Here is a 72,089-nt window from a genome sequence, read left to right on the forward strand (position 1 = left end):
TTGTTGTTGTTGTTGTTGTTGTTGAAGTCGTCTCTTGGCATTTGCCACTGAAGCGAAATTAGAATCTTTGGAGGTAGGGGCAATAGCTTATAATATTGACCCCAAATTATTGCAGACGGGCCTTACTAATGTAGGTGTGACGAATGAATGAGGATTTGCGGTGTAATTGGTCATTGGTAGGGCCATTGATCTACTCTAGTAGCTTCATGGTAGGGCTTAGTTTACTGTGGTTTGCGAAGACCCGTGGTACAGTCGCCCTACAAAGGTTGTAGGAGTGACGAAGCTATGTTGTGGATGTACATGCGGTGTGCTTAGACATTGTGGCGAGGCGTTTGTGACGGAGCGTTGACAGACACGCGACGTAAGAGGGAGGTCGAGGTGAACTGCCGCGGAAATTGTTACGCAACACGCGACGGGCAGGTGCACGTGTCTTTCACCTTCGCGTTTCAAAATGGATGGCCGGTGACGAGACTTGGAAGAAAGTCAATGGGAATATGTTTTGGCCAATATCTATGCCGTGTTTCCATGTATTTGGGCGTTTCTTAGATTATAAGTGTCTGCATCGAAGTCTAACTGCTACCCGATCAAACATGAAGGAGAAAGACACACATAGAGTGTTTAACTTGACTTTGATAAGGGGACACAGTAAAAATAAACAGAGAGGAAAGAGTTTCATTAACATCGCACAGAAAGTAAAAAGGTTGCGAAATTCTTATACTTCCAGGTGCTTTATTTAAACTGCCGTAAAGGAACATGATGCACAACAATTTGTTGGCGTAATTACCGCACAAATCTCTCCTTGCTTTGTACATGATTATATCACATATTTACGGTAAATCATTCGGTATTTACAAATTTTCCGCCCATTGCAAATTCAATACTGCTAAATCGTTATAACTCCAGAACAATTTTGATGCAGATATGACATGATTTTCACTTGATGAAGTAAAGTTAGGAAATTACATCATTGTAAATTTATGCTCTTAGAAATAGGAGTGGTTTGAAGTTATGACGTCATCGATTCATGTAATTTGCATAATTTAGCTGTCACGGGTATCTCAGTTATTGGAATATTGTACAATTTCAAGATTCCTTAATAACCTTAGGCCTACCTTTCTTCAGACTTTCCCTACATTTGCGCTGTCCTGTGTGTTTGGTTATCTTTAAATTGTTGCAGTCAGCTTGTAGGCCTACTTGGAGGAAATTTTCATTTCAATATCGATGCAAACGAAGATCCCCAACCAGAGTTGATCTCCATAGTTATCTTGAGGTCACTGCACCGAGTACAATGCACAAATTGCAATAATTACTGTTGCAATTGTATCTTCTACCACGCTGGCTCGGCTACTAACTATTCAAGTTGCAAGAGTTTAAGCCCATACTGCGATTGATTTGTAACTTGCCGTTTTCCCATTATTGCAAACTTCTTGGTATAACTGATAACAAGAAAGGTTCAGGATACACTGTTGTTGATTCTTAATACTCTTTGAGACTATTTTCTGTTATGAGAATGGAAAGCGAAATTATTATCCCCCTCTCTGTGAATCAGCCCTCCCCATCCAAATGAAACCAGAATTCTGTCAACCAGATACATTTGATATCCCCCTTAACTTCTCGGCATTTAAAATTTTTCCGAGACAGAAAACATCATGACAAGACAAAATAGAACCCTCCCAAGCAGCGATTCTCGTCTTATCACGTTGGGCAGCGTCCCAACTCCGCACAGAATCGTGTCGCTTGGTGCGGAGCGCGTATGGAACGCCGTGTGAGCAAAAACAAGAACGACTCACAGTTTCTGATGGAGTCAATTAGACCTTTCTTGGTTGCTGAGTGCTGACTGCGTCTTATAGTCGGTGCAGTGAACTTATTTTGAGGGTTAACCATACCAGACTCACCACTTTTCAGAAAGTGTCCTCAGTGCATATTTTTTTCTGGGGAAACGGAGACATCGATAACCCATTAGCCAAGTTTTAATTTGTCAGTTGTTGTTTAACGACTCGCGAGTCATACAAGAAGGGGCGCAATTCGAACGGATATAAATCGTCATGTTACAAGGTGGTGATGGATGTTCACGTCTGCTAGACTCCCGCACCAGTCTGCCAGAAACGGGAAACCGTATCAGCTGCGTCACCGCAGTGGTTCCGCAGCACGGCACGAGACATTTCGATATGCATGATCACTCATCAAAAAGGCTGGATGGAGGAACTACCAGACCGCAGACTGTTGCGTACTTTTTATAGAGTTCTGAGAGACATATTCGGGCTACATGGCATTACGTAATGAGCAAGAATTAAGTGCAGCGACCTTCTAGAAATTGCATAATGTTTTGATACATAGACACTAATAACAAACAGTGGGATTCTACAAGTAATTGTAGTAGCAGTAACAGAGATAGTAATTGTCTGTTATTGTTTCTTGCTGTACTTGTTACATTCATTTTCATATGCAAAAAAAATCAGCAATTTAAGCATAATCAATATCAAACGCAAAGGAAACTATGACACTATTACACCATCGTCTTAAACGCACACATATGTTACATACTACCCTCTGCACCCTATATTGTGAGGTGTGATTGCTCCGGATTAGACTGAAGATAATACGTAGTCATGTAAATGTTAAGGAAACTAATTTTTGAATGGCAATACACGTTTTTATCATCATATTATTATGCATGTGTATGCATATCTATAAATTATATGCATAACATGACGGTAGATTTACCCGCTTCTTTTCTTAGTCTTTTATCGACTTAAAGCGAATATTGTTTATATAAAGTTTCTTTTGTACGTTTTGATTCAATAAGCGAGTGTAAGAATCGTAAGCAAATACAATGCATCCACCAACACAGACACCACTACCACCATATCACTATTACTATGCTATTACTATGACTATGACTATGACTAAGACTATGACTTTTACTATTGCTATTACTACATGTACTACTGTTACTATTACTACTACTATACTACTACTACTGCTACCACTACCACTACAATTACTATTACTATTACTATTTACATCTTCCACCACTACTACTACTACTCCTGCTACTACTACTACTACTACTACTACTACTATTGCCACTATGACTACTAGCACTCTATCGCTACTGTTGTTGGTGGTATTTGGAGCGTTTATTAAAGATTCATTTAAATTCGGTCGCACAGTTTTCTGCTAGCACATTTTCTTTTTCTTTTTCTTCTTTAGCTCTATCACGACAGGATATTGAAGGCTGTGACGTATCATCATGACTCTTGAGTGACACGAAATAAGCCCATAAACAACGTCTCACTCTTCTTGCGACAAGAAAAAATAGTCTCAAGTTTCCTAATTCGATTTGTATTGGAGTGAAATTTGCTCATGTTTCACAAAACACATTTTCTTCATTGTATCCCTTGGAGTTGTTGTGCACGATGAAATACGTCAATCATAAGTTCTGCTTCCTCGGAGGGAAGAATAACATGTGTGGTCTTCTTTTCACCACGCAACATTTTCCAAACTTTCTCTTCGTCGTCGACGACAACCCTCACCGGATTTGCCGTGAACTCTTAACGAAGGCCCCGTGGTCGGCCCGGGGAGCGGGGTGTGGGAGATCGGAGGTTCGAACAGCATGTGGCCTCGCAGAATCTGCCGGGTGGGTTTTGCTCGTGTGGGAAGTTTTCCCGGCACCTGTTCCGCGGCCGCCGTCGGGAAGTGTGCAGGTGTGTTTTGTTGTGATCCTCGGGCAAACATGTTGTCCCGCATGTCCGCTCTGGAAGTGGATCAAAACAGCGACATCTTCGTAAACAAATGGGGTTCTGGATTCTTCTTCAAATTATTTAATCGCCTGGCTATTTGTTATATCCTCTTTATAAGAAATAAAGCAACAGGAACAAAATCGCAAGATAGGAAGAGTCAGACAGACAGTTTTCCAAATAAGATAATCATCATCATCACTGTCGCCCTGAAAATCGAACATGACAGTTGCAACTGAGTTTGACATCACTTTTTGCCATTATCGAATTTATTCAGAATTTTGAAGCGTCACGCCCAACCGAGAAAGTGGAAAATATCGTTTACAAGGTTGGGATATTGAAAGCTCAGGTGGTCTGTTCAGAACGAGGTCTCCCCACAAATACAATATCTTTTCAGATAGACTTTGCGCTTGATAGAGCGCAAAGTCGTAAGATAATAAGATGTAGTCTTAAGCATGTTAAGTAAGATATATCAAGTATTATAACAATGAGACTCACGTGACCAAGAAAACTAATTCTATGGGAGGCCATTGTAGAACCAACAATAGATGAGTGTTACTTTTAAAAAAAAGAAAAAAAAGTTGGTTTTGCTTCTATTGCTAACAGTCACTTGGAAATGGCCGTTCTCTTTAACAAGAATGTTCCTTTAAGTTAATACCATGGAGCTATGGAGCTCCACAGCAATGCGATCATTTTGATGAATATGGGGTCAACTTAACGTCTCAACATAAACACGAAACTCCCTTTCTTCAATGTGTTCTTTGGATAGTTAACTTATCAAAACTTGACGTTGATCATATAACCAGCTGTTATGGTTGTTCAACCACAAGATTTTCTTGTTCTTAAAGGATTAAGCATTATTACAGAGTGCTCAAAAGAACACGGGGAAAATTACGTCGGTAATAAACGCGGGAATGCCTTCCTTGCGTGCGAAAGATCACACAAGTAGAGACAATTTTTCATTTTCCAGAACAGGCCACATTTCAAATATTTCCTGGACATAAACAGTCTCAAATTCCCGCCACCAACGGCTATATCGACTAGTCTCAGTGCGGGCCGTCTGATTTTAATATATAGAAATAGTAAACGTATAATATATACAAAAAACTACGAAAAAAGCACTTCCGTGGCTGCGCAAGCAAAATTGACTCTACAAAAATGAATGATGAATCGACATTTTAAATGTTTTCATTCCTCCAACCGTTTTGCAAATGTTAAATTTAACACTAAAAAAAAATGTTGTATTTACCATTTCTGAAATGGTTGTTCAACATTTTGAGTGATAAATTTAACATTTTAAGTATAAGATTTAATATTCAACAAACGGTTGAAAGGGTAACCACATTAAGTACAAACCATGGTATTCCTCGTTCTGTATTTCTACAAGCGAGCAAGATTTGGCCTCTACGCCATGATTAAGCTGCGTTGCTACTGAGCGTTTATTCCTTCGAGAGCCTATACTTTTTTTTCCTTTTGAAGAAAAAGTCGAATAGTAAGCGACCACTTTCTTCCCCTCTAATTTTTCCCTCCAGACTTTGTCTCCGAACAGCACATATGGTACAGATTTCGTATCGTCAACTCGGACAATTATGACCGATTAATTCTCGATATTTGACACAAAATCGTCCCGTATTGGCCATTTCAAGTCCGGGGTATCACTGCTCCGGACATTACGCGGTGTTTATGGCGGGGGAGAGAACAAATTCAATGTCGTGCGAACCAAGAATATGATTGAGTCGTATAAAGGACGGATATATTTCAGACTATGGAGGAAAATATATCGACTTTTAAGAAACATCAAGAACTCTTTTTTTTTCTTGATTTCTTCCTCACTTGCGTTGTTATTCTTTAATCAAAGAACGTTTTGCCAAAAACATAAAGCTGTCTCGGCTGGCGACGAAGTCTTTTTCACAATCTGTGGAACTTAGAAAATGTATGGGACTTGATTTGATATGGCCAACAGGCAAGACTACTTTATATGGGAAAAATATGAAACTTGTTGCTGGCATTTTAAAGAGAATGCCATGTCATCAAGCTCCTTAAAAGCAAACAAAATAAACAAAGATTTATGGTTTCAAAGATGATGTTTGTTTTACGATCTTGAGTTGTAGTCGAATAATAAAACCACTACCTCTCCCGGTATATCTTACTTCAATGTTTCAGTGTGAGCAAAATAATATACAAACGTAAGTAACAAACATAGATAGCAAAATCCTATACGAGGAACTATATAATTATAGTTGATCGAATCATCTTGGAGGGAATTGATACTGTATAAACGTGCTTTTTGTAGAATAGAATATCTGCAAATATTTGCACTAGCTCTGCTCCTATACTAAGTAATACAACTACTACCAGTGCTGCAGCTTCTTCTACTGCTCTTCAATATTCTCCCCAAATCTAAATAAATTCATGTCAAAAGTTTTCTTTTTATTCATTCTGAATAACGAGTTTAAGGTGATGACATTATAAATTGTTTTACCCATTGTGTAATGCACTGAATATACACGTTGTACTTTTACAGATCAACATTATCACAGCACAGCGCATAAATCACAGCACTGATGTGCACCTTTAGCATGTTCAGCGCTACTATTCGCCATTCGAAGAGCTGTATCTTAAAGATTTAAAAAAGGGTTTCGTTTTATGCCGTAATCTTATCTGGGGTAATCTTCCTAGTCAAGCTCTGCTAATGAAGATGGTGCCTTGCATTTTCAATTTCATATGATATAAAATATAAGCATATATATGTATATAGTCTTTAAACCCAATTTGAACGGTCCCTTATCGTATGATTTACATTCAATTTGACACTGCTGTATATTTTTCTACCCATATGTTTTCTTTATGCAATTGTGTTCCCCAATGTGTATCAATGTTTTTGCACATTTTGCATGATTTATGACATTTTTGTTATTGTATTGGAAACGGAATGCAGCAATAAACTGAACTGAATTTCTTTTACTTCAGTTATCTACTACTACCACTATACGTGTACTATAACCACTTTTACAACAGAAATTGGTTCAGAAGCTGTTGTAGCTTCTTATTTCAGATTTGTACTCTCGTTTTCACACAAAACGGTCGGTTTAGGGTGAACTTTGACCTTCATTTCACGCGTTCAGGGTACCGTGTCAATGGGACCCTTCTCGCACCTTTCACAAATTCATCACCCCGGATCATTTCCCTTTGGCCCGTCTCCCCACTGGTCCGTCCACGAAAATCTCGTCCAGCCCCAATCAAACTTTGATTTGTTTTGATCGCCCTTCAAGCCTCTGAAAAATGGGAACCCATTTCCCCGTGAACGTTCGTCAAACGAGCCATTAAATCGCTATCGAATTGGGGCTCGGAATCACCGAACGAACCGCGACAGCGATGCGTTGAAAGCGCGAGCCCGTCGGCACAGATGCGACCGCCGCGCAGACAGTTAGCCGAGCGAGGTCGACGTCTCGGTCGCGCGAATTTCCGTCAACGCTCCGATCGTCTGCTTGGTGGGCATTCCGTGTGGCCATCCCCAACCCTTTTTGTGCACATTCGCACAACTGGTGTTACTTATCAGTAGTCTCTTATTGCTTCAATATTGGGGGGGGGGGGGGGATGTACATCTGTAGTTTTAACTATCGTCTACAAGATGCTGACCAATAAAAGATATTTCTCATCGTCTCAATGCAACCTGAGAGTGCTTTAAGAACGAATTCATCTTTGAAGCTTGTGACTGACCCCCTGCATTCAAATGGGTCATTGTATTCAAAATTGACGATCATTATCATGTAGTATTCATCATACATGAGAAAACGCTGAAAGTAAATATATAAAGCAATGTCATGTTGAATGTACACTAAAAGATGGAACACTTTAGAGTAAAGTTTACCAGAAAAAAATTGAAATGCAGGGGCCATCTTCGTAAGCATAGCGTTACTATAAAACAAGCATGAATCCAAAAAAAAAAAAAAAAAAAAAAATATATATATATATATATATATATCTGCCCATGCATTCTTATCAAAAACACTACAACGAAGTTTTAGAGCAAGTTATGTTCAGTTTCCTTGTCCTTCCACGAACCTCTGAGGTGCTCGAAAGAAATAGAACGTAGATACATGAAACATTTTTGCAGCGATTTTGTGAATGAGTGGAAATTTTCTAAAGGAATTCTTAGAGATTAAGATCAACGTCTTAGATTATGGTATGCTATGTGCGTCTTTAATGCCCTTCTAACTTCCTAATGAAAAAAAATTGACTTTTTCACGCAAACATTAAAATAAAAAAGAATAAAAGAAGTGAGAAGGGATTTTTTCTGTAAATTTTGATAGCAATTTGAAGCGGATTCTGAAAGGGTGATGGAACTTAACAGCCAGGGAAACCAGTGGCATGTCATCATTTTAAGTTGACCTTATCAACTTAACTTCTTTGCAAAATACCCCAGCATCTTTCGAGGCACCTCCCTCTGTCAACTATGCGCCGTGTGGACATTCTGTTAAATTGGCTTATCCCTTTTATCCCATTTAAAAAGCTTTAAATATTTATAAAACAGGCGAGTTTCTCAACAGTCAGTGTTTTCCCCACATTATACATTCTTATGCAACAAGGCAGTTACATTGGAGCATACGCGCGCGCGCACGCCTGGTCACATGTCACTCATCACCCAATCACATCGCGCTTCGGGGGTTGGCCACACTTTCTTCCGGAAGGCCGCGACTCTGTTTTTAGCAGACGACAGAACACGGCCACACCAGGAAAGACAATGGCGAAGAGGGAAATAATGGCGGGAGAATTTGATTCCCCTAAGAAGATCTTCAGACGAAACATGAACAAGAATCGCTGCCAAACAGACGAACAGAGAGAGATAGAGAGATAGAGAGGGGGGGGGGGAGAGAGAAGAGGGAGGATAACAGAAATGGGAAAAGGGAGATAGGGAGATAGAGAGAGAGAGGAGAGAAAAAGGATTGAGAGATAAGAAAGGGAGTGCAACAGGAGACAGAAACAAAATACAGAGAGAGGAGATGAAGAAAAAATAATATATATTGAGAACGAATGGAGTAAATCAAATAAATAAAGAGGAAGCAGTTATTGCCAGTAAACAATTGATTATTTTCTTTAGCATCAATCGTGAGGAAGAGAAGAGGAAAATTTACTAGTATACGTAATGCGTCTTTACAATAATCAAACCATTTCCGAGTAATTTAATTGATAGGGTAGTATATTTCGGCAGATTATCACATTTCCTTTCGGCTTTGAATTTGGTCTGTGCATTCTTTTCTCCTTTCTTTAATTTTAATAGCTTCATCATTAATCATCTGAGCCGAGAGTATGGTCAAAGCATCCTGGTGTTGGTTTTCCAAGACATTGTACTATACCCATACATAAAGAAAAAAGACCAGTAGAGCATATCAGCATAGTAAACAGAAAATGTCTTTTAAAATCTTGTCATGCTCAGTCCTGTGTAAACATTTCAATAATCAGACACATCAATAAATTAGTTATGCGATACAATATGACAGAAAATGTATCTACCGTCGTCGTCGAAATAACTGATAAAGCTAACTCTATATAATGATGAGGAATTAATCATATTCAGTAAACATGTATAGCGCGAAATGGAAGGACGAAAAGAGGACTATAATTATCGTCGTACGACATTGTTTGTTACATTTTCACAATCACCGGACTTAGCTTTAAAAAAAGGGGAAATATATACCCTAATAGTGCTTAACATAAAATAAACTTTCATTCAAAACTTAAGTGTTGTTTTAGATATAGCATATAGACTGATGATTTCATCATTCCTTTACAATACATGCCATTTTTTGTTGTAACATGTAAGTTGTCGACAGAATTGCAGGAGCATCAAAATCGTTGCCTCAAGATCGATTGCGACATTGTGATTTTTTAAAAAGATGCTGATGATACTCACTTTTTATGATATTGTCTCTGAAGCCACAACACATTTAATGTGATTAGATGATCATATACCGCGACAGCATCATCTGACATTTATTCTTGAAAGTTCCTTTCAAACCGTGTTACATTTCTTTCGGTGATTCCCGCCAACAGACCAATTCCCGTACAGCAACATTCTGTACCTATAAACGAGGAATGTCTTAACTGAACCTGACGCGTGATTCAACTCAACGACCAATGGATATCAAACTTCTTGATTTATCCTGTTTCCAAGTCCTTCTGACTTCCGGAAGTGTCTTGTCCGTGTCTCTTGCGAAAAAAAAAAAGAAGAGAGAGAGAAAAAAAAATAGAGAAAGAAGTCAAATTTTTACAATGAATTATTCTTTGTAGCAGAATGCTACCACGTGATCTTGGCACAGACTGCTCCCTCCATTATCAATAAACAATTTAAATGGAAAGAAAGTAAAAAGAAACATCGTGACATTTATAAAAACTGCGTTATTCACTGGACCCAATCATTCAGAATAAATGAAAATATTAATCCCTCTCTCCGTCTCTTTGCCTAAAAGTGGAATATAGAATGATATACCTCTTAAAGCTAGAATTACTAATGTGTTTATTATATTTATCAATTTAGTATGTTTGATATGTATCAAATATGATGATAACATTTATTTTGTCTGATTTCCTGATCATTCATTTCGTGAGATGCTGCGCTTCAATTCAAGGCGTAACCTATTTTGCGTTGAATTGCGCTATATAAGAATATTATATTACTATTATTATTATCATTATTATTATTATTATTACATGATGTAATGGAAAAAAAAAACATTATGTGGTAAAACGTAAGAAAGAAAGTTATGACAGTATCAATATGAATCACCAGAATTCTCGCTATCGCCAATGACGTAAAAAGTACCCGGATGTGGCTTTTTTGTCAAGATCTAGTGCACTTGGTAGCAAGGGCACTTCCGGCGCGGGTCATAATTTGCACAACGCTAGCGTGCGCGTACGTGTACCTTACCTACAGCGCAGCGCCGACCACGGGTATACTAGTACAGTAGGCCGCTGTACCGCCCGCGTTTTTTATTTAAGACGGCACAGATTGGGGCATGGCGCGTGTTAAACCTATGGGAAAAACGTTGGGTTAGGGTTTTTGGTTAGGGTTAGGGTTAGGGTTGGGGTTAGGGTTAGGGTTTGATGGTTAGGGTTAGGATTAGGATTAGGGTTAGGTTTAGGGATAGGGTCCCCAATAGATTTTTAGGGTCCCCAATCTGCGCCGTCTAAAAAAAAAAAACACGCGTACCGCCCGAACCAGCGAGTGGCCAGGCCTGTCATACTCGTACACTGTAGTCCCCGCCATGCCGGCTGCCGGCCTTGCATTAGCATGCACCACTGCACGCAGCGCATATACGTAAGCTAACACATACCGGTACGGCGTACATCACAGATCAGTCATCTCTGCATACGCTGAAAATATGCTGGAAAATATTCAACCACCTGGATATCGTCATGGAATGCCCATCTTTTTTTTAATTTGTTCTCCGTCGAAATGTCGCGAACACAATCGGGAACAAACAGTGATCTCGAACTTATCCTGTCTCCGAAGCAATTTCTTCCAAGTATACGTACAATGTACGTAGGCACTAGGCTTACTACCTAGTGCTACTATAATACTCATACCACACTACTAGTAAGTCGCGCGTGCACGTACTGCGCTGTGGAGTCACCCGCAAACTTTACCCACGCGGCCACGTCACGTCTCGCATGCCAGTAAGGGTCCTATTTCTGCAGATTTTTTTCATTTATTGTCGTGCGAACAACACATGGCAGCTTCGCAGCAACAACCAATAGTCGTACTAACAGCAATTTCTTAAGAATGGAGAAATTTCAAATCATATTAAAGCTGTAATTCAAGTCGAGAAAACCGGAAGTACACGTAGAATACAGTCGGTTGTCTGTGTAAATAGCATTAGTCACGTATCACGCGCGTACGAACGGAAGTGACTTTGCTACCGGACTATCCCATAATGCACCGTAAATGACGCTTAAATCAACATCCGGGTACTTTTTACGTCATTGGCGATAGCGAGAATTACCTGACTTACCTATGATGACGTCCAGTAAAGTCAAAGACTTGTAGAGGACCATTCAACAGATCTAATCCTGAGCCTAGATCAAAAGGATGTGTCCAGGCTGCCAGGGGTGCTCAATTTAAGCAATCTGGAATAAATCTATAGTGCTTCTGTTTCCAGTTATTATTGAGTTCAGATTTAAAGGCATCAACTCATGATACCTCAACAGTATCAGCAGAAATTCACAGATCTCTGGCTGAAAGAGTTTAACCTCTTATTAGCAGATTAGGAAGACATCCTCACGTTCATCCGAAAATGGTCAAGAAAAGTCTAGAAATATTAAATTTTGAAAATGTCCTATCTTCCTTACTATCTTATCCGATTTTTGACATTTTTGGAAGATTCTGTAGGGATTTTTTCTCTTTCTTTTCGAGTTCATTCATGTTTGAGGTGGATTTCCTGTTTAGATGTAAAACATAGTGTCTGCAGAACTGTCGATTTTCGCTCTAAATTGTGGTGCTCATGTGCTTTAAAATGTGTTAGATAACCTTTTAATAACACGATTTCAGTTAGGTAAAGACGAAAATGCGACCTATTAGCCAAAATGGTTGGCCTGAGGTCTTTCAGTCTCATAGCATACCCGATGGTGATTGCTTGTATTTCTTTATAATCGAGAAATCGGACCACAGCAGCAGTAGCCACCGATATTCCCCTCTAGAGTGACCATGCAGCTTGTTGGAAAGTACGATTCTAGGGCACGATCGATCATCACCTATCTTTCTACCAACCCACTGCTAAATGCATGGGAAGGATATTTTAAGGAGAAAAGTCTCATTGCTATACGATTGGTTTTTTTTTTTTACGCTTTCGATCTCCAGATACCCTCAAACAACTCATATTCCTGGCAAATCGCGTCAGTCAGACAAGTTTCTTGGTAAACATTTTCGATATATTGCAAGCAAATTGTAAATGGTGGGAAATGAATTTTGAACCCTTCTGAGAACTAATGTTTTAGCTTTAGCCCAGACCCTTGTTGATCTCATAATACCCTTGAACAACTCATGATCCTGGCAAATCGCGTCAGTCAGACAAGTTTCTTGGTAGACATTTTCGATATATTGCAAGCAAATTCTAAATGGTGGGAAATGAATTTTGAACCATTCAGAGAACTAATGATTAAGCTTTAACCCAGACCCCTATTTCCACTCGCTGGCTATAGCTGGTTCTACATTCCACTTCCGTGTGTTTGTGTCTGGCTGAATGCGGCTGTTACCGATGAACCTGCCACAAGTTGTTCCTCCGCCGCAGTCTAATTGCGACTGAAACTGACGAACAACATCGGAATCGCGATAATTGACGATTTTGGGAGGGCGGGAGCGCGATCCTGATCAAGAAGTAAGCTTCACTTCAACTTGTCGAACATCATCCGGGCACGCCACTTGAGTCAAACTTTGAAAGGCTGTGTTATAGATCTCGGCTATTTTCTCCCTAAAATGCATTACAAGAACCAGACATTTCGTAATTAATCTAATCTTCAAGAATAAGTTTGAGAAGATGCAGCAATCTTCCAGCTATCAAGGAGTCATTTCATTTCCCTCGTTCATGTCGTAACAAGCGGACAGGCCTGTACTCATCGCCAAAATGCCAAGGTGGCAAAGAGACAACTATGGTGTTGTCACCAAGAATCAATCAATTCGAGGGTCCTTTCTTCGAGAGAAAGTTTCAAGCGTTGCCAAATTTTGGGAGATTTGTCAATGCGCGTCTGACAATTGCTGTTGTTAGTGAATTCCACAAAATAAAAATGTTCTAGCATAATGAAAGAGCACTTGACTAACCGCTTTCAGAAAGCAGGGGGAATAATTGCTACCCTTTACGTATGTCAGTATCAAGTTGATGGAATGTGTAATTTTTATGAAAAACGAATTTTTGTGGAATTCCCTTTACATTTTCTTTGTAAATCATTGTTGTCCACACATTACACCATAGCCTCTAGTAGTCTCCTTATCCAGCGGTTCCAACACCAAAACTTTAAAAATTCATGACTTTTGCATCGATTGTCCGATTTTCCTCAAACTTTCACTGATGTATTCTACTATATGTTGCTGCTCTTTGGGTTTTGGTTTCCTTTTTAAGTGTGCGTAAAATACTGCTCATGGCCATGAACGTAGACGAATATTATATAGTTATAGTATTATATTCTAATATATTGAAAGACTCAAAGGGGAATTATACCCATGCACTTGTGAATTATTCTTAAATAAATATTAGTAGCATGGATCAGTTACGGTTGAAGGAAAATCGGACAAACTGTCCAAAAGTTATGAATCTTTGAACTTCCGGATCGCCGTCGCTGGAACATCGCTGGATGAGAAGACTGCTTGAGTTTGTGCCGTCACAACGATAGAAAGAAAATTTAAAGAGTTTGACAAAATCTCATTTTTAATGAAGAGTATGCATTCATTTGCTACTGACATATCTTAAGGGAAATATCGTTCCCCCTGCTTTCTGAAAGCGTTAAGTCAAGTGCTCTTTTAACCAAATGCTGGCACTGAAAATACGTTGAATTGTCTTTATAGTTACTTTATGCAATGAAAATATGTGGAACTCTCTTTATAATTACTTTATGAAATGTATCATCATGCAGTGACGCCACGAACTGCTGTAGTTTTCTCATCCAGCAATGGCGAGCACCGAACTTTAAAATGTATAACTTTTGATCGGATTGTCCTGTTTTCCTCAAATTCTCTGATGTGTTCTAATAACATTGGTAAATTCACTCATTCCACTAATGTATTTCGGCATCATTCAACTTTTAATAGTATAAATTATTTCTCACTATACTAAAACAACAACAAATCTGTTACTTTTTTTAAAGGTTTCTCTTCTTCTGAATTTCTGAATGAGTATGCCAAAGAATGTTATGTTTGTATATTCAAGTTATAATTACAATTGCAATCTGTTTATTGTTTAGGAACAAGCGTTCGGCAAATGCAATTTTGAGAGCAATGATCAAGCCACAATCCTGTATGGGCATTCCAGACGATTTTCATAATTTCACACATGTAGCACATAAATCGACAGCTCCATGTATAGATTTGTGTAATTTATTATGGTCCTTGAGCAGAGAAACATTACTCTAACAAATCTTAAACAAATTACACTGAACAGTGTTGATGACAAAGGAGCCTCACATATTTCAGAAATGTAGCAGTGTAATTCCATTACAATTATACCACTTGCTTAACAAATTCACCTGTGTAGAATGTATAAATATGCATGCCATCTTCTTTTTTTTTCTGCTTCCTTGAGCCCCAGCTCATGCATTCTTATGGTGAGGCTGCCATGTCATCATCCTTGTTCATTGCAATTTGTTGGAAATTTTGACAACGTTCTTATTCCTCAATCCAGTCACTATAAATTCTGAAACTCTGTACTCGGTATAACTAATTTATAGTTGTTCAAATGTAAAAGTCTGAAAATCATCCGAAGGTCTCATTTAAGAACGAAGAAACAATGCGAGTGGTCTGAATTTGCAGCTGTGTGACTTCCAGGAAATTGTCGAAAATTCCATTCTATACGGGAATTTCATTATTGTTTCGTTGTGACTCCTTCTGCTGTGTTTTCGGCATTCTCTTGACAGCGTGCATAAAATCTAACTAAGTTAAATCAAGCAATGGAAACAAAAATCATGTCAGAAAAGACATTTGGAATGTTACTTTGCTCAATGCTCACCCACTATGTTATCGCTTGTTTATCCATTCAAACTGGTATGCCTGGTTTTTGAGAGGCTTGCCATGTTTTTGCCAAAGGCACTAAAATGTATTTGAACACTTCCGATCCAGTTCGATCCAGTAGGCCATCCGGCTTCCCTTGCACAAGCGATCTCACATTTCCGCTTCCACAGTGAAGATAAAGAAAAACATAAATATATATTTAAATTCCGAACAACTGTCGCCGCTATATAGATGAAACACTTCCGATCCAGCTGACGATATTTTGGCGGGAAGAAAAAGGCAGGAACGAATTTTGTCAATGTTTGTAGTCTGCCCGAACTATCATCCCCGAGTAATATGTCAACGCTTCATAGTGCTCCGGTGTTATGTACTGCAAGATACACAAGATAGTTTGTAATGAAATAATGATATTAATTCTTCATTTAGAAACATCAATTCGGCTAATCCCTCCGAGTTTACGTGGATTTTTTTTTTAAAGTGGAATCATTTATAAAATAAAAGCACATGGAGAAAGTGATAGAACTTTAAACAAAATCAAACCTGAAAAAAAAAGTTTCACAAATCAGTGATATCACTTGCATCCCATTGCTCAAATTGGCAAAGGTGATGATGTAATCACCCCAAAAGGTCTCCCAGTGAGCTGTATTCAAATCTTTCCCCAAATTCTCTCTCTTTTTTTTGACATGGAATCAATAAAAGGATGAGTATCTCCTTTGCATCAAATTACATCAGTCTTGCAGTGATCTAGAGAAGAAAACTCTTACAGGGACCAAGAAGTTGCAGTTGGTAAATACTTGGTCAAAAATATTGACAATAGCTTTATGTATCAACCAATGACAGAGTTGTTACCCGATGACGTCACTGCGTCCTCAAATTAAGGTGGTTGATTCTGTGAAAACATGCTAAACCGTGCAATTCCATAACTGTCCTTATTCTATGTCTGATTTTTATCATTCTTTTCGTCAGATATTTTTTACTCCATCCATGACAGTAAATTTGAACGTGTTGTCAAATTGCGCTTTAATTGGGTCGCGCGGCTCCTGGATTTCGCGCCAGCCGACCAATCGCGGTCTTACTACGAGCGACGAACAGACTCTTCGCGCCACTTGCAATTAGAAATCACAAGTGTCCAGGGACATTTTCTCTTAACTCCTGTCCTTACTTGCACTTTTGGCGGGCGAATTCCTGCGTAGTGCTCTTGTAATAACCTGGCAATTAGACGCTACACAGACGATTAAGTAAAGACACTTGTTCTCTATTTCATATGGCTGGCTGCAGGTTTAGGCAACTGAGCCACATGCACAATAATTCTCTGCCCCACGGTTTGTTTGTTTATTTGTTTGTTTGTTTATTTGTTTGTTTGTTTGTTTGTTTTTTATTGTATTCACAAACGGTAACATTTATGTCTGGATGGACATGCCAACATAGAGAAGTTGCACTTGCAAAAAAAAATGAAACAAAAGAAAAACAAATCCAAGCTGTAGAGGTTTTTTGGGGTGGGAGTGGGGGCTCTTTTACGTGCAGTTTTGTTGTGTGTTGTCACTGCGGTTATTGTCACGTACTCATATGTTTCTATTGGGGTTTCGTGTCTTGCAGTCTATATTTACAGATGTGTCATTGTTTGCATGTTGACTGGTGTAAGGCAACTTGCCAGGTTCATCATCCATTGTGTTATTGCAATTGGGAGGTTTGGTAATGATCTAACGTATTTAGTTTGTCATGCTAGCTAACAGCTGGGCGCCTCTCTCGTTGATCAATGAATAATATTCCAACGTTTATATAATTTTATGATTTTATTTGAAAACAGCCTAATATACCTCCGGCTTTAATGATACATAGACATCCCATTGACCATGTTCAGTTTCATGGTTTGTTTTTGTTTTTGTTTTTTTTTTCGTCTGTTGTCTCCGAATATTGTTGTTGTCGTTGTTGTAGTTGTTGATGATGTTGTTGTTGTTTCGAGGGAGGGGGAATGAATTCATTGATGAGATGAAGAGATAAGAGGGAAAATATCGACAATCTACAGCATATTAGAAGAATGACTGAAAGTACAATGCTGTGAGAAGGCAAATATCGTGCAGCTGTTAAAAACAGGGGTGGAAAGTAAACAAGGAAAGCTTGAAAAACCCAAGCGTTCCATTAAAGATGCTCAGCAATATCTATGCTACTTCATCTGAAACTAATGAATTAGGAATCATTGGAGCTTCGTATCAAAATAACGATATCCATATACAACCATAACTGCTTCAACCATATCACAGGTCCCCCCCCCCCCCCCCCCCCGCCCAGCTCAAGCAGGCATGCGCAATTCCCATGATGCACTCCGAGGGCTCACCATAGCGTCCTGTCAAAGTACGAGGAGGTGGGAATGAACACGATGAATTATGTTTTCTTGGGGGAGCCTGGCGCATCTAGACTACGCTACTTGTGTTTGTCGCCCCCACAGTATCCGCCGTATTCCCTTTGGGGGATGTGTCATCTTCGTCGTCATTCATGAAGCTGGCTGGCACGGCCTGCCCGCCTCTCCTCGGTCAATTCAGACGAGAGGAGAACCGCCAATGGTGGCGCTCTCTCCCTCCCCCTCTCCGTCTCAAACACGGCACACTTTCTCAACTTCTCTCAATTTTGGTAAGCGTGTATGGGACTAAGAGGAATTCAACTTCATGAAGAGCTTCCCATTTCAACTCATAAAACACGTAGTTCTAGATAGGTTAATTGTACATGCATGGACATACTAATTTTGCTTTTGAGCAAAGTTGAGTCTTGTCTCAGGACTGGGTTAAAGCCGAGATATGGAGAGAGTGGATATATTTTATCATTTCAAGGTCACAGGGTCTAAAATAGAATTTAAACAGCTTAGGTCACTGGTCATCGTGTTTCATTATGCGCTCTATCATGATAATATGCGCATATTTTCTGTTGGGAAATGAGATGTGTCGAAAATTAGTGAAAAAAATGAATGTGTAAATGCTTGACTGATTAAAACGAACCCTGCTTTACGATCAAGTCGATTTCTATAGATGAGCAAAATCACAATCAAAATCAAACAAGTTGGGTTCTTATTCAACAGTGTTGTGGAATCATTATTAATTCAAGCTTACGCGAAACGTTTGGTATCGATCACAATTGACGCACTTTGCCAATCAGGTACAGTAATCACAGATTTCACCCAAAATTCGGTGTTGAAATCACTCCAGAGCTATATTTATTTTACAATCAGGACTTTTCCGAAAATGAGCTATTACTTATCAAAGAATTTAATATCACCCTTCAATGTTAGGTGACAAAAAGTAATGTCAGAGTTGGGAGACAAGTAAATCTTCGCCTAATCTGGATAATTGTTGATGTGATCGTTATTACTGTAGTGGGTCTTCGGCGCGTTGTATCATAAATGAGGGAGCTTTACATGAAGTACCATAATCTTCTTAATACATTTTACCAGTTCTAATGAAACTGTCACTAAATTTGTCTATCTTTCCTTCTATCTTGCATTCTACTCGAAACAATGATCAACAAAAGTGTTTGCGTAAGTGACAGTATTCGCTTCTCTTCGTGTAGTTCAGGCCTGGGGTCACACAAAAACAGTCTTCAAAGCTGCTCCATGTAGCGCGTCATAGCGCCCTCTTGCAAAATCTTTTAGACTACCTTTGAATGACGTAGGAAACACCGTTCAACTGTTTCCATTTTGTCGGGCTCACACCTGTAAATAAAATGGAATGTCCCAGACCCCTTCACAAATTCGTATCAAAGATACCAAAATAAATAAAGGAAAAAAAATTAAAAATCAATAATGCAATTTGGCATAAAACTGAATAGCTGCAGATATTGAGTATGAATTCCTCTACAAACTGCATTTTGGTTGGAAGATGAAAGCTTTTCTCATGGAATTTGAAGGGACTATATATTCACTGGGTGCATGTACCGAAAATAGGTGATTTTTTTTAGAGAAAAGAAGTCGTGGTCTGGCTTTGCGGACCCTTGGACAGAGTTTGAGCTAAAGAACCCGCCTTGGAAATTTGATGGATGAAAGAGTATATCTCACTTATCCCGGTTAGTGAAAGTGAAACACCTCATTTCTCCCAGCTATTTTACAGAATTTTTTAAATTTTGAATTTTAACACACGTCTCTATGGGGAATTATTTACCCGTGTGAGCCCTATATATAGATCAAATTCAGGACAGGATTTGAGATATCATTTGCGACATGAAGAAAACAGATCTTACAATCAAGCTGATACTCCCTGCTACATTTTTCGTTCGATGCATGTACTGCCTGCTCGTGCAATATTTAACAAAAAACACAAAAACAAAACAAAAACAAACAAACAAACAAACAACACTGAAAGGAAACTCGACCATGGTTGATTTGGTGTTTCGTCTCAAAGGCAGTTTGAGGTTGCATTTCCCAAACTGTTGTATGATACTTGTTGTCAACTTAAAAAGAAGTCTGCACAACTAGAAGGGCTTTCAAAAGGTGATACGCCTTTAACAGCAGCAGCAGCAGCAGCAAAAGACACCTGTTATACGGGTTCTTGCAAAATGTTACCGGGTCAGTGTAGAAAGCTACGAGTAATCATTATCCCCCGAACAAGTGCAAGTTCGATGAAATTTTCGTGACAGCATGTAGCACATTCGCCCTGGCCGCTAGAGCGTGTTCCTCCCCCAAACGTGTGTCGGGTTTAAATTTGGATCGCTCTTTGCGTCCCCCCTGCGAAGCTGAGATAAATCAAGCCGCGTAGGTCATGTCATCTTACATGGAATCGACTGTACTGCCCTTTTCCTCCTTCCTTTAACCATTGCACAGAGAGGTTCACGTTTTTGCGCCATTCCGGAACGAACGGACAATCTCATGGGTGCGCATTTTCTTTTTCTACCTAACTTGAAAATAGACCGTGATGAAGAAATTTGGCCAATATGAAATGGCACGTAAGTGGAGGGTGAACGGAAGGAGAATTTTCCCGTCTAACCTTGGTCGAGACAAGCCATGTTGTCATCGATATTCAATCCGAAATCTCACAGGGTGAGAGTCTCGAGGAATATGAAGTTTTCTTCTTCTTCTTCTTCTTCTTCTTCTTCTTCTTCTTCTTCTTCTTCTTCTTCTTCTTACTCCTCCTCCTCCTCCTTCTCCTCCTCTACTTCTTCTTTTGGTACTCTGCTGTAAGCAGACAAGCTTATTTACCTTTCCTCGCACTCGAGAGTTACCTTATTTCCCCGGTGAACCACAACAGGCGATGTGTGTGCATTGATTTCGTGGCTGATCCCACGAAAGTTTGCAACTGCCCAAATTTGATTAGAAATTATGATTAGAAATTATAACTGCGAATTAGACTGATGCAGTTGAAACACTGATAAATACTACAGATCCCACATAAGAGACTATACTTCTTGGAGTGTGTGTGTGTGTGTGTGTGTGTGTAGTGTGTGTGTGTGCGCGTACATGGTAGTGTGAGTGTGCATGATGTGTGAGGGAATTTCTACTAAAATGGGTAATGGGAGACGGATGTCGTGAACAAGTTGCATTTCCGGCGATGCGGGCAGAAGAGTCTTCCGCGTAAAATCAAATCACACTTTTGAGCTATATAGAGCAAGCAAAATAGAGCCGCTAATTGCAAACAAATTTGACCTTTGAGGAGAGGTCCCGTACCACTTTTTTTTTTAAACATGTTTAATGTGGGCCTGAGGTTAACGCACTGAAGCAGTGAGTCAGAAAGGCTCTTTTTCTTTTATTTGCACAAGTTTCTCCACTTAACCCACTTCCCTAATTTCTACATGTCCTTTCTTGTCGTTGGTCCATCATTCTGTCTGTATTGCATTGTTTGTTCGTTGGAATTTCCATGCAGGGCCAACGTTTAAAACTTATGACGCACGTAACAAACGTTTCCATGTCCAGTTTAGCGTAGCATTTTGGTAAATCATGGAAATGAATCACGGAAAAGAAAGATAGAGAAGACTGTGTGAGTTGAAAGTTGACTTTCAGACACCCCAATGCTAAAATCTACAAGGGTTTGATATCTTGTTCTTTTACGTGTGTCTGGTTCTGAAATTCAGCATTATATGACCATTTCGCTTGAAATGTGGTTAACTACTTCTATGCCGGGAACTTTAGACGATGTGTACAACGCTATGGATTTTTTTTTTCACCAATCGGCGCTCAAAGCACACAAAGCTTTAAACAATGTTTCTGTGGTCTTTACTATCTTCCTTTTGCAGTTACAGCGACTTATATCATTATTGCTGTTATCATGATCATTGAGAGCACTCTTTACTGCGTTTGGCCCCGTCACTGTACGTGCAATAGTATACGAATAATTTATGAGTTGTGAGTGCATAGGGCACGAATATCGCACGAGGCGCGAGATGAGCCACTGGTCTATTCAACAAGGCGCGTAGCGCCGCGTTGAATAGACCAGTGGCGAATCTCGCGCCGAGTGCGGTATTACGTGCCCCAATGCACGAACAAAATCATAAATTATTCGTTTTATACAACACCTTGTCCACAATCACAATACAAAATTAGTGACCGCCAACTCAGGAAGGCCCAAAAATAAATGTAACAATTAGGCAGAGAATTGTAAACCACCTTGCGTGTACTGCTTTCAAACACTCGTCATGATTCGACCACACAGTCACAGGAATCACGAACTCCGCAGGGTCTATACCCATTCTACGCTAACGTTAGATCGAGTTAGGCCTGACTGTTAGGTCGATCTGAGATGTCGGTAGATCTAGTAGTAGGTCTAGACTTTGTCTATTTCCGAAAATGATTTTGTATAAAAACACAGAAAAATAATCAAATTACGGTTTCTCAACTTGAAATGAAATCTTGATGTTGGGATCACTGTGGTCCACGTAGCAGATCAGAGTCAAAAGTAAAAACACAGCAGTACCGCTAGGTGTAAAGGCCGCGATACATGCAACTAGCTAGGTAAAGTAACTGCGCGTACACGTACGTTAACGTTGCAGTACTCCGCCGGCGCCGCGCCTGGTCTGTGAGACTTACCGGCAGCGCAGCGCAGCCGGCCAGCACGTACACTGTACAATGTAGTTTGCTGGCGCTTTGCTACGGGTGTGAGCCACAGAACTCTGTGAGCGGCCATGCATTAGTAGCCCCCCGCGAAGCCGTGCTATAGTACCTTCGAGCCGTGCTATAGGCCCATGCCAGGGGCCTATTGTATGGCTGTCACTCTCAATGAGTTTGATAGGTATTTTCTATTGAATGTCATGTGACATGTTCTTGGCCAATCACAATTCGACATCATTCTGAGGTGCTGTATAATGATGAATTATTGCTACACTGCCCCCTTGCGGTCGAGAAGGGAGAATCAACTCTGCTTTCGTCTGTTGCCAGTTAACACGGCGTTATAACCATTGTAATTGTCATAATGAGAACAATAATAAAAAGAAATAAGACACATAATATTAACACAGATTACAATGTAAGCCATAATCATATTATCATTGATGTATGGTGATGAACAATAAATCATATCAGATGCATTGTTTTGTCATTATTATCATTAATAATCATTAACGAATGATCTTCCTGATGTTTTTCTTCACATGTTCAAAAGAAACTACTCAGTTCACAATTATCCCACCCGCCAACGGGACGCTTATCACCTTCCACGTACTCGCACAATTTTCGCGATGAAAACAATATGCGGGACCGAAATACTGGAACGACCTCCCCCCTGAACTCAAAGGTTGTTTATCACTATCATCCTTCAAATGCAAATTAAGACAGTATTTATTGAATAATTACGCTACATCAGCTCATTGAAATTCTGTTTTGTGCTGTTCAGGACTATCCCGTTATACTGTACTCCAGGGTTGTTGTCATGTTAAACCAGACTTTAAGAGCCCAGCTGTTTGCGCCCTTAAATTCTATCACTGTGTTTATGTATATTTTTCCTTCTTTAAAGATAGCTGGGACGAGGAAACAGCTGGTATTTCACATTCTCACTGCACTGCAACTGGTTGTTGAATGTCTTTTTTAATGGATTTGCAGGTGCATGTGTTCCCTTCTTAATATACGCAATGTACACATTTCTAATACTGTCTGAACGGTATCATTGTTACTATAACTATATTAAGTCATATTGTATTGCCAGAACGACAATGGTTCATCCGCCTATATACAGCATGTGGCTTTTCCGACCCCTAACCTGCACTAGAGAAGAATTTGCTATATAACTGTATATTTGTACTTTTTTATTTTGTTTTTCTCTTATGTTCCGGTCATTGTTGTACCCGTGCTCCCCTTCTCAATCTTAAACTCGTTTTTAGCCGGGACCTACGCTCAACAAGCTCGCTTTTAAGTAGGTTCCTTCATATTTCTTTAGCATTTATTCACGGATTCCAAAGTTAACAGATCGACCACTATTATGTTTTACATATTTGTAATATTCTATGTATGTCATGTATTTCATTTAATTTTGTTATATTTGATGTAATTTTTCATCGAGAAATATGAAAATAAATTGAAATTGAAATTGAAATTGAATATATTTTCAATTCAATTCAAATCTAATTTAATTTCCAATATCACATTTTTTCGATGCAAATTTAAAGAAAACAAAAGAACAATGTATTACAACAATATACCGGGTGTCCCAAAAAAAGCGGAACGGTGAATTTTCAGTACCTTGCGGTCTAAAAGGTATATATCTTTTGACATCATTAGAAAGAGCATCTTCCGCAGAAGACTATGATACCAAACTCATTTAATTTGGTTCAGTACTTTTTATTCTACGCCAATATCTGAAAATGCAGTCATTGTCAAATTTCGTCGGATTTTTGCGACTTATGAGATAATAATTTGAGTGCGACGCGCGATCCATACGGTGAATATTGTGTAAGCTCGGTGATCCATGTCAACAAAAGATACAGCTTTCACATTGGGCACGGACCAGGAAAAAAACAGTGTGTGTGTGTGTGTGTGTATGTGCGCTCCCAATATGAAAGCGTTATCTTTTGTTGACATGGATCAACGAGCTTACACAATTCACAGTATGGAAAGCGTGTCGCACCCAAATTATTATCTCATAAGTCGCAAAAAATTGAAAATGACTGCATTTACAGAAATTGGCGTAGAATAAAAAGTGCTTAACCAAATTCAATGATTTTGGTATCATGGTCTTCTACGGAAGATGCTCTTTCTAGTGATGTCAAAAAATATATCACTTTTAGAACGCAAGGTACCGAAAATCCACCGTTCCGCTTTTTTTTGGGACACCCGGTATAAGCATACATATTTAAAACTATTGGAAAAGAGAGGCCCACGTATCACTGTTATCAACATACAATGTAATTATAAAGTAACGGGAGCAGCTTTAATAGCAATGGAAGTACTAATCTATCATGCATTTTAAGGTAGTGGATAGGGCTGAAAGATCCTAGATTCGATCCCTGTAAGGAGCGTACACCCTAGGACACGTCCTTTTTGCTCACAACGTCTCTCTTGAAATAGTCCATGATGACCAGTGGGTACGTGGTGGAGGTGGAAGAGATAACAGGGTGCCTGATAAACAAGACCATAACACTTTTCTTATCTTTATTTTCATTCTTAATTTGTTATCTATCTGTTAATCTATTGTTATAATCCTCATTATTTCTACCACAATTGTTTCATTGTTATCGTTTTTATTGTTATCTTTGTTAATATTACAATATATTATTATTATTATTGTTGTTGTTGTTGTTGTTGTTGTTGTTGTTATTATTATTATTGTTATCATCATCATCATCATCACCACCATCATCATCACCGTCATTATCGTCATGAAAATGGTAGTCAGTCAGTATATTTCACACATTGTTATCATAACCATCTTTATCAGGAAAACTTTTCTCCCAAGAAGAGAGAAAACGACAACTTTTCCTGCTAAGTGTACCAGGAGCCAACGAATGGGGGCGCTTTTGTCAAAGTACGCTCAGGTCGGATGGTGCGCGACGACATCGGGAGCGCTTCCCCGGAATGACGAAAATTCAGTCTCGCCGGCAAAATTCACTTTATTTGGCAGGGGGTTAAGAAGCAATGATAAGAGGAATGTCCGAACATGCAACTGAGGGAAAGTCAATCGAGCCAGCACCATATAGTGATAAACCAGTGAAGGTGATGGTGTTGGCTCGGCAGAAAATAAACCCTCATAATAACTGTCCAAATTTCGTCAACTCATGACGAAGCCACACGCGCAGGTGGTATACTGCCATCTTGTGGTTGGTTAGGGCGAATGTGCTTTGCCTGATACAAATCACTCTGTCACCTTCCACGAACTTAAAGGTAAGGTAATGCTTTAGAACATCAATGTATATTTGAGGTGTGTTGGAAGCACTGTGGGGTGGATGACAGAGCTTTTGACTCTTTAAAACAAGATTCTGAGCCCGAGTCTTACCAGAGGACTAAGTTCTTTGAAAAATATGTCGTACCCATGTCGTCCCTCTTGACCCAGGGGGTGATCTTTTTCGATTTAGATTTAAATCAAAGCTTTCTTCTAATATCACAAACTCTTTCAAATACAGCAATTACAACAAGTCAATGCAATACAAAATATATGAATTCACATTTGTAATCGAAAGAGAAAAGTGAGCAAATGCATAAACTATATTGGACTCTTTGTTAAAAAAATCATTGTGTTACTCGAAAAGAGAGGTCCACGAAACAGACAAGCTCGTCGATAGATGGGCCACTCAATTAATTGAAAGTCTAAAGGAAAACACACGCAGATATCAGTCCCGATAATAGACAAAAGAAATGTGAGCCCGATTCGGTGAATCTAAGAGAGAAAAAAAAACCCAAGTAAGAATAAGTAATGTAGAATTTTGAGGCAAAAAACCCCACTAAAACGCAACAAACAAACACTGAGAAACAGACAGTAGTATTTATCGTATTTCCCTTTTTTATCTATTTATATATCTTATTTATTTATCGTATCTATCTATTTCGTATCATAAGGAAAAACAGTGTTGCACATTAAAGCCAATCATTTATGTTTCCATATATTTCCACAGTTCAAATATTACTCGAAAACTTTGTGCAATTGGCTTTCTGTTATGTTGTTGTATGACATAGGAATGTAGAAATCATATCAAATCAAATCAAATCAATAAGAAATAACATAAAAAGAGGGGGCAAAGAGAGTGAGCGAAAGGGAGAAAAAGAGCTGGACATGGTAATCAAAGGAGAGATAGATGGATAGATAGATGAACAGATAGATAGATAGATGGACAGACAGACAGATAGGTAGATAGAGAGATAGATAGACAGATAGATAGATGGATAGATAGACAGATAGATAGATAGATAAATAAATAAATATTAAGATAGATGGATGGATGGATGGATAGATAGATAGACAGACAGACAGACAGACAAATAGACAAAATGTAAGAGAGAGAGAGAGAAGAAAGGAAGATTGGGAAGGAACAAAAATGAAAAAAGAGAGAGGCAGGGGCATGAAAAGTGGTGCCTACTTTCGTATGAGAGAAGAGCTTACCGTTCGTGCTAGATATTTTGACCCTAGCTTTGAAATGTCAAGTTCATCTCGTACGTGGGTTATTTGCCTGCCCTTCCCGTCCCTATGTTCCGCGCAAATCCGACTGGAAATTGAAAACTAAGCCATCCAAAGTCTTTAAAAAGGACGGGAATCTGCGGCAGAAAGAAATTGTAATGTCACTCTAATGCGCCACGCATGAAACTATGTTTTAAGGACGGGCACGCTGGGGGAAAAAGGCTAAGGACTGTTCCGTGAGCACGGGAAAGGTGGGTGTATGCCAAATGGGGGCTGCGGGCTCTGCCAGTGACGTTTCCGGGGTTTTGATTGTCTGCCATGGATGGAACGCAAGTTATTTCACCAACAAACTCGGTCACGTTCTACCTGCGTGCACTTAAAAAATAGTTCTCAGATGAAATGATTGAATCGATCGATATCAAGTACACACACACGCACTTACATAAATAAAAAATAAACAAATAAAGAGAAAACGTAACTGAATTGGAATATGTACCACATTACAATTAGTTGAACTATTAGGTTCATAAGGCTTATCTGAACGTTTTTTCCAACGCATATTGTTGACAGAAGCATTCATTTTATGTGTTAATTTGGTGACAAGATGGACGAACTCTGCAGTACAGAGGAAAATCAAACTATAATATAGGGTCCTACTAGGAACCAAATCAAATGATCATTTAGTAAAAGATTATATACTCTGTTTTTCTAAATTTCTACACCGGTCCTGGATCACACGAGGTGACGAAATCAGCGATTTTATTAACGACGAGAAATCGACGTGAAAAAAAGTATTGTCTTTTCTTTAGAGAATGTGTCGACATAACATTTGCAATTTTTCTAGTCGGCGTGTTGGCAGGCGATCTAGGATCCGTCGTTTAACTTTTCACTCAATCACCACCCTTAGTTTACCGGAGGAGCTCGCCCCCTCCACTGGGTTCAACGCCCTTTCTCATCCGTGGAATACCCCGGCCAAGTGCGGACGTGATCCGAACAAATAAGCGTGACAGACATTCGCGTATATACATTCTGTGATTCCTTTTGTCTTTGACATACGTCGGAGAGGACAAAGCGAAAAGTTGGTGGATCTTAGAAGAAATATACATTAAGGAGAAACGTTTTTATCACTCGTCACCCACGTTTGTACAAATGTTATTCTCGACTGTTACACAATAACGTTTTTGCGTGATCGTGGATTCACTGTCTGTGTGAGGTCCGTTCTCGCTTAGTCCTCTCCTGCTTTGCAGAAACATTTAACGCCAAAGCTGCATCCTTTTTGCCACCCTCGCCGAATGGACGGGGAGTATGTCCAGTTACCATGGTGATAAGTCGTCGTTTTTCCTTGATAAAGATGCGATTGATTATTTTGCAAATCCTTCAACAAATTCTATAGGGCATTTGTTTGTCTTACTCGTGATCCCATTTAGAGAAATGTAAATCCATTCATGTTGCACCGCAATTCCATGGAATAATTCCTCTTTCGATCATGGTTTCAAGTACTCTCTTCTCTATCCTGTCTATTTCTGAGGTGATTACCAATAGCCAACACCGAAGAACAAAATCTAAATGTTATAAGGAGAATTAGTTTTTAAAAGATAAAGTCATTGATTGACTGAAGGCAACGTTGTATTGTATTGTATTGTATTGTATTGTATTGTATTGTATTGTATTGTATTGTATTGTATTGTATTGTACTGTATTGCATTGCATTTTTGATAATCATTGCAAATCAGTTACATTCGTTTCTTTGCTTTTAAGAACACAAAGTGGAAATAAATTTAAATCAATCACTTTCTCTTCTTTTTTTTTCATATTTTGCAGAGATAAGGATAGATGGATGTAGATAATAACTGGGACTTACCACCAAAATAGATCGATATGTTGATCAACTTCCTGGGGGCTGCGGGAAGTTGATCAACTTCCTTAATTCTCTCAATATTGATTGATTGACTGACTGACTGACTGATCGACTGATTGATTGATTGACTGATTGATTGATTGATTGATCGATCGATCGTTTGATTGATTGACTGATTTTTGCTTGACTGATTGATTGTTTGATTGATTTTAAATCATATGCCGCAAGTTCATCCCTTCTGTATGTGTCTGGCATCTGTGGATGAGGCTCTTATCTCTTAACCCTCTTCATGCCAGGGACTTTGGACAGTGTGTAAAATGCTATGGGGTTTTCTTTGCAGACCGGCACTCAAAGGGATAATCAGGCAGAAACACACATTAGCAATGTCCCTCTCATTCATTTCTGTCTGCCAACCCCAAATTGAGAGATTTGACAATTTAAATCCCTTCTTGACATTTGTTTTGTTGTTGTTGTTGTTGTTGTTGTTTTTTGAGGGGGGGGGGACATTCATCAACTTTTTTGGGATTGGTCAACTGGCACCGACTTTTGGACTTTTTAGAAATTTGGATTGACTTGATGGTAGCATGGACATGTGCAAGTGTGTGAATGGGTATACTTGCCTGTTCGTTATTCCGAAGGTTCGTTAATCCGAAACACACAAATTCCCTATATCGTATACCTAGAGTTTCGTTAATCCGAACATTTGCGGCGTTATTCCGAAGGTTCGTTAATCCGAAAATGAAATAGGTTTCGTTATTCCGAAGATTCGTAATCCGAAAATGAAGTAAGGTTCGTTGTTCCGAAGGTTCGTTATCCGAAAATGAAATAAGGTTCGTTAGTCCGCAAATGAAATAAACTCATTGTAATGACAAAATACGTCGTCGTGTTTCATTAATCATGATGATATGGTTACCTAAAGTAACCTCTTCTGTGGCTCTATACCAGAGAAGATAACACCCCAGCATTTCCAGGTACACACATATGATGTGGGTCAAGGGAGACATTGTGGGGAAAACATCCCTTCTAAGGATGCATTGTATCAGACGGGATTCGAACCCGAGACCTTCTGTTTTCAAATCCTGAGCCCCATCCCCTCGGTGTTCATGCAATCTTATTCAGTATTATTGACTATATACTGATCGAGGAAAAAAACAATATGATCACCTAGGCCCGAATTCACGAAGGTGGTACAATCTTTGTCCATGGTTTTGTATGAGGCGCCAAGTGTTGACTGATTTCGTAACAAAATAGGCCACGCGACACTTGGCGCCCCATACAAAATACGGTCTTTGTCCATGGTATAAACCATGGACAAAGATTATAGCACCTTCGTAAATTCGGGACCTATTGATTGGTATCAGTTGTATTGGATGATACTGTGCTTCTGGATAATAATGTGCTTCTATATAAAGAGCAGCGTCTGCCAAGTTCTGCGTACGGGAGGTTTGTAGTCCCTGAGACCTTACGGCCTAGCCAGACCTGAAAAGCAGAAAGCGATTAGAATCAATTAACCTCAAAACGAAGTCAAGAGGCGAGGCCACTAAAGCCAAGCAAACCTGTTAGTGTTCGGGGATGGTTTATGTTTAGAGGGGGTATAGGCGTTCAATGATCGCTAATAGGGTGTTGACGGACAAGTAAATGACAGTTTCCATCTATTGCAGCGCTGAAATAACGCAACTAGCCATCATTGACCGTGGTTGACCCACTGAAAGATTAACAGTGCGTTATTTCACAAATTCCCTTTTTGTATACCCTGATATTAACGCAGTTACAGGGTTATTATCTTCAAGAGAGAAAACCACAGATGTAGAGCCTGTAAACTAGGAGATAAAGCCCCGTAATTCACCTTTTGCTGATTTGAATTCGATTTACACTATCCCGTCGAACTTTGCTTTTTCGATACTATTTGTATTCTTTACCGAGGACAATGACCTCGTAGTCGTAAGGCAAGCTTGCCCACAACTGGAGGTCAAACGTCACAATACAGATCTGCACAACGTAGCAATTATCATTGTCTGTCATCCTGCGTTTTCTCGCCCTTTCCGCAAACGTCGACCAGCCCCATAATGCATTTACCAGTGAATGCGCACGCGCGCAAGCGAACGGACACGTACAAACCAACGAAACTGCCTTAGAACTCTTCGATTTTTCTTTTCCCTTTTGTGGCGCAATTTGTGACCACTCGTTGAAATGTGTCGATTTCGACAGAACGAACCTTTCTTCGCCCAATTAGCCCAATTTGTCAGCAGCGCGTCATTTCGAATCAGAGCCAGCAATACACAATGTATTCGTTCTCCGAGGAAACCGCGTGGCAGCATTACCGCGGCTCAAGTCACCTTCACGTGTTTTAACCCTCTGTATGCTTTGGGTACTGATTTGTGAAAAAAAAGCAAACCTTTACAATGTTATAAATTCCATAATTTCTATTCAATATTCAATACTATGCTTCTTGTAAATCTTTGCTCTTTCTTGTCCGACTAACTTGTTACAAGTCCGGGGTTTCTCCTTTTATTTGCCTGGCTGAGGGTTGAAGTGTTAAAACATCAACCAGAAAGCATGATTTCATAACATTATTGTGTACATGCCGATGGGAGAGTTGTGCGGTGACGGAATTTGCGCCTTTTCCGTGAAAACATGTGGGAAATTACTCTAAAACATTCTAATTCTAGGTCCAATCCTGATGAAATCTTTACCATTCTCTAAGACTGATTCACTCTTTTTTGCGACTATAATTGCTTCAACCTTATGGCTTATGATGATTTCGCCTTCTGCATCAATCGCAACTGTATCAAACAAGGTTTTTGCATCCAATATAATATACTTTCCATCGCCATATCTATTTGTTTTTGTCACAATTCCAAAGTATGTATTGTTCTTTTTTTTTGCTGCATTAACATTCGTACATAATTATATTTTGTATTGTCCCATACAGTTGCCATATGAAATTGTTCAACAGTAATTGAATTGATATATGTATTACTTTGTTTTATGTATATATTTCCTTTTATTGACAGAAATGAAATAAAACTGAATTGAATTGAATAGAATTGAACGTCGCTGTATAATCTATTTGTTTATCATCCAATCATTTTGTAATCGCATTACACATTATTGTTAGCATTTATTTTGCGATAAACGCAGAAAAGTATCTGAAAACAAACTGATTCACTTCATTCATTCAAGTCGTCTTGATCATGATGTAGAACTGCGCTTTAACCATTTCCGGGCCAGGGACATTGGACGGTGTGCACAACGCTAAGGAGTATTCTGTGGCAATCGGCGCTCACAGCAAACAAAGGGTTAAATCACGCTCCTCTGCTTGAGAGGCAGTGTACAGATCACACATTATATTTACCTCTCATTGTACAGTGTGCACAACGATAGTGTCATCCCAAATTTTACACCACATCCTATAATCCCCACCGCCCCCCCCCCCCATCCCGTTGTACTGCATCATACAACAGAAGAAGACCACATCACCTATCTTGTTTACTAGTCGCTAAATAAAACTCCACAACTAGTTTGCCTACAAGCCATAAACTGGCCGATATTAATGCGTCACTCACTCACACACACACACACACACACACACACACACACACACACACACGTGAAAACATAGCTAGAGTAGAGGGCAGGAAGACAAATAGATACTATACAGCTATTATAAGGTATGGTGCAGCACTAAAATATATCTCCCCCCCCCCACTCTCTCCATCCCCCCCCCCCCTATTCTCTCTCTAAATATATTTTCCCTTCTCTCTGTTCCTATTTTTTGCTTGTCAAGAGTCATGATAGGGCAGGCTGCCTTTGAAGTCCGATGCTGGTGACAAAAGGAGGGACGGCTCTATTTTGAGAGATAAATTGTCCGGAGTAGTTCTGGAGGAACAACGCGACACGGAGCGGGTCTCGAAAATGCTTGGATGAATGGCCCGCAACCCGGGGCAGGTACAAAAAGAGGGGGGGAAAAAGAGGAGAAAACTTAAGGAAAGAGACGAAAAGACAAAAAGCAAGGAAAAAAGTAAAAGAGGGGAGAGACGAATCAAGATTGTACCGGCCAAAGAGGGAGGGAGAACTTAAAAATCAAGATTGTGGGAGAGAAGAAAACAACTGGCCCCCTTGAACAAAAGGTGCCGAAGTGTTTCTGTGTAGACAGTGCACCGCGCGTGAAGCGGATGAGTGCGGAGAAGCCCTACCAGAGCGCCCCCATGGGTCACATCCCTCGTTCATCCACAGGAGCGTTGGCTTTACTCTACTAAACCAGTGCATCGAGGGCATTTTGCTTCCATGTGCGGTGGTGCTCCCCTACATCATTTTTAACATCATCGCCAATTTACTCACATTACTGCCATGCAAGATCTTCTGCTCGTGTCCCATTTCATTTGAATTATAACATTTACTTTTTCTCCTTGTGTCTGCCTTTTTCTTCTTCTTTTTTGGCGACGTAGCCGATTTTCCTGGAATTTGACTGTGACAACAATGTGTTCAAACTTTGTGCCAAAGAATCCGGTGACATTCTTGTGTCAGACGACAGTGACGTTACATCGCTCCTGAATGCACCTTCGGAAAAGCTTGAATGAAACGAGGTAAACATGTTTGTCTCGAGCCAGAATATCACCTTTCGGATGCCTCAGTAGTAGCCGTGGACCATCGGTGACTAGTAGTTCAGGCATCATTTTGCTCCTTGCCAGCGAGACATCAGGAAAATGTGTTAATCATATCTGAGTCAGAACCTCTCTTTCTTTCCTCTTATTACGTGGCAAGAACAGAAAAGGGTTGTTTTGTTAAACTGAAGTTGAAGCAGTCGAACAATCTTCGACAAGCAGCCATTTAGACTGCTTCTGACAAATTTATATACAAATTTCGTCAGCGGTCACAGAGAGAGGGGCTGAATTTTCGACATTATGACGTAATCCGTGACGCAACCGATGACATGTGCCCTTTTGATGTCACAGGGTTCGTGTCTCGGAGTGGCGTTTTTGCAGCATCGGCGAATAGTACGCTTCGAGCGGGACTACTACCGAAATCATCCTCCACCAAGCCACCGCACACTCGCATCCTCCGCCCTCGCCCGGCTTTGCGTCGGTAAATTCATGGACAGATGTCATTAGCGGCTAAAACCTCCGCAGCGCGTCGTTCCGATCACTTCCGGTGAACGTGAGGAAATTCTACGGTGTTCTCAAAAAAAGGCGAACAATCGCAAGCGGTCAGTCTATCGAAATAGTGCATTACAGTTCAAAGAAGGAAACGGCGTCATCTCGTTCAAAGAACAAAAATCCTTAGGTTTTTTTTCATATATATATTTATGTGCTTGTTCGCAGTGCGACCATTCCATGGTAGGTATCCAGGTAGAACTTGTTCGTGGCGCTACCAAGACCTACGGATGGAGAGAGGGCAGGCTGATCCCCTCCTCACTTCTCATCGTACTGGGCGGAGGAAAACATCGTGTTCCCACGCGGAAACTTCTGTGCAATATCATCATGACAAGTTTTAAAAGTTGCCTTCTTTGTGTTTGACCATATACTAGTAGTGGACATTACCGGTAAAGGACGTTAATTGCCTCGCGGAGTAATAAGAGACGGGGAAATCAGGACCTTGTTGGGGCTGCCTGACTATACTTTCAGCGATCACTGATTTATATGGCAAACGGTCTTTTCTACACCTGGGACGACTACAAAACTGAATATATGAATTCTATGATCACTGGGTGATATTTTGGATAGTTGTTGCTGTTTTTCATCGAGACCCTCATGGAGTGGAGACGCGTGGCGATCGGTGTACTCATCTTCCTCGTTCTTCCATCCCACATAATAGGATTATGGTGGTACGTATGCCAACCAGCAGAGAGAGAAAGATAGCGAGCGAACGAGATGAGTATGAAGAGCGAAATAGACCCGTTTTACTAAGTACATTGTTATATAATAATGTTATTCCCTTCTGTATTCATCTTTCATCTATAGATATAGCTATGAACCTATGTATGTGTGTGTATTTGTGTATGTATGTATGTATGAACGTATGTATGTATGTTGATATGTATCAGTCTATCTGTCTATCTCATCTATCTTTCCATCTACACATGTATCTATCTGTATGTCTCTCTGTGTATCCATCCATTTACTTATAGTTCTGTTTATCTATCTATCTATCTAATCTATCTATCTATTTTCAGTATCTATCTGCCTGTATCTATCTATCTATCTATCTATCTATCTATCTATCTATCTATCTATCTATCTATTTATTTATCTATAATTCATCTATATCTTCCCTTTTTCTCGCTGCATGTCTCAAACGTTTGAACCCACAACTTGATTCTTACGAGACCGCGCCACCTCCGTCATGTCTTACTTGCAATTTGTCGGTCCGCGAAGTTGATTTTATTCTAATTGAATGAACAATGAAATAAACACAGGAAACAAAAAAAGAGTAAAGCTGCTGTTTATGTATATTTTGGAAGAAATACGGGGAACATAGAATTAGTATGGATTGACAGACTAGAGCTATTTCATTTTGGGTCTCTTTACAACACAGTAGGACGCTTCGCCCTGTATTAACTAACTTGGATTTTTAAAAAAGTCACCTAAATGCGCTGATTTATACACGCCGGTAGAGATCATCTCATTGCTTACTTTTGAAAAATATAAAGCATGGACACTACTGATTAAGAAAAGGCTAAAAAGGTTTAAAAAATGCATTAAAGAAATATGTCTGAGAGCGTGAGCTTAGTAAGAGTTTTCCAGAGCGTGACCGCAATGGGGGGGGGGGGGGAGTAAAAGCAACAGATTACTGAAAATCTAAGCGACATTGAAGAAAATGGAAGAAGGACTGCAGAGACGATAAACATATGAATGTTGGCAAGTAGCGATGCAATGACGCTTTTAGGCGATTATCTCGGTCACATGATTGCAATGTGTCATTTTTTTTTTTGCCTTGAAAGTGAGTTTACACTAATGACACGATTCTAGGAATGCTTCTTTCGTTCAGTTTATGAGTGTGCTCAATAAACATTAAGTAAGCCCTAAGTTACCATCTATCTATCGTACCCTTCAAGGCATACGTCACGTCCTTGGTTCTTTCATAGGAAATGTGAGAATATGCTTTCAGAATATCAATATCACCATTTCGTTAAGTGTGTGTGTCTGTGTGTGTATGTATGCACGTGTGCGTGTGACTGTGCGTGTGTGTGCGTGTAGATTTTAGAGTGTAGTTTGCAAAGGAGCAACGTCAACGCACGAGTCGGTTTGTTCAAGTGACCACTTGTTCTACTCTGGGTCTGTTCACATCGCCACGAACGAAACAAAGTGGTATAAAACGAGATCTTATTTATCATTCATTCACTCTTTCCGTTTCTGTGAAATAGCCTTGATCTGATAAATATTACTGGAACTTTTTGACAGGAAACAAATATTTACTGCATCTGAAACTGACGATTCGTCGGAAAACGGGTAGCAACACCCCCGTTCAAGGTCGCAGTGAGCGGTTTGCAGATTTGGAGCCACAACCGAAAAGTCGGCACAGGACAACAGGAGAATGAAAATAATGGAACATTGTCTATGCATCATCCCAAAAATATTTATAATTGGGTTTTTTTTAAGTGAATATTCCAAAATGTGATGCTCGAAATGTTTCATCTTGATGAAAACGATTAATAATATTGTCACTTAGTCCTGCCATCATCCCCCTCATTTTGGTCGTTCTTTCTTCTATATGTTAATGATCAGACGCATACTATTTGAGAAAAAATGATGATGAATGGTCCCCCGGCAAATATATTAGACTTAGCTAGTATTGGTAAACGGCATGCATAAATATTCCTCATCAGTAAGAGATTTAGTCTGTGAGGTTTACCTCAGTTTGAGTGATGTTGCTTTCTCCCTTTTCGTTAAGAGATCAACATAATTTATGAAAGAAGATGGAGGGAAAGTAATGTGATATGACATGATATCTGGAGTAAATGTATGTGTGTACTGTGTATGTGTTTCAATTTATTGGTTTTTCTGTCTGTCTGTCTGTCTGTTCGTCTGCCTACTTGATGAGCCCGTGACGCTTGTCATTGCCCTGCTTATTTCGGTCAGCACTAATCAGATTAGACACATGGGTATTCCTGGCCATCAAACAGGCAAAACATCAGATTGCAATGGAATCATCCTCCTCAGAGACATATAGGGACTCTTTACTTCGTAGGTATGTTCCTCCTTTTTTGTCTTTATTCTTTGAAGAGGTGAATGCACGTTTATTTCATCAACGTGGGGGGAAAAGTCGTATTAACTGACACGACAGAGGAACGGGAAGCCAGTGCTACATAACTTATTCATCAAAATGTCCTCAGCATTCCGAGGAAACAGGACGATTTTTTTTATCTTGCCATCTTCATGACATCTGTCAGATATCATTTGGCATCATTACTGTTCTACGTCGACAAAGAGAAATAAAAATAGGCAAACAAAGAAAACAAAAGACGCCAAAGAAATCATTAAAAAATAAAAGGGAAGAACGAAATGCGCATCACGAGATTTCGAAGTTTGAAACGAAATGTTAAAATGGACTCAATATGCGCACTTGATACATGATCACTTTGAGTTTGAAGGATTGGAGCTATAGAGCTTTTTGCAAAGTTAATAATCATTGAGCAGGTTCTTGGTTCAAGTCGTGACAGTGTTCTGCTATGTTCTGCTAATGCATTGTATATAATTTTCCCTGTTTATTTAATGGAAATGAAAATAAAGATGAATAAAGTTGAATAAAGTGTGAAAAAAATGACGTCACGTTCACATGACCTATAGACGACCATTTCCGGATGGGGCGCCATCTTCGATGACATACTGATCATCAGGTTGCTTTAACCCGTTCTGTGCCACAGACTTTGGACAGTGTGTACAATGCTATGAGGTTTTCTGTACCAATCAGCACTTAAAGCACACAATGGGTTAACATTCACAAACTACATCTCCCATTCGTTCGAATTCTGGCTAGTAGGATACACATTCTGCTCAGAGTACCTACCTATATATCACTCAAGCTGATTACCTTTCCACAGTAGATGATTATACATTAATTTTATCATTGAGTTGGGAAGTCTTGAGATCTTGAGATTGTGATTCGCTGCGTGTAAGCAGGTGTATGTTTCATCTCCTTTGTACCACGAGGTGTGTTTTTTTTCGAGTTGCTGTTTACATTTTTGTCATTGTCAACAATGGAATTGTAAAATTATCAAACATTGATCGTAAAACTGTCGAGTTCACGGATCAAAATGCTGAATTGATGTTGAAAGCAAGTCTTGTTGATATTCACAATCAATGAAGTCGCTTTTTTTTTTCTTAGTAGTAGGGGTGACCAAGTTGAAAACGGCCGGTAACGTCATCATGACATAAATCGAATTTGCTACGTTGTGGTGCCCGTGAACTGTTCTGACATCAAACCATATATAGTGCGTATATCACTTGTTCGCCTTTCTTAGAACAGCGCACAAGGGTGGGGAAAGGGGATACCCCACGGACAACAACAAAAATAGCAACAGCGACAACCACAACAAATGTTTGTTCCATCAAAGTCCATTCATCGTTGCTTGCTTCTATGAAACCAGATACTATGTATACTGTCGCCCCTCCCCCTCCCACATGTACCTCCACTTTAAAAAAAAAAAGGAAAATGAAATAAAGAACGAGAGAAGAAGAAGCGATAATGGCGGAAAATTAATGAAAGTTTATTGTTACGATTAATACTTGTTTCTTTCACTCTTTTCCTTTGTCTGAAAATCACATTAATGAAGGGACACCCCCCTCCCATTTACCGTTTATCTCCATGGCAATAAAGTATCTGGTTCTGAGAAATATCATCATTCTCCTCTCGCTAATTTCACCCAAATTGCTGCCCTCCCCTCTTTGAGATCCCTCTTCCGACCCGTTCCCCTGACTTTTCGTATGAATGCGATGAATTGTTGATCTTTTGATCACTTCCCCGAAAGGAGACCAGAGGGAAATTATGACTAAAATGTAACGTAATCTGATCCACTTTTGCACTTGCGTTCGCTCATTGTTGTCGTTTCTTACCGATATGATAAACCTTCATTTAGGATGAAGGATGGAGATCATGCAGTTAGGATGAAATCATAGTAAAGAGATGATTGCTTGTTAGCGTCCCTGTGTAGGAAACAAACACACAAACAAGCAAACAAACAATATAAAGAAAAGGTCGATTAAACTCTTGTCGGGACTTGTGTTGTTGTCTGTCGGAAGTCAAACCTGGTCAAACTAGCTTCCTTTCAATGCTCACACAATGTAATTGTTAGCTTCATCATTTCACTGTGTGCAAGTCAAGGCGACCATCCGGGCAAATAGTTGAGAAAATAGAAGGGGGGAGACAAACTTCTTTGGTTAGTGTACATGTGCTCGCAATACAACAGTGAGAGAAATAGCGCTAATAATGATATTCTAATCAAAATCATCATGAAGATTTCAAATTTGGATAATGGTATCGATTAAGCTTAAGTAGTAACAGCAACAACTTTTACTATAGAAATGTTGATGATGATGATAATGTTAATCCTTGTCACGGTAAAAAGTAGTAATGTTATAAACATTATACGATATCAACAATAGCGACAATAAGGACAAAGGAAAATATAACTGAATATCATGTATTTCACCACGTACAGATCTTTAATGATTTTACAATGTTCATTATTATCTTAAAGGAACGTAAACAGTTTTCCCTGACCTGAACTTCATAATGATTTGTTCGTATGTCCTTTATAAAAGATTATACGATGTACCATTTATACTTCGCTATTTGCATTGATCATGTAATTATTCCGTATCGGTTTTCTTGTCTGTCTGTCATTTCAGTTTAAAAAAAAAGGAAGGATACGTTGGGGGAAATATATTGGGTGATATACCAGGATTTTACCTTGGAATGTCACTCCGCTTTCAAGGTGACGATGATTTTTCGAGCGTAAAATCAAACAGACAGACCAATCAAAGATCCATCGAAACCAACTTGAGATAGGACAAATGTTGTATTTTAGATCTTCACGCAATGTCATCTTAGCGGAAATTAGTGTAAGGCATCATTAGTTGCACATTCATAATTATTATTCAAAGAAAATTCTCAGCTGTGCGGACTAAAAACAATGGAAATAGAATAGAACACCCTAACGAAATGAACAAATAAAACCTCCTGAGCGTCAATAAGGCAAAACATGATAATTATCTATGTAGTTGTAATATAAAATTGTTATATCTTAGCAGTGATATCCTTTAGGGGGAAGGGATTGTGACTGGTGAATCATCAGGTAGACACAAACTTGATAAATGTATGTAAATGTGTAAACCAATGGAAGAATTGTGAGCAGATGACGTCATCGATTGATCTAATTTGCATAAACTTAACAGCTGCAAAACTATGTCTATTCCGCTAGCTACTCATAAACTCAATAACATTTATAATTCGTTTTCGACTTATTAAAGTCAAGTCTAACACGGAGTGGACTTCGTACTTTAAAATCATCTTTGTAGGACTTCTTACTTTAAAATCATAATTGTAGGACTTTTTGTAGGACCGCATCTGCACATGGTTTACCGGCTATTACGTTTCAGGAATACATGATTTTAAGCAATCCCAAATGGGGTGACTACTGCGCCTGGGAGTTCAGAGCCAATTGGACAAAGGAGGTATCAAATATCATAGTAGATGAGTGGCAAGGCTACGAAAAAAAATGAGCGTTCTACTTTTCGTCGGAAATGGCATTGCATCATGAAACCTTTTTGCAAAATTTCGGTCACAAGAACAAGGTGCTTTTAATATTATTTGATTTCCTTTTGAAATCATCAAACGTTCGAGGGTTTTTTGTTTTACCAGCTCTTTTCCTTGCGGCTAATTATTTTCCCTCTAGATCTGAGTCGTAATTTTGATTTCCTGGCAACCCTGCTGAAAAAAAAAAATGGTAGGGAGGAAAAAAAAACAACTTCACTACAGATCATACAAAAATTCGACATGTTTCACAGGAAGTAGATAGAAAAATCTTGCCGTGCGGACTTTGTCAATGTCCCTTGTTGTATCTGTCTATAGAGAGACTCTCAAAATGTCCTCATGTGTGTAAGAGTTTATTTTAGATATCTTGAATAGGTTGTGGTGTGTCCAAATGACTATTGTTTTGCCCAAATGATTCGATAATTTCTGTAAATTCTTTCTAATTGAAGTCTCTATATCCATCTCTCTCTCTCCCTCTCTTTCTTTCTCTCTCTTTCTCACTCCAATCCTGTAATATTATCAAACACAAAAACTTACCCACACAAATTCACACACAAGCACAGAAGTCATAGAATATATTTTCCAAATATATGTTCATATTGTCTTGTGGCTGATCATCAGTGGAAAGCAGTTCGACAAGGTTTGGTTTCTGGGAAAGCCGTGGAATATTCGTTTTGAAATATAGAGCCTTTGAATATTTGGTGCAGCTGAAATGGGTTCGAAAAACCCAGGCAGAATTGTTGCAGTTTTCACGCGGGGTGATTTGTAATTGTACCACAAATCGAGGGCACATTCCAACGAGTTACAAATCTGGAAGGGGGAAAATGGTGACATTTTTACCAGTCTTGCACAAACGATGAATTCCAAGTTAATCACTCCTCCGGGGCATTTATTTTCCATTATAATATGATCCAACTGATCGCCTGCTTCAAAACGCAGCCTTAACCGCGCGCGGGAAGTTCAAGTTCAAAAATTCGCGCATTGTGCTGTCGCCCCCCGAAAGGTACACTAAAGCTTTGCAGATAAAACAGGTTAACCATGTATACGTTTCGGACTGTGTTCGGCGGTGTCTGCGAGCGACAAAAGCTAAGGAGAGAACTGGTGAAACTTATAAAAAAAAGAGAAGGGGAGTGACATTTGCAAATAAGTTGAAGAAGTATCGTTTTCATGTTCCGAAAACGCTTTATTCTCCTATCCCCTGCCGCCCAGCCATTGTGACGGGCATTCTGTCGGGGCATGTTGTAATTGAGAAAAATGATCCCTGTCACCTTCTTGCGCTATTTCACATCCCCCCAAAAAAGAAAGGTGTTGCGACCCAGAGTAATAATCAAAATTAGCGGGCGTGTTTCTCCCTGCATTCCAGCCCATATGGAAGGTATTAGAAGAAGGAGAAAACGAGGGGAATATATATTCTATAGCGAAATATGTGGGGAAAGAGAGGTATTGCGGGTTATACCTATATCTTTGACACGTACATGTTCTTATGTTATCGATGTATGAACGCAGATCAATCATTCAATCCATCAATCAATCAATCAGCCAATCAATCAATCAACTTTATTTTTCATTTCCATCAAATAAACAGGGAAAATATATACAATGCATTAACAGAACAAAATACATGTGATCACTAGTAACAACATAAATTCATTTTTCTAAAGTATATACATACGCATAATAGAAGGATTGGAATGGAAATGGAGGGTCCCACTAAAAAGCAAAGCTTGTACGGTATGGGACACTCAGAAAATACATAAGAGAAGGAATAACGACTCAATGAAACTACAAACAGATATATGAAACAAAATCAAAGAAACCAATGTCAACTGACATGTCAATACACTTTCTCGTATTTTATGACTATGGCATGGCAATTCTTCCATTGTCAAAACTTGGTTCAGTCATCATTAACGCTGCTGTATATCTAGTTACCCACCTATAGATATGTATCAAAAGGAGTCAGAAGTTGTCATATTACAAATGATAGGTATACAATGAATGAATGAATGAATGAATGAATGAATGAATGAATGAATGAATGAATGAATGAAGGAAGGAAGGAAGGAATGAATGAATGAATGAATACACGACAGAAGAGAGCATTTTGAGAAAATTCGCGAAAAAGAACTAAGAGCATCCTAATATTGTTAACTTTTTAGTTGTTAGATTGTTATGTATGCAAATTTAAATGTGAATAAATCACATGAGTGATCATCTGTATTTGCATTATTTCGCAAGGGGTCTGCACAGATGACAGCCGAATGTATTCGAGCCTGAACTCCTTCTGTGTAATGGCTAAGAAACGCATGACCACCACTCATGACCACTATGTTACAGCACCCCAACTCCCACCCCCGTCTGTTCCTCATCCTGGCTTTTCAGTAATTCTTGGGGAAATGAGACCCGTTTTGACTTGATTTAACCTTAATGCGCTTTGAGTGCCGATTAGCACAGAAAACCCATAGATTTGTACACGTTGTCTAAAAGTCCCTGGTAGACGCAGGGTTAAACGAAGCCAACACTAGCGAAAAGTTGAAGAGCAATTTCACTCCGTGTGTATGAATTTAAGCATACTGAACGGTAGAATCTTCATCTGTGTTCATTCCACCAGGGCATGAGATAAAGTTACGGAATGTCACAGTTTCGCGTGTTTCCACGAAACCATAGATATCGGTCACAGTCAAAATATGGCGATGACGTGATATGATGATGTCATCGGCTCACGGACTTTCAATGGTTGGTGTGAAAATACAACAAAAATCATGTATTCAGACAATGATTTAGCAACTATATCACTTTTGTCCTCAAAAGCCGTGACTTGATAATACTTCTACGAGTTAACACCAAGGATGTGCACAATCGTTTTGATTGCATGCAAAGAAAAAGAGATATGATAAAGAGGGGTGCACAGATCAGTTGGAACTTGTGAGGCGATGTATAACAATACGAAGTAAGCAAGAGATCATTGTTAAAAGTAACGGAATATTGCACAGAAATCGTTATTGCTAACTTGAATTGATATTGGAATTTGAAATGGAAAGATGACACTTATCTATTTGATGTTTAATAAATGTAACCCTTAGGGCGTTGCATGAGGACGATATACTTTTTCTGCTTGTACCTTGGATACACTCAGACATTTTAATGTCAGATGCGTGAGCAACGACTTTGAATTAGTGTAAGCAGGGACACCTCCTTGGTGTAACTTTATAACAAGTCCTCTGTTAAACGGAGAGTGTGCGAGTGCGGCCAATGGCGTTATCACTGAACCAAGCAACGATCATCTCATAAAACAAATAGCGCACGCTCTTAATGTGTTTGCCGAGCAATGCTCTATATCAGTATCGATGACGGTTTTTTGGGCTATTCAAAGTCATTTTGACATCCGATTCTACAACGTCAACGCCGATGTGCGTTCGTGTCTGTCGTGTGTCGCGGTGTCAGTTATTCCGGACTATATGTATATTGCGGGTCGTAATGTTACGTAAGAATGACCCAAAGCAAGTCCTGAGTGAGTCATGATGTTTGAGGGCTTATGACCGCGTCATTAGGCAGATAATTGAAGATGTCTAATTAGCGATTCATTGTTGATTGTCCGACCGAGCATTTTTATGGGCTTATTTACGACGCCATTCGGCATTGTTGGGCGGTAGAGCTGGCATCATTACACTCCGATAACGTCCAACCGGAGCAGAACGAGACTTTGGAAATGGTATTCGGGAAGAATCTCCGGCCCATCTTTATCTCAGTATAACTTCCTGTGTACATCATCTGAGCAAGGTCACCTGATGGTTGGACAATGTTCTGAGGTCATCATTTGTGTGTTACGAGAAGCGAGACCTTGAGTAGGGCATTTTCCTCTAAGGGGGAAAGGCATTTTTTTTTTCTTGCCTTATTTCTTTTCGTTGTTGGAGGAGCATTTCTTAATCATACTTTTATCTTCATTCAAAGAAAATCAAAAGAGTGTTGAAGTATGTTTGTCAGTTAGTATACAGCAAGTAGTGTAGTAGTATTAGTAGTAGCAGTAGTAGTAGTAGTAGTAGTAGTAGTAGTAGTGGTAGTAGTAGTAGTAGTAGTAGTAGTAGTAGTAGTAGTAGTAGTAGTATAAGCCTAGTAGTGGTGCTGTACCTATCAACTATACCATATTCTCCATCAGAATCATTGATATTACTATTATGCTATTAATTTCATTCTAATGATGATAATGATAATCATAATAATAATAATAATAATAATAATAACAATAATAATTATTATTATGATGATGATGATGATGATTATTATTATCATTATTACATGTATTATCATTATTATTATCATTATTATTATTGATGGTGGTGGTGATGGGGTTGTTGTTGTTGTTGTTGTTATCATTTTTAAAAACTTTTCCATCACTGAATGTGATCTCCTAGGGCCGTCGGGAGTCCCCTCAACGTCGACCCGAACCGCATCTGCCGGCGGTCGCGGAAGCTTCGGGGGAGTAGCAACAAGCAGCTCGACATCTGCCTCCACGAGCCGGAGATCGTTCAGGAGGTCGTGCGGGGGACGAGGCTGGGGATGATCGAGTGCCAGGACCGGCTCAAGTACCACCGATGGAACTGCACCACGCAGCAGAACTCCTTCATCCGAGTCATCAAACATGGTAAAGGATTTCTTCATCCCCCCCCCCCCCCAAGGGAAAAAAAAAACCACGATGATATACTTTACGTTAAAATGCAATTTCACACACCCTGATGGCGCTGGTTTTGCTGGAACCGCCTATAAAACGAAACGAATGGACTTTAAGGTAGAAGTTTAAATCAAGATCAAACATAAATCAAGAGAGTTCGGTGGTCCAGTGGATATGACGCCTGTCCGCTGATTAGGAGGTCGTAGGTTCGAATCCTGCTTAGGTATAATATGCCAATAATTTCCTTTGTCATGGCTACGTCTAAAACACTGATCAATTCAACACTTATCTATGTCGATACATAGGGCAATTTGTCAATCATTTGCAATAAAAATAACTCGACGCAAGAATTTCATCAATTTATTATTGAAAAATCAAGAGAACTTGTGATTTTAAAGTGTCACATATTTTCACGATACAGTGACATAAGTAGCAACCACATACACAAATTTCACGATGCCATAGCCTCACAAGTTTTCAATGCTCTTCACAAAATATATCAAAATTCCCTTCTTTTACCTTACTGAGGCATCAAACGTAATCTCTATTAGGCTGTGTATAGGCAACAGAAAAGTACGTTTTGCGGCAGACGATTCTAAAAGAGTTTCTTCCTTATACCCCGTGTTCATACGTTTTAATCACTATTCAAGAGTCATTGTTCTTAAGAAATAAAAAAAAAGGTGAATACATCACTTTGAAATAGTATGAGCGACCTCGAGTATATAATCCGAAGCAAATTTTAGATTTAAATCCAGACACTATTGCTTTGCTATGCACTTTTTCGTCGCGCTTTTTACACTGTTAAGAAAAATATATATCCCGCCCCCAAGCGGTGTAAACTGCGTCCGCGAGACCTCATCGTGAGAACTGGGCCTGTCATGCCTCCATCATCCAGTTGCCATGGCGACGGGATGTACAGCCTCCCATAATCTATCGTTGACGGCAGCAAAGTGGTCGATTTGCTGACAGGTATGATTAACGCAAAAACCCGAAACTACGCGCGACATATTTCTGACGGCAGCTCCCGCGCAGAACAGAAAGAAATATATAAAGACTGAAAAGAGAGATAAGCGAATACCTGGCCACACGCGCTACAAGCAGGCAGAGTAGATTTATAGTTCTGATTCTCAAGAAGACCTTAACAACCGTGGAATCAAAATCCATCTTTTGTTTAAAAAGGAAAGAAACAAATAAAAAAGATAAAGGTCAATGGCAGTTAGGCATACATGGGAAGAACCACTGTTTAACCGTTTAGTTTTCTTTTTCTTTGTTGAGACATATTGCAAAAAAAGAACAAAATGGCATGAAGTTTTTACAAGCTTTTACATCGCGCCTGTTTTCTTTGCCTCCTCGGCGTTTGGGTACTGCTGTAGTTAACCACTGCTCTATTTTCCCATTTCGTAAAGAAAGGACCGCAATCCCTGGACACCCGCCAAAATCTGTCAAAATATACACGATAAGAACATAGAGAGTCCGCCACTGGTTTCCAATGCGAAGCATATATGATGATACAGGTATATCCATTCGTCATGCTGCGAAGACTTCGTGAAAGTTCACCCACGTCCTGTTCTTTCCTCTACAATGTGTGAGGGTAATAAATGAATGAGAAAAAAGGTGAAGTACTGTGGTTAAGTAGATATTAAGACTCTAGACTCTGAACCATAAAGCATAAGGTTATTGATTCAAGTCCTCCCTGGCGTTGACATCTTCCAAAAAGATGTTATAGGTACATTGTTCTTCTTGACTCAAGAACGAGATATCATCATCATCATCATCATCATCATCATCATTATCGCCATCGTCATCGTCGTCTCCATCGTAATCGCCATGAGCTGTCATCGTCACCTTATTACGTTGGTCAACATTTGATTTCGCCAGTCCTTTCAATTCAACTTCAATTCTTGTTTATTTTCACCTCCATGTGACAGGTGACATAATACACGTGATACAAACTGAACACATTTAAGTTTGACACATAACTGCATAACACACCATAATACAGTTACAAATAAGCAAGGGAATTTACATGTGGAGATTGCAAATAATAAGCAAAATATACAACCTAATAGATACAAACTGAAGGCATATGATATTTAACATTACGTAATATAGTAAAAAGCAAGCCAACTAACGAGTGTATGGAACAAAATGAATATCTTACTAACTTTAGTAGGAGGATCCTACTGCAGAGCTAATAAGCTTGAATATCATAATGGATCAATAGGAAGAGAGAGAAAAAATAATGTGAAGTAGACACACAAAATACAGGGAGAAACATACAAACACTGGCATACATCATACCGGTATAATAATGAAAGCCTCCCTTTGTCTCTGGTTGATATTACCAATGTCAAAATATCTTCATTGTTTTGAATCGTTATCTCTGCCATCACCCTGTGCTCATGGCAGTGTCGTATAGTCTTTCTGCCTATTCCACATCTCCTTTCCTACTGGTGAGAACGCAATAGTTTTCACATAGTTTGCTGACGAACATATTAGGCATGTGATTGAAAAAAAATGTCGTCATTTATGTTTCAAGGGAAATGAAGTTTTAACTGGAAAACGTCCGTCTTTTGAGAATAAAGTAGAAGAAACACTCTCCTTCCAGTGTTCTCATGCTTTCTTACTTGAAGTATACAAGCCGTCAGACCCTTAAAACGCAACCAATATATCATATACGTCGACGCGCTCATAATTTACGCGTCTATTGTCACTGACGCCGGTGTAAAACTAACAAAGTTTATCATCCAGTTCTAATAGGGTCTGTCTACGCGTGACGTATAGGGTCCACTCGTCTATGAATCAAGACCCGCCCGTGGATGTGCGATTTATGTTTTGTTTGACTACGGCCGATTGTTGGTGTCAGAGGCGGGATCAAGCACATCGATGCATTTTTCATCGTAGTTTTGGCCCAACTCGTGTGCAGTTATTGTCCCCCATAACATCTTGGCTACGGGAATTCCGAACGAGTTACAAGTTAGTATGAAAAGTAGAGTAAAATTTGACAATCAGGACATTGAAAGTTTGATTGAAATCGGGTGATAATTAGAGGAGTAACACTTCATACCTTCCTTACTTTCAAATCCGAGTTTGATCAAACTTTCTCTGCTGCGCTTGTAAAATGTTACTCTATCTTTTTAGACTAACTTGCAATTAGTGCGGAATTCCCCCCTTTTAAAGAGAGTTTACTTTGGTAGATGGATAGGGCTCTAGAGTCGTCAACAGGAAGGGTCTCTGGGGTTCGAATCGTGGCTGGCGCGTCTACATTCTTGGACAAGACGCGTTCAACACTGTGTCATTTCATCGTTTAATGTTCATATTTAGGGAGAAAAAGAAACAACAAGAAACAAATCAACAGACTCGCTGAAGCATAGAGTAGATAGGTGCGACTGCATATCACGTTTGCAAGGCAAGGTGTTCAGAACGAAAAAGATGACTATTTTTGCACAAAGAGGAGCAATGTTTGTTTGTCTGTCTGTCTGTTTGTTTGTTTGTTTGTTTGTTTGTTTGTTTGTTTGTTTGTTTTTGATTGGAATGATATCTTTTCAATATAAAATTTGGTCTTAAGATTATAAGTTGGATGACAGCGAAATTGGCTGCCAACTGAGGACTTAGATATTTCAGTTTCTTCTTCGCTTTTTCTTATTTCCCTTTTCTGGTGTGTCATGTTCGTCGCTGTGATAACTTTCCCTTCTCAGTATGCGGACGTTGACATCTTGTTTGAAGAGGTGGCTACTGTTCATGTCGTTCTTAAACGTAAGGCATTATCACGTCTAAAGCGAGGTACGTAATTGGACAATCCATCTTTACCTATACGTGAAGATAAGAAAAGGTGTTCCTCGTGAGTTTGACAAAGAAGATTATTATTCGACGAACTAGAGAGGACTGGCAAGAAATGTCATTAACTCTAATATGACTTGGGATAAGATTTAAGCGTGGATCTCTCCCCGTTTTCAATTCTGCCTCCCGGCATCTTATATATACCGCATCTTTCTTTTCCCTTCACTTTCTTTGTATTTTTTTTAATCCGAAGTGACTGAGCTCTTTGTGCGGGGCAGGAAGGAGATATATTCCAATAATTGCTCTTTTGACTGTTCCATCTCAAGGCGACTCGGAAACGCTTAAAGCATCAAAAGAAGGCTTAGGAATAGTTAAGACTCATTTTGCAAACCCTTGTAGGTACAGATTGGATGGTCACCTCTTCAGAAGGCAAGTGCCAAATTCAGATAAAGATGAGGCCGGAAACCGAAGATATTATTCCGAAAGAGGGTCACAGCCCTTAGGACCAGTCTTAACTCGACCACTATACCATTGACAACTATATAATTATATGTCAATGGCTTCCCTAACTTTTGCTCCTGCCACAAAAATATATAGCTCCCATGAAATATCTGCACGCTAAGCCAAACATAAATTCTACCCGCAAACACAACCTGAACCCTAATCATAATCGTCACATAGAAGTAAACCTGTAACCCTATCACAACCCTAACCATAAGTCCTTAGAGAAAATAAGACCGGACCAACTGTCGCAAAGGTCCCGCTTCCGACACAACGGGTTGTAAACGGTGGAAATGAAATCGGCCGTGTGCTGCTGTTCCATTGCGGCTCGCATCAGTCACGCGCCGTGCCGTAACCGGAACGGTAATCTGGAACGGTTTTTGCGTAAATCGCCTTATCAGATATTTGACAACGGTTTGGGCCCTGTATTCATGGTAATGGGAACCGTGGCCCGGGCCGGATTCGGTGTGACAAGATCTTTATTCATCCAGTCCAACGCGCCCACAATCTTATACGACAGCTTTTGTTCGGTTGGGTGTTCGTTTGTTTGTTTGTTTGTTTGTCTATCTGTTTATCAGCCCGTTTAGAGCAGGAAGCTGCATCCGTTCAAATACTATAGTAATTCGGTTAAATAATCTTGTTAAGCTAGAGCGCAACGTGATATCATCAGCATTCACACCGCAGCTAGTTAGAATTGTCTGTCTAACTCTTCGCTCTCCCCGTCAGCCATCTCTGCCTGGGCAACGTCAAAAACAAAAACATTCCTCGATTAAGTTCTTACTTTTGAAAGTCGCTTCTCTCAAAATTAACATTTTCTAAGAGCTACTTTTCTCCTGGCTTTCTTTCATGTTCGATTGAATACATCGTATCATCTAAAAAGTCACTGCATGTTGGCGCAGATTTGAGGAGTTAACGCAAGGCCACATGACGTATTGGGAAGTTGTAAGTGCTCGGTCCGCCGTTGTCAAACGGCAGGAGAAAAAGAGAGCTCGCGAAATCGGACAAGAACACTTCAATTAAGTGGGAGTCGAATGATCTGAAGATTGGCTTACACGGCTGAATGGGGATTAGGATCCATGAATTGAGTTTCATGGAAGTAAATAGCAAGGGCAGGAAAAAAAAAATAAATAACGGCGACCAAAAATTGCGCCGTAAATAGAGGCGATTCGAACAAATTGGATAATGGGGTTGTCTAGTTTGTCCACAGTAAGCGAGTTACCTGTAGCTTCTCTGACGGATATAATGGGAAATGACATGACCTCAAGGTAAAATCATGGGTCTTTTTGCCGCTAAGCGGGCAAGAAAAAAGTTATCAAAGAAAGTGAAATCGCAAGATATACCGGGGGCAGTTAGGTAATGATGTATGCATCATCATCAAGGTGGATAACTGCCCACAAAAAGGACTCTAGCTCAAAATACCACCAGACGGAAGTTGATACTGAATGGCACAAGCGACAATAAAAAGATGTCTTGAGTATTGTTACCAGCCTCTGTATGCATGGTATGGACATCGTTAATGCATGTGAAAGATCGCATGAATCATTTGTATGGCAAAAAAAAAAAATTACAGCCACTTTTACCTGGAATAGGGCGTTTTATGGCGTGATATAGGTCAGCCATTCGACTCCTGAAACTGCGCAGACGCCCATAAAACAGTGAATCATGTGAACCATAGAAATAGATAACAAAAATAGATATGGACACCGCCAAAGCTGCTGAAAACCACGTTGATCAGCCGTTGATCAGAAGAATGTAGCATGGGTAGTTTATAGGTTTGCTGTATAGTCTGCACTTACTTGATTACTCGATATTACTTACAATGATATCTTTCTCTTTCTGATTCAGGTAATATTTGTAATATTTCTTTCAGAAAGAAAACATTTTAGGAGAGATTTAATTTCAAAGTGTACGCCTATATTCCATGGCAAGAAGTAGTCTGAATTGATTCGTCATGGTATCTATGTTGGCAAGAGTAACTTTTACTGGGATGATAAAACCCTCAAATAATAATATTTCATTGTGTCAAAATGCGTTTACTTTTTACCTTTTACCAGTAAGGATAATGATGATAAGAATGTTGATGATAATAATGATAATAATAATAATTATTATTATTATAATAATAATAATTATAATAATAATAATCATCATCATCATCATCATCATCATCATCATCATCATCATAATTATAATAATTGTAAAAACAATGATGATGATGATAATCATCAATGACTATAAAAATAATAACAATAACAACAACACTAAAGCAGGGAGGTGGGAAGAGATTCTTCCCACCTCCCCGATAAAAGTAGCGACACTACTTCTTATAATAGTAATGTTGACAGAAATGATAATAATATTCTCATGAGATCTTACCGAGAATGTCTATTCGTAATTTGAACGAGGAAAACAGCCGTTGACGTTGCGTTTCAAGTTGAATAGTCTGACGGCGGTTACAGCTCGTTATTCCGAAGGTTCGTTATTCCGAAGGTTCTTTAGTCCGAAAATGTGATAAGGTTTGTTATTCCGAAGGTTCATTAATCCGAAAATGAAATAAGGTTCGTCATTCCGAAGGTTCCTTAATCCGAAAATGACACAAAGCTCGTTATTCCGAAGGTTCGTTACGGACCCTATTTCATTTCGGATCAGCGAACCTTCGGAATAACAAACCCTATTTCATTTTCGGATTGACGAATCTTCGGAATAACGAACCCTATTTCATTTTCGGATTAACGAATCTTCGGAATAACGAACCCTATTTCATTTTCGGATAAACGAGCCTCCGGATTAACGAACCCTTTTTCATTTTAATATTAACGAACCTCTAGGTATAGGAATTTGTGTGTTTCGGATTAACGAACCTTCGAAATAACGAACCTTCGGAACAACGAACCTTCGGAATAACGAACAGCACCCCTAATGGCATTCGATGTCTCAGTTTCATCACTTGTACCAAGATGACGTTATGACCCACGAGAAGTCGTGGATCTGATAATTCTCTCGGAGGATCTTCTTTCATTCTCGTCTTTACAGAAGAGAGGCGTAATGGTAATTCTTTCTATCGCATCAGAAGTAGACTTTTATATGTTACCTTTCCAATGATATGATCTATCTACTACATCAATATTATCCCCACCCAAGTGTAGTAACGAAAAAAAAAGGACCTTGCCCTCCAAGTAACTTTATTCACTGCTATTTTCGGTTCTCGCGTCCGCCGCAGCTGAATGAAATGGTTGTACGGATTTGACAGAAATAGACCAACGTTTCGTTTCCCACATTACTTCGCGTCGACACCCTTGTATCTGTTCGCACAACGGCCACCAATTTACGCGAGCTGGTATTGTCATTGCCCGTCACAACGCATTTACACATTACCCCCAACGTCTCAATCACGCTTGGCTGTGACAGGCAGACCTGCAAAAATAGTGCAGTGTCCCGGCCCCGCAATTTTCTTTTCCCACCCACTCTTGTATCCACCTCTTTCCGAGTGTGTACTCCACGGAGGATGTCTAAGATAATATTCTAGCCTCTTCCCTGATCTGCATTTTCTTTTTTGGTCATGCCTTCACATTAAAAGAGTAAACTAAGTAGAAAAACACATATGCAAAAAGAAGATTCGTGTCCGAAAAGTTTGTGATCTACATTTTCTATCACCATTTGTTTTTCGAATTAAACTCACATTAAAGTATATGATGATGGCAACAATGACAGCCGTCATGTAACGCCTTAAAATTCAATACACGTGCATACATATAAGATATACAAGTAGGGTTTTTTTTGCAAGAGATAGATAATGAATGAATGATTGAATGAATGAATGAATGAATGAATGAATGAATGACTAGTCCAGATAGATAGAAAAAGAAAGAAATAGAGGAAAGAGGACAAATTAACGTACTAAAAATGATGTAAGTGCATTTGGTGTCTGTACGTATTATGTATGAAAAGTTGGTAGGCCTATATATGAGGAGAATTGGTAATGTTTGGATTTTGCTCATTTTCTTTCTTTACCTTTGTTTCGTTACGTTTCGCTTTATTTTCATTTTCAGAACATGTGACTACAACATTTGAATACACATATACTTATGATACAACAATGTAATGAAAAACAAGCTATGAACCATAATACAATTTTATAATTCTAAGAAAAGTACAGAGAAAAAAATGGTTGCTGAAAAGCAATCTTTGTTCTTGTGTTTTGTGTTCTTGTGTCTTGTGTTTTACCCGAAACAGGCTATTCCCTTCCGGATGTATTTAAACCAAAACGTATTGGATTGACCTAAGCATTAAGTTGTGCATCTGTCGGTCTGTTTAGTGTGATATTGATTTTTACTTTCACGCCGTTGACAGTGAAAGTGAACTTCTTGTACCCTTTGTAAACAATCCCTGAAAATTTGCATGATCTTTCCTTTTTCCTGCGTGAATAAAAGAGTATACACAGTGAAATTATCATAGCCCTCAATAAAGTAGCTAACTTTCACCTTTCTAATTCCTTTTTTCTTTGTGTTTTTGTCGTTCGCGGTCTTTCACGATAACAGATACGAGTCAGACTGCTTTCGTCAACGCCATAACCACGGCGGGCGTAACGTTCGCCATTACGCAAGCATGCAGCATGGGAAACCTACTCCAGTGCGGCTGCGCGACGCTGCCCATCGGGAGGCCGGAGGGCGAGGTCGGCGGGGAGGACTGGGAGTGGGGAGGCTGTGGAGACGACGTCGATTTCGGGTACAGGAAGTCCAAGGAGTTCGTCGACGCCCACATGAGGAGAAGGAGCGACATCAAGACGTTAGTGACGCTGCACAACAACGAGGTCGGCAGAATGGTGAGTCCATGATTTTAACGATCAGTGAACGTGACTTCATCACGTCAGCTGTCACGTGACCAGCATGTAGCAATATTCGGACTTCAACAGAACTTCAATCAACGCTGACGACGCCGCGCCGGCTTCACAAATTTAAAGAGATATGTCAAACCATCAGCAAAGTTCACTTTGAGTGATAGAGTAGAACCAAACTGACGAAAGCATTTATTGTAATGAGACTTTAGAAATGACAGGCCCTCTGTCCCGGCATTCCGTTTTGTAATATTTGCATTTTTCACGGACCAGTTCTGTTTGTCTAAATCGCAGATGGGAAGAGAATGAAGAGATGATGGCGTTACAATTCCTCGAAACATTTGAGAGCTTCTCAAAAACAAAAAGATAGAGCCAACAGATTTGACAAAAACAAAACAAAACAAACCAAGACGTTATGAGTACGCTGAACTAGTGGAGCCGACAACGGTGTGATTGCAGATGGCGTCGAAGTCAGACATGAACAGAGCATAGTGACGTACTTGCCAATAAGATGACGATGATGATAGTGACGATTAAGAAAACGGCACTGATGATGATGATAATGCCGATGAGGGTGATTGCGACGTTGGTGATGATTATTATGGTAAAAGTAACGGTGATGATGAATGTGATGGTGACGGAGATTGGGGTGGCGGTGTTTATGACGAAAATAGCGGTAACATCGGTTGCAACTATGGAAATGATGACAATGATGTCGATGATAATGAGACCGGTCATGATGTCAATAATGATGATGGTCATAATGGTGGTGCCGTGGTGACGGTGATAATAGCAAGCTTTAGATATGGGAAGCGAACACTAAAGACGACACAGCCTACCGGGTCGGACAATGAAAACAGTTGTCTCGCTCATGCGCAGAACACCATTTTTTAACCCTAATTAGCGTGGTCTTGGCGTTCACGTCGAAGGTCTGAAGTTCGCCAATGACGATGAAAGCACGACTTCAGTGAATGGCATACATTATGCACATATATGTCACAAAAGAGCAGGTGAATAGGAGCACATCGATGAAGATGTATGACCAAATGAGAACAAAAATATCAAACGTCAAGTGCAATCATATACAAAATCCTTTTATTTGAAAAATTATGATGATGGTGGTGTTATGTGCCACTGGATCAGCACAAAATTTCTGGTTTCACATATTCCGCACCTTGTTTTGTTTTGTTTTTTCATCTCAAAAAGGTTGCAACTATAACGTTCAAAGAGATGTTTAAATCATGTCACACAGTTGAATCTTAGTATGACGGGATCACTTCTTTAACCTCTAATTTATGGCTCTATCATAGACTTATTAACACGAAAAGAAAGAGAAGAACCATGCCTCTTTGACAAGCAGTAATAACAGACCTCCTGACCTCAGCTCTAACTTGCAAGATATCGTGGTGTCTTCAAACAGAAATGGATGGAATATTAATGTTCGTTTACCAGACAGAAATAGATTATTTGTTTTTCATCTCTATCTTAAAGCACATAGGCGATGTCTTCATCATTCGTGATAATAAGCGAAATTCTTGTGAATTCTTTCCTCCTCATTGCTAATGAAATAATGATATATATCGGAAGTTTAAGAGGAAATGAGGACATAGCACTGTGGCACTTTAATGGCAACTTGCGACGGAGTGGTAGGAGCTTAATCCACACTGAACATCGACTGTTTCATGTCATACTCGACAGCCAAACTGCGCGTGTTGTCGCGGAACCTGGGAGACTGCTCTCGCTTCCTGGCCAAAGAACAAAATAGACGGCAGATGTAAATTTATGAATCGCCCCTAAATTTATGACATACACCGAGTAGGTAGAGGGCAACAAATCATCGTAGACTAAACGTTTTAAATCACAGTCGAGCGGAGAGCTACGCATTCATTTCAATTTACGACTCCCAATCTAGATTTCTGAAAGTAGAGCAAAACCAGCCCATCTCCACTCCCTCCCCCCCCCCCCCCCATAGGAGGAAGTTAAGTTTGGATACCCCAAACATGGGCTAATTTCCTCTCCTTTTCATACGCATACGTTTCATCAAGTTTATAATCATAAAATGCTGTATAATTTCCCCCAAACTATCGTGTCTATTCCACCCCATCAAATTGGCAAACAGTAGTTATGGGCTGACAAAACGGAAAACTGGTGCAGAGCAGAGTGATTCATTGCCGCCGAACTTGCGGGGGTTGACATGTTTGTTTCTAGTCAACGACGCCAAGAAATCTAAACACACTTATTACAAAGAGTGATCGGTCAATATCGATGTCATCTTCCTCACATACCTTCTCCATTCAGGATTCAAGACAAAAGTGTCAAGTAAAAAAAAAAGGGGGGGTGAAGAGCAGGAAGGGAATAAAGTGACAGATAGGAATGAACGGTATGGTCTATGACGCGGAAGTGGGGAAGAAGTGAAAATGGAGCAGAGATGATAACTAAGAAGATGGAGATGATGATAGTGACGATGATGATGATGACAATGATGGTGATAGAGACGATAATGATGATAATGACAACGATGATGATGATGGTAACGATGATGATGATGGTAACGATGATGGTGATGGTTGTGATGATGATGATGATGATAATAGCGATCATGATGATGATGATGGTGGTGCTGATGACGATGATGATGATGATGATGATGATGAAGATAATGATGATGATGATGATGATGATGAAGATAATGATGATGACGATGATGACGATGATGACGATGATGACGATGATGATGATGACGACGACGACGAAGGAGAAGGAGAAGAAACAAACAAAAAATAAGCAGTAGTGATAGAAGCAGAAGCAGCTGTAGCAACTAGAAATTTAGCAACGCACAGTAGCGGTAGTAGTAGTAGCAGAAGTAGTAGCAGTAGTAGTAGCAGTAGTAGTGGTAGTATTATTGTAGTAGTAGTTCTTGTTGTTGTTATTGTTATTCTTGTTTCATTAATAGGAGTTGCAGAGTTAGAAGAAGTAATAAAATTAGTTGTAGTAGTAGGAGCAGTAGAGGTTATAAAAGTGAAGGTAATTGCTGTAATTTAGGATGCTGTTTCAGTGGTAGTAGCGACATCAGTAGTAGCGCAGAGAGTTTAAGAAATGAAGAGAACAAGATTGCAATGCTGATGTACAATTCACTTTACATAAATCAGAGAGTGACATACATCTTAACATCTGTAAGGGCATGAGAAGCAACGTGTCATCAGCATTGATATATAAGAGAGAGCTAGGGAGAGAGATAACGATGGGTCGATGCAAATGAGTTTAGAACCATTTACACAAAGCACAGTCTGCTCAAGTAAGCGCATCTCAGCTTTGAGCTTTTCACAAAATAATGAAATACATTTGCATGGCTTACGGGAAACGTGGACGTGTCAACAATAAGCTCTATTGGCATTGTTCCCATATTAGAGGTAACGGGTTAATTTCAAGCAGTGGACCCTTTCGGGTTGGGCATGGATCGATCTCGAATCAGATGATGCCTCACCAGACCGCACTGATATAGGGAGAAAAGCGCTTAACGCCCTCTTTTGTTAGCTAGCAGTACAATCATTGTTTCGCGGATTTATGTGGCCCGAGGGGTTCGTATTAAAGCAAAAACTTTTGGATGACTCAGAGAAAGTTGTGTTTGATGAATCAAGACGTCTTTTATCTAACAAAAACGTCTTTTTGTCAAATTTCAGTTATAGATATCTTTCAAGCCCCCCCCCCCCCTCAAAAAAAAAAAAGATATCAAAAACTATCACATAGTGTGTGATCAACCAAAATTCGCAATTGAGAGAATCTGTCGATTTGAACTGGACAATTTTTTTTTTCTAAAGGTCATGGCTGTCAAAAAAAAAAAGATAGAAAGAAACGTGTTGATAGAATGCGAATGAACAGATCTAGTGTTCTAATTTTTACAGAGAGATTCTTTTTCTTTCTAGTACATCAAACGTGAACGGATAACGTTTACGTTGCACCAGTTCTAATGTTTTTAAATGGTTTGTAGTTGTGCAGAGTGCAGTTTGCTTTTCATAATTGCATTTTCATCTTGCAAAGCTGTCCTACCTAATGATGGTAACGTCCACTAAAATGGACAGAAATCCTTACAATTGCTGGTTTACCGAAAGTACTGAAACTTAGAGACAAACAAAAATCTTTTCTTCCTGAGATCTCATAGCAGTACGTGTGAAAGTCCATTTACATTGTGCAGCCCGACTGCTTAAATCATTACAAACTTTGAAGAGGGTGATCGTCATTCTTAGAACACATCTTTTTTAGTTGATAACAGTATGTATGAAGGACCATCTTCATTGTTGATCTGAACTATTTAACCTGCTGCAAAATCGGAAGAGTGTGATCTCCGTGCTACGTTGTGCAGGTTGAAAGAAAAGCAGATATCGTTCATTTTCTCTAAATCCGGCCTCTCTCCCACTGAAACGAAAATGAATAATACTCATATTTTGCGTCATGATACTGCTTCTGCCGGCTCTCGAAAAAGTTTGGACTGACAGCATTTTTGCAAACTTAACAGCAATAAATGCAATGCGCAAGAGAGAGTGTTCCCTTGAGGAAAAAACGGAGAATAATTTATTTTTCTTCAAATCGTTGCACAACTCTTTGCTCCCGTTCCAAGAATGTACTAGTATTTTGCACCGTACTGACAAATAACCAACTGCAGAGGGCGACATTCCACATTATTCTGCTGTGCACGTTGTAATTCGGATTACTCGTGCTGTTCGTCAGATTTCATATCACAAGCGAGAGAGGGGGAGTGGGGAATAAGGAGAAGGAAGGGGGAGGGAAGAAATGATGTGTCATTTCAATTAATTTTTAATAGTTAGTAAGGGAACCATTAACTCTTTCTAGGCCAGGGAATTTGGACAATGTGTACAAAGCTACAGAGGTTTTCTGTGCCAATCAAAGCATTGTAGATAGGCACTTAGCCACGAAACTTCAATGCGGCATTAAGAAATGATGATTTTAGAATGTTTGTATGAATCATCCATTAAATTTGTTTCTTGCATCTTTCTCCCTCCATGGTTTGCAGGCGGTCAAGGATCACATGAGGCGAGAATGCAAGTGTCACGGTCTCTCTGGCTCCTGTACGCTCCAAACGTGCTGGAAGAAGATGCCGACGTTCAGCAACGTCGGTCTGCGGCTCAAGCGGGCGTTCGACAACGCCGTCAAGGTCACGGGAGGGAACAGCGGCGAGAGTCTGATCCCCGAGCCTCTGCCGGAGGACCTGGTCTTCTCCAGCGAGTCGCACGACTTCTGCAACCCGGACCGCCGCTTCGGCTCGCTGGGCACCGAGGGGCGGCGGTGCAACAGCTCCTCGCACGACGTCGTCGGCAGCTGTGACATCATGTGCTGCGGTCGCGGATACCGCGAGGTGGTCGTCGAGAGGCGGGAAAACTGCGCCTGCCGGTTCCACTGGTGCTGCGTGGTGAACTGCGACGTCTGCCGAGTTGTGCAGACGATACAGACTTGCAATGGATATCACATTGCGTGACAGGAGGTTGACTCGTTTGCCGCGAAAACAGTGCCATAAAGACAACAAGCTATAGCGTCGATCACGGACGATGTGTAACCATGGCGACAGATTAATCTACTTTTTCAACATCAGCAGCAGCAGCGTCATCATCATCATTGTCATTGTCATTATCATCATCGTCATCGTCATCATTATCATCTTTAATGCTTCAGCAGCGAATGGTCGTAGCTGAGGTTTATGAACTTATCGTGTCGTTTCTCGTGATGACGTCTGCCAATTGCACGCGAGAGCTCACCTGCATCCAAGTGATAAGGGGAAACAAGACGAAAGTGCCCGGATGATCGCGACCTTAATATCTTGTTAAAGTCGGTCATTCTGTGACACTACCAGATGTTGAATCATGTTCAAGAAGGAGGGGGAACTTTACATCCCTCATCTTGTCTGGTGTCAATCAAACTTGGTGTGCTTGCGGGAAAAAATGGACATCGCGTCTTCCACCTGTTAAATAAATTGCGATGTATACGATGTCATATCTTATCGCGCCATTTAGGATATTTTTATTTGATGTTTTACTTCTAAGCCATGCTGTAGAGATCCTGATACGCATACCGTATGTGTCAGAGATGTGTACAACCAAATAACGCGAGTTCTTCCATTCACTAACTTGTACTGTCAGATTGATTAAAGTGAGGAGCGGGCTCAATGGAGTGCTTCCATGAGATGACTGTTAAGAAATGTGGGTTGAGCAGAGAGAAAGGGGGGGGGGGAGGAAGTTAGGAAGGAGGGACGAGGGCGACTGAAGACCAAAAACGCTAAGCCACTCCTTTCGAACGGTGAACTGTAAAACTTGTTATCTGTGACTATATTCTCTTCTCTTTCTGTCTTTACCACTTGCTTATATCGATCAGGTAATCGATCATCCATCCGATCCTCTGTCTATACAGGCCTATATCTATCTGTCTGTTTATCTCTTTTCAATTGCTCTACTCATCTCTCCACCTCGCCCAGTCAGTTTAACTATAGACAGGGATATCTTACTGCGTTCTGATTGTTAGAATACTTTCACACTGAAAGAAATGTTACTTTTCTTTTAATTTCACGAGACCCAAAAGATACATGTAACACTCGAGCTAGAGAAAGACGAGTGGGATTTGGGGTGGGCAATGATAAATGTTTCCTTCCATGTATTATACATGTAATGTGCCCAATATCGAGTGCCAACCTGACCGTCGAACCTAGCGGAACCTGGATAAGAATTTAATGAAATGTGAATAATTGAAACTGATTGTTAAAGATGATCCCGTGTTCTACCTGGAGTGAAAGAGATGAAAAAAAAAACAACAACAACAACAGACTCTTACACGACAGAGTGTCCATAATGTTGAACAGTAAGGACATTGTGTTATGGAGTGAAAAGACTTTGGAAGTCTTGACAAGAGATTTTGAATTCGGAGTATCGCCAACAAGCAAAGTGCCGGTGTAGAGCCCTGCACAGATGCACTGTGGGATAGCTCGGCGGTATTGTCACATCCGGTTATTCGTCCGTCTTCGTCCATTTTTTATATTCAATTCGATTCAATTACTTTTTATTCATTTCCATTAATAAAAGGAAATACTCATGTACATACGATGCAATCCAACCAATGCCGGTATTTTGCTCATTACTATACTTTTCATCTGTTTGAATTTGGCGTAGAAAGAGTTTACAAGATTTTAATTCGACTGGTCTTAGGTTATTAGAGTCATGAGTCGTCACTGCGGCATTGCAGTGTATGAGATGCACAACCCAGACCGGATCCAACTTTGCTACAGAGCCATCCCACAATGCATCTAAAACAGGACAAGGACAGGACCCACTGTAGGCCCTACTACTGGGGCAATCCTGTTGTCCTGGGCAACATGTTATTACGGGATTCGCTGTGGCATATATGGATTCTACTCCCGACGTCCAATCGGAAGACCCGAGTTCGATTCCCGCCCGTGCTTACGTCCTTCAATTGTACAAGATGTTTTTACCCACTATGTCCCTCTCGACCCATAGGTGTACAAATGGGTACCTGGCAAAGATAGGGTAATAATAATGGCAGGGCCCTCTGGAAACACTGAAGAGGCTTCCCTGGATAAAACTGAATAAATGAATGACATTATTATTAGTAGTAGTATCAAGTGAATGTCTTCCATACGTCTAAGCATAGAAATATGAATTTTGCACTTGTCAAGAAGACAATGGAAAGCCCGAAGATTGGAGAAAAAGGGAATGCATCAGTTTTGTGACAGTGAAAAGTGACAGTGAAAAGGCCGTTACACACACGCTGCAGAATGATACTTTGTTACATCAAATTTTAAAAACTGGTGAGCACTTGTAGCTATACAAGTATTGAATGCTTATGTGTAGAAAATGCAGAGGTATTGTGTTGAGGGTATGATCTTAAAGGCTTCCATTTGAAAGCTGAACGGTTATGTGAGCTCAACAATGTTTTCGGAACCCAAATGCAAGGATAAAATCTTTGAAGGCTTCCGTGGTGGTAGAACGCTGGGTGGTAGAAGGCTTCACGGTGCACCACGTATTCTTTCTGGAGTATGTGAGTGGCCCTTGAGAACGGCGAGAACATGCTTGCCGAAACGTCGGGATTGGGTACCGGGTAGGCCCTTTTCAGGGCCACTCACATACTCCAGAAAGAATACGTGGTGCATCGTGAAGCCTTCTTCCCCAAATGCAAGGATATTTTCACTATCAAGTTTTGTTTTTGTCTTTTTAATAGACTTGTATAAACAGACTATGATATTGATATAAGAAGAGTGCGACAAAAATAAATTGTGTGTGTTTTATGTATACGTATTTAGTGTTTTGATTGTGTTTGTGTGGGTGTGTTTGTGTGCGTGTGTCTGTATGTCTTTGTGTATTCGTGTGTGCGTGTGTTGAGCGGTGGAAGTATATGAGGACTACATTATTGAACATAGGTCCTACTAATTACTGCAATGCATAGTGTACACACTGCCCTGCTAAGGCTATTACGGCAGAGTATCAGAAGTTGTCGAAAGTAGCTTATTATAATGCAATCCTGCCATGAATTCGTAGCGACTTAAAAAAAAAGAATGAAAATAGAATGTTGCAGGAAAGCGATGACTGTAATACAGCAGAATGACACTGTTAATTGGAACAACTGTCGAATGTATCCTTAAAGGAATAATACAATGCAAATGCGTGTTAACTTGTATGTAATTGATTCATAGCACCCTGATCAAAATGCGTGTCATTTACTTTGTAACACTTTTTTGAAACTATTTTACTTCAGATTACTTGGAAACGCTATTTAAACAACTAAACAAACAAACTTCAGAATCAAGATTCCGTCGACTTCACAATCTGTGAATCACTGATAAAGTACTATTGATATGATTAACAAAAGGCATGGGAATGCGCCTTTCCCCAGGCTGAACATACCATTAGCTCGTTTGTTTCTTTGCAATGTCTTTTGTTAACCATATTTTAAACATGGAAACATGCATATTCCAATGTCTTTTGTTGATCATATCCGTGTACACTTCAGCAAAGATTAGAATCAGAATCAGAATCAGAATCAGAATCAGAATCTTGGTTTGGAAGGGTTGTTGTTGTTGTTGTTGTTGCTATTTTTTTATTATTTATTCATGTTTTCTGTTAAAAATAATACAGGGCAGGCTCATTCAGTTTGCTAATTGCTTTACAATCCGCCCTGTATATACACAACATAAAACAACAAATACATTTGTAGTAACATGATTCACACAATTACAGATCAATGACATAAACAAACAAAAGAAATCAACTTAACTACACTTCTATTACATGTATACATAAAAATTAAGGCCTTAACAATTTAGAAAAGGAAAGAGTATATAACCACAAACAAAACAAAGAAAAAAGTCTAGTGGGTGTGACAATGTAAAAAAGGAGGTCTTATTGGATTCATTGGAAGACAAAAGTTAAAGCATGCGGATAAATCTTAAACAATTTGTTTTGAATATAGTCAGTGACGAAGACAGTTTTACTTCAATGGGGAGTTTGTTGAAAAGAGAGCTACCGGTGTACGAAAAGGAACGTTTCTTATATTCTGTTTTCGGGTAAGGTATTGATAATAATAATAATAATAATGATAATAAATATCATTTATAAAGCGCTTATTACAATGTTTCTGAGCGCTGAAGAAGAAATTGGAAAGATAGATTCGATTATGGAATACGTGTATATACAAATTGAGATACGATGAAACGCAATACAAGATACAAAATACATAAAATAAACATTGTAAGTTATAACTTATAGAACGAACTAAGATATATACAGACTGCATATGATAAATCAATACAAATTACATGGCATGATAGAACAGATGAGTTTTCAGTGATGATTTGAAGGAGTCTACTGTTGGAGCTTCACGGACGTGGATGGGCAAGTTGTTCCATAGTGTAGGTGCAATAACACTGAAGGCACGGTTGCCATAACGGGTACGGGTGCGCGGTGCCGATGTGAGTTGAAGGTGTGCAGTGGAGTGAGAACGAAGGCGTCTGGTTGTTGAGGAAGTAGATATAGTCCGGAGGGAAACCAGATGATGAAGATAGGATGGTGCTAAGTTGTGGACAATCTTGTAGGTGAGGAGTAGAACTTTGAAGATGATGCGGTCATGAATTTGTAGCCAGTGCAGTGATCTGATGACAGGTGTAATATGTTCATAGTGATAGAGTGCAATTCTTAGAGTATCATGTTTTGTAATAATTAGCTGAATAAGAAGTGATTAGAGGATTTAAATAAGTAAGTAAGTACCAGATTATGACGGATTTTGAAGGTGAGTATGCAATATTGTAACTTGATTCTTTCTTCAACCGAGAGCCAGTTTAAAGTGGTGAGCAGAGAGCACTTAGGAGTATAACAATCAACATTAAGTACTAAGCGCGCATATTTATTCTGCATTATTTGTATTTTTTTGCACTTTAGTCTAAGAACAACTAACCCATGCCGTACAACAATAATCACTATGTGGCAATATAAAGGCAAAATATGAATTAATCAACATTTTTTGGGGGTAAAAGATTTTTAATACGACGGATGCATCCTATTGCTCGAGATATCTTTCCACGTACATGCAGTATATGATCATTCCACAATAATTGGGAATCTAATATAACTCCCAAATATTGAACAGTATCAATGGTTTCTAATACAATATCATTGTACATTATTACAGGTACTTTATTTCTCAGTTTTCTTTTCGGACCATAATACATTACGTTGCTGATGTTGTTGTTGTTGTTGTTGTTGTTGTTGTTGTTGTTGTCGTCGTCGTCGTCGTTGTTGTTGTTGTTAGGCATATCCAAGTACCAAGAATGTGACGAAAAATTATTTCAAAATAAAGGACATATTACTCCTTTGGCCACATATGTGATGTTGAGGATATCATGAATAAATACAAATCAATACCCGCCTCCGATATTGATGGAATCGGATTTTGTGAACAATGTCTCTCCCTGCCGGACATGATTAGGTCCATTCACACCCGATTTGATCGTCTGGAATCCGTTCGACGTCCAGAATCGGACAATGGGACAAATACCCCCGATAGCCCTGCACACGATGATGTCAACTGCGCGGGTCACAATGAGGAGCAATTGGAGTGTGACGATGACCATAGTCACACGTTACCACCATCATCACCTGTCGCGGAACAAGTGTTCACGGCTTCTTGTTCTACTTCGGAATCGAATCATATTGATGATCCCCGCTTGAGTGTTCAGGCACCTCAGACAAATACGGAAAACAAGCCAGTGAATTCTACCACGTCAAACAGCACCCTGGCGACTTAGACGAATGACGAAATCAAAATGTTTGCCAATCCATCAAACAATACCACCCAAGCATGTCAAACAGAAGCGACTGATTCAGTTTACAATGACGCATCTAGTCAACCAGGCAGCGACTTCAAGGCAGATATCTTGTAGTTGGAGATTCAATGGTCAAATACATAGACCCGACAAAACTATCACGAAGGAAAGTGGTATTGTGCAAATCTTTTCCCGGTGCTAGAATTGATGATGCCTTTGATATAGCCAAGGATCTAGCTGGGAAACACAAAGTGTCGGAAATCATTTTCCATCTTGGCACCAACAACTTAGCTGACGACGACCCGAATGAAATCGTCGCCAAATTGGCATCACTCTGCGATTACATGCAAAAGTCTTTTGCAGAGCTCAAGACAATCACAATCTCGACGATAATTCATCGTAGACAGGCCCCACAGACAATTTTCTGAAAGACTCATCGCGTAAACGCTGACCTAAAACTTCTGGCCAATCAGCGAGCATGGAACATCATTGATAACGACTGTAGAGATACCAATACCCAATTCGCCGTAGATGGCGTACATCTATTACGCACACGGGATAAAAGTCTTCGTGCAAAACCTTGTCCAGCACATCAGGTCGACAATCAGTGACGATGCATCGCCTTTTCGCCGACGGCAAGACTGGCATCGCAGGAAGGAGATTCCGAAGGGCAGGATTTTCCGCGAGATTGGATGGACTGCCTGCAGCCCGCGAAAACACTGTTAGCTCAGCAGAATCACTGAATTATGTCGCGAACGAAGAAAACGTAGAAGAGATTCAACGTAATGGAAGAAAACCTGTGGAGAACATTCCGAATAAAATAGATGAGTTAAGTTTGCTGTTAGATAATGATCCTTTTGATATTATAGCTATCAGCGAAACTCATTGTGATGCAACAATTTCAGATACGGATTCATTTATAGGCAATTTTACTGTAATACGTATCGATCAAGATCAAGATCGATCAAGACATTGGGGAGGAGTAAGAAATGTAAGAAATAACCTAAATTTCTGCCAAATGGATATTTGGGAAAATGATTTGGAGGTCTTCTGGATTAAAGTTGAATTAAAACGAATAAATCCAGTGTTTGTATGTGTAATCTACCGACCTCCTAACTCATCAAATGATTTTTTTTTTTTTGGTAACATTATCAGATATGCTTCACTGTATAAGCGAAAATGAAGGAGAAATCATAATAGTTGGCGATTTAAACTATGATCTTCTTCCCGATAATCACAACTCACAGTCTCGCAGTCTTCTGTCAGTCATGAATACTAATCTCCTACATCAGCTTATTGATGTACCAACTCGCGTAACACCCAACTCTACGTCATTGATTGATCACGTGTACTCATCCAACCCCGAAGAACACCAGGTGACTGGGGTTTGTGAGACACATATAAGTGACCATTGGATGATCTTTACTGTTTTTGGTACTACGAAGGTAGAGAGCAAACACTTTGACAATGTGATTGAGTATAGATGTTACAGACAATTTTCACAAGAGAATTTTATCAATATGTTACGAAACTTACCTTTTTTAGACATTGTAGATGATACCGATCCAAATAATGCTTTAAAACTGTGGTATGATTTGTGTATGACAGCTGTCAATGAACACGCTCCTCTGAAGAGGAAGCGCCTTAGCTCAAAGTTATGTCCGTGGGTGACTGGCGACTTTAATAATAGACACCATGAATAAGCGTGACTGGTATTATAAGATGTCAAAAAAGTCAGCAGCCCACAAAACTCTCATTTCCGGCTCATGTATAAATCCCTGAGGAATGACATTTCCACTAAAATCAAGGAAGCCAAAAAATGATTACATAAATGCATTATCAAGTGAAAATGGTGGTACTCCGAACGCCATGTGGAAAACATTAAAGCTTATTTTATCATTGAAGAATGACAGTCAAATTAAGTTGGAGTTAAATGGTGAAGAAGTGTCTGATGCAGAAGAAATGGCACAGCAATTCAATGATTACTTTGTAAATTCTGTTGATATGTTGTTTAATCCAACAAATTTTGGTATTTGTGAAAATAGCGGTGACATTAATCAGTTTGATAATGGAAGGGCTGTCGGTTATGTTCCCCCTGACATTTCATTTGATCTCCCTGATGTGACAGATGAATTTGTTGTTAATGAAATCAACCGTATTCCAGTTTAAAAAGCCGCTGGTCCGATGATGTTTCTATAAAATTATTGAAATATGTTTGCAATGCCCCGAATGTAATTCAAAGCATACTAAATCTATCATTGGACCAAGGGGAATTTTTGGAAGATTAGAAAATCGCACGAGTTCAACCCATAAACAAAGCCGGAAGTAAATCAAGCCTTGAAAATTATCGACCAGTCTCATTATTATCAATATTGTCTAAGATATTAGAGAAAATTGTTAATGTATCATTCCAAGATTATTTAATTGAAAACAAGGTATTATCAGATAGACAGTTCGGTTTCCGACCAAATCATTCGTGCGAAACCGCCTTTCTTTGTATGGTTGATCAGTGGTCTCAGAATGTAGATCACGGATACGTAAATGGTGTTGCATTTATTGACATGAGAAAAGCCTTTGATGCAGTGAACCACGAAATATTGTTACTGAAATTAAAGTGTGTAGGTTGCACAAATAGATGTGTACGATGGTTTCCTTCTTATTTAAAAGGAAGACGTCAATTTGTATCTGTAAAAGGGAAAAAGTCATCCATTAGAGCAACACACCATTGAGTCCCACAGGGTTCAGTGTTGGATCCATTACTTTTCTCCATATTCATTAATGATTTACCTATGAGTATCAACAATGGAGAAATGTTTCTTTTCACAGACGACGCGACTTTATCTGTGCGAGGTAGAAGCATGAATGAAATTCAGTCAAAACTGAACCATGCTCTTGAGGTGGTTTACACATGGACCCCCCCCCCCCAAAAAAAAAAAAAAACCAAAACCAAAACAAAACAAAACAAAAACAAAAACAGAAACAAAAAACAAAACTGCTTTTGAATATTAATAAAACTAAAGTAATGGTAATTGGGTCTAGGCAAAAAGTCGAAACTTTAAAGGTCAACACATTATATGTACAGATAAGATCAACTCCAATCGAACGTGTTTCTCAGTATCAATGTCTCGAAATTATGATAGACCATAATTTACAGTTCAATAAGCATGTTGATAGAGTCGCCCTGCAAGTAAAGCAAAAATTAGGTATTCTTAGAAGGCTCAAGGGAGCGTTCAACACTCATTACCTCAGCCTATTATACTGGGGTTATATCCTCCCACTTGCCTTGTATAATTGTTGCAATGTGTGGACCAACAGGTCACAACAAAATTATGAAGCCATCAACAGGTTACACAAACGAGCCGCTTACATTATAGCTGACTGTTCATGGGAAACCCCATCCGAGCAGGTGCTCAATCAACTTAATTGGCCAACGTTACAAAAATTGTATTCAAAAGCAATGGCATGTATGACATTTAAATGTGTGCACCACCTTGCACCCTCTCTATAAGCCAATAAGTTTGTTATGCATGATACAGTAGCCCAACGTGTAACACGCAACTCGCACCAGTGCAAACTAGAGATCCCGAGATGCAATACCGAATTGTACAGGAGATCATTATATTTGTGTGCACAGCGGTATCTCACTGGAATAATCTCCCACCTGAGACAAGATGTTCCCCCAACTTAGGCTGGTTCAAAAGCAGATTGTGATATGTGTGAGTCTAGAGATACGATGTTACCCCAACTTAGGTTTTTTTTTCAAAAGCAGATTATGATATGTGTGAGTCTAGAGACATGAAGTACCCCCCAACTTAGGTTTGTTCAAAAGGAACTTATGATATGTGTATTTTAATGTTGAGAATTGTTTTTTCTGTTTTTACTCAATGACTAATACCTACACAGTTTTATTGATTGTTTAATTTGTGAAATAGATGCCAAACTTTAAATGTCAGCAATAGATGTCATTGTTCATAGTTTTTCCAATTCATTTTTGTTCATTTAGAAACGTTGTAGTATCTATATGTCTTTGGAATTGTTCTATAAGCGTTATATGTTTGATTTTTTATTGTATTGAATGTATATACTATATTTCTTTTTTCTTTGTTTGTTATTTGCTGTAATTCTGGAATGTTTTATGTGTTGTTTTTTAAAGGGCCCCGATGAAAACCAGCCAATGCTGACTTGGGCCACCCTTTTTAAAGATGTGAAATAAATGAATAAATAAATAAGATATACAGGAAAAGCTTGCTTCCAGAAGGCGCTAAATCCATTGAAAATGATGGATTTAGCGCCTTTTGGAAGCAAGCTCTTCAATTATGCATATGCGCTGCATAATTCTGTTAAACATCCATACATGTAGCAAGCAGTCCTGCTTACTATAACATGTACAGTGATCGTTCTCATGTATGTATACATAACTACAACATAACTACAACAGTACAAGGTATAGTCACAAATACTTGATTGTAGATCGACCTAGGTTCCATTACATTTGCTCCTGCGACAATCGCTCCCATGAAATATTTACACCCTAAGCCAAACGTAAAACCTACCCACAACATAACCCTAATCCTAATCCTCACATCTAACTAAACCTAAAATCCTATCACAACCCTAACAGTAACCCTAAGTCCTTGTTGAAAATATGACCGGAGCAACTTTAGCAGGAGCAAATGCCGTATCACCTGATCGATATTGTGCTTAACATTATTGTCCTCGTCTATAGAATTCGGGAAGGTGAGGGAATTTGTCTGTATTTGCCTGACTCTAAGGGAAAAATCCAAACAAACATATCCAACCCTGAAATTTGGCCCGTCAACCGTATCTAATACTCCGAATCGGTTTCTATTACTAAGCGTGGTCCGTTCACTTTTGCCAAATGCGCTGCAGACGACCCCTGATGTTTATACTTCACTTGGAAAATTAATCATCCGCAGAATGTCTGACAGAGATTGCTGTTTGTTTGTTTGTTTGTTGTCGTTGGTTGTTTTTTTTTTTTTGCTTGTTCTATTTCTGAGTTTTCTTCCTCAAAAAACGTGAACACAAATATATGACAATGATATAAAGATACAAACTGAAGTGAATGTGCAAAATCATCAAGCAACGATCATACAAGCTTACAATTTGTAGCTGCATCAGTGTAATAGTAACATACTCCATCGATATTCAGTCCCATGACAAGTTCATTCCATCTTGCTCCCAGCAAAAACAAACAAACAAATAAACAGACAAACAAACAAACAAACAAACAAACAAACAAACAAAAGAGTACAAGACAGTATGCATGTGCGTATATACACTTTTGTGACATTCATTCTCTTTCCTTTCATTTCTTTTTTGTTGTTGTTGTTGGTGTGTGTTTTTTCTTAGTAATTATACTCCATTCGAGCTATTCGATAGTGAATGTATATCTGGCCGAAGGGCGACGTACCTCAGGTGCGACGATAGAGTGCGCTTTTACGTCTGTCTTTGTCTTTTGGCGACGTGCCTGGGTATGTCATCAAAGAGCCAAACATTGGCTGGTGGGGCATGCCAGGGAAGAAGACGTACCGGAATGGCCGCAGAATGTTCAAGTCACTTTGAATTTAGTGAGGTGAGTGTTCTGTTGATCTGTTTTCTTGATGGGGTTTATTTTTCGCCGCGTATTATACCGCCGTTATAGAGTTTGCAATGGGAGGTTCTGTGGAATGCACTCTGCGTGTCCATGCAGTGTAACAATACTGAAGCGCGTAGATGTTTATTTGCAATTAACTTGCTTTCAAAGCTTAGACTGTGGCATCGAAGCGCCATGGAGAGGGTAAGGAATTATGCCGTGAACATAAGATAGCTATACCAAGTATGAACAAAGCTTCCATATAATGCTAGTTTATGATATAAGAATATAAGTCGTTTTTTTTTTCTCAGCGTGATACTGTGAGTTGTCTTGCCTCCTCCCCTGCCAATCTATACATCAATATTATTTCATACAGCTACTATATGTGATTGTGCTAAAGTCAATGTTGTTTGAAGGTGTGCTGATGGCAAGACCAATGGTTTGTTCAACACTCATCATGCTCATCAGCTGCTATATTAATCTGTAAGAAATGTCAACTGTCACTTACCAGAGAGCGCGACATAATGAGTGCCCCTGATTGTGCGTGTGTTTGCGCATGCTTATTTTGTGCATGTTTGTTTGTGCATGTGTGTGTTTGTGTGTGTATGTTTACCCATGGAGGTATAGAAAAAAAAAACTTATGGCCTACTCCATGGTTTGATCTGTCTGTCTGTGATCTCTTTGTGTGTTCCACGGGCGGATTAAAAGGAAGAGCAATGATCTCAAGAAAAGGAAAAGAGGAGAAAAAGGAAAAGGGAAAAAAAAAGGAGAGTGATGGCTGTTGCGAGAAAGCGACCCTCAGACGTTT

The 72,089-nt window shown here is 39.5% G+C and overlaps 1 protein-coding gene across 1 annotated transcript; it reads left to right on the top strand.

Annotated features, from left to right (window-relative positions):
- Positions 1-34,571: 34,571 nt before the first annotated feature.
- LOC139745331 (protein Wnt-6-like) lies at positions 34,572-59,847 on the top strand. The gene is made up of 4 exons (XM_071655731.1): positions 34,572-34,645; positions 44,985-45,214; positions 54,061-54,344; positions 59,386-59,847. Exons 1-4 carry the CDS (start codon positions 34,572-34,574, stop codon positions 59,845-59,847), a joined length of 1,050 nt encoding a protein of 349 aa, XP_071511832.1.
- Positions 59,848-72,089: the final 12,242 nt, after the last annotated feature.

Source organism: Diadema antillarum, unplaced genomic scaffold (genome assembly GCF_040938485.1).
Source record: "Diadema antillarum isolate AM-2024a unplaced genomic scaffold, OU_Dant_1.0 seq00001253_RagTag, whole genome shotgun sequence".
NCBI classification, from domain to species: domain Eukaryota; kingdom Metazoa; phylum Echinodermata; class Echinoidea; order Diadematoida; family Diadematidae; genus Diadema; species Diadema antillarum.

Bases quoted from the DNA above. Each gene is read 5' to 3' on its own strand.
- LOC139745331 (XM_071655731.1), top strand. From the start codon at position 34,572: ATGGAGTGGAGACGCGTGGCGATCGGTGTACTCATCTTCCTCGTTCTT. The intron at 34,646-44,984 runs GTACGTATGCCA...GTGATCTCCTAG, and splicing joins CACATAATAGGATTATGGTG to GGCCGTCGGGAGTCCCCTCA. The intron at 45,215-54,060 runs GTAAAGGATTTC...TCACGATAACAG, and splicing joins CATCCGAGTCATCAAACATG to ATACGAGTCAGACTGCTTTC.